Genomic DNA, 72,089 nt, shown 5'->3' with positions numbered 1-72,089 from the left:
AACTGACTCACTGGAAAAGACCCTGATGCTGAGAAAGATTGAAGGTGGAAGGAGAAGGGGACAACAGAGAATGAGATGGTTGGATGGCATCACCAACTCAATGGACCCGAGCTTGAGTAGATTCCTAGAGTTAGTGATGGACAGGGAGGCCTGGTGTGCTGCAGGCCATGAGGTTGCAAAGAGTCGGACATGACTGAGAGACTGAACTGAATCCTGAATAGTTGTTCTGAGTTTAAAGCAAAGGGCAACATCAAAGCCGAAATAACTTACTGTACTGTCCCAGTTGTTTGGGTGAGTTTCAATATTGCTTCATAATTAGATAGAAAAAACAGTTTTCCATTATTGGAAGAAGCTCAATATATCTTGAGAATATAATAGGTAATCAGAGATTGTATACAAAGGGTCATTCTATGTCACACTGCCTTCAAATTTATGATATCAAGGAACAATTGAGAATTCTTATGTAGCGTTAATAACATTTTAATCTATGCTAATCTGGTTATTTAGATTTGAAAGTTTTATATATTCTAGGTTTGTGGATAACTTTTTCAATAATATTTGTGTAATGATCTTTACTAGTATTATATTATATCAGCAATTTTTTAGTTCATTTTTTAGTTTGAACTATTTCTGTTACATATATTTTATTCCCCCCCCCCCTTGGGGATAGTTGCAGTAAGTGACATAAAAACAAATTTACTTAAATTTACAAAATGTCCAGTAGGAGCCACAAAATTGGTGTTTCTCACTTTGGCCTATACAGACACCACTGGACACCACTTGAAATGCTGTGAGAAACCGATATTCTTGGGAGAAGACTCTGCTTATGTTTTTAGTGTTCATGTGATAAGTGTATTCAATTATTCATGAATTCTGATGTTTGTTTAACAGTAAGAACTACTAGTCAAATACCTTACCTTTCAACTGAGAAAAACAAGGAGCAGATTTCTGTCATTTGTTTATAAAATTTCACAGCAAGTTGGAATGCATTATTGAGATAATTAAAATTTATAAGTAAATTGATACAATTCTTTGACGTTAGCATTGTAGATAAACTATAAAACTCCTACATTAATATTTAAAAGTTTTATTCAAATTTAGGAACTGTTATAATTTTTTAACCTGATTATTTCTTACATAATACAGTACCCTGGAATTGGATTACTCCCATCAGATAATTCAGTTTTAATAAAACATAATTTGGTAATGGATTGGAATATATAATGGCTGCTTCTATGTCCTATTTTGAGTGCATGATCAGTTGTGTTTGATTCTTTGTGACATCAAGGACTGCAACCCACCAGGCTCCTCTGTCCATGGAAGTTTCCAGCAAGAATACTGGAGTGGGTTCCATTTCCTCCTCCAGGGAATCTTCCTGACCCAGGGATAGACCCAAGTCTCCTGTGTCTTTTGCATTGGCAGGCAGATTCTTTACCACTGACCCACCTGGGAGGTTCAATATACCATTTTACAAAGGAATCTTACAAAACAATATACTCTAATTAGCTTTGTAGAGAAACACAAATGATGTTCTGTTCTTCATGGTCACATTTTTGTCTTATATCAGAACTTGTTGGTTCAGATTCTGATCAACAGAAGTGATATTTATTATACCTTATCAGTTATTTGATTTTTCACAATAAAAATTCTTTTAATTATACTTGTAAAGTTACTTGCTCACATATTTTCTGTATTGAAATTTAATTCTGTTTTGTTTATTTTTTATATTTTACCTTGTGTTTAGGAATAATAATAATTACATTTATAGCTGTTAGATGTACCAACTATTTTAAACACACACACATAATTTATTCTTCACAACAACTCTATAAAATAGATGTTATTATGTCTCAGATTAGGAAGACAAGGTACGAAAAGTATAACTAACCACTCCTAAGTTACAGACCAAGTAAATGGTAAAATAAGAATTCATACTCAAGCAGTCTAATTTCAGAGTTCATGTTTTTAAATTTACTTTATATCTCAGGTAGCGTTTTTACTACTTTCTTCATTAAAATTGTATATAATATAAAGTAATTTTTTCAATCAACTGATGTTGTACTTATGCTTTTAGTAAAGTCAAAATTAAGTGATTTTCACAATATAAAGCGAGTTCAGAAAAGGACATTAAATATGGAATAATTCATAGGAAGCATTTTGTTTTGCATTTTATTAACTTTATTTTATGTGCACATAATAACTACTTTTATACTAATATACAAAACAAATAAAACACATGGATTTAAAACCTATCAGCAAATCACATGATTAACAATAAAATCTAAAGTTCACTGAACAACTGAACTACTTATTAATTATGACAGCAAGAGAAAGAATGAGGGAATTGATTCCTGTATAAATGCACAAATTAAAACTGATGAACTAGACTTCTGCTTCTGGCAATAATCAAGTAAAATGTTGAGACTTGATTTCAACCATGAACAATTAGAGAATAGTGGAAAAAACACTAACAAAAATAGACATTAAATAATTGACAGCATAGGACTGTGATTCCCCAAAGTGGGAAAACAAGTAATGTAAGAAATAAAAATACCTAGAGACATATTACAGATCACAGTGCAGAGACAGAGATCTCAAGTAGAGCACAAAAATATCACTGAATTAAGCACATAGGTAAAGAATCCGCCTGCAACGCAGGAGACGCATGAGACGCAGGTTCGATCCTTGGGTCAGGAAGATCCCCAGGAGGAGGGCATGGCAACCCACTTGAGTATTCTTGCCTGGAGAATCCCAAGGACAGAGGAGCCTGGCAGGCTACTGTCCATAGGGTTGCAAAGAGTAAGACACAACTGAGCATGGGCACAAAGCATATAGAGATTAAAGTTTAGGTGCACTGAGGTGGTTCTAAGTTGCAAAGCATAGTTCAACATAAGAGCAACCTATACAGAAAAAGAGCACCAAAACTCTGCACTGAGTCTTCGCAGAATACTAAATTGCATAAGTGTACAACGAAAATTTATGAGACTAGGAAAAAATGATAGGGTGATGGTATCAGTTAGATAATTCTCAGTGATTACTTGAGGTGCCGAGATATTCAAGATCTAAACAACATTACTAAAGAGTCAGCTGTCAATAACCTTGGGTATTCAGTAAGGTTGCCAAGGGGTTAATATTTTAGTAGTAAAACAGTGATGGTAGTAAGCCTAATTTGTCTAGCCTAGAAGTAAGATTACTGGTCATAATAAGCCTAAATTTTCTGCAGAGAAAAATCTATTTTATACTCAAAATAGCAATGCTTAAAAATAAATATAGAGAAAAATCAACCTGATGTGAGAATAATTTAATTGCCTTCTAGAAGCCATCAGCAGAAAATTGGATTAAAGATGTACTGAACATGGCCTTGCTCACCAGAGCAAGACCCAGTTTTCCCCACAACCAGTCCCTCCCATCAGGAAGCTTCCAGAAGCCTCTTATCTTCATCCTTCAGAGGGCAGGCAGAATGAAAACCACAATCACAGAACATTAACCAAACTGATCGTATGGATCATAGCCTTGTCTAACTCAATGAAACTATGAGCTAAGCAGTGTAGGGCCACCCAAGATGGATGGGTCATAGTGGAGAGGTCTGACAGAATGTGGCCCCCTGGAGAAGAAAATGGCAAACCACTTCAGTATTCTTGCCTTGAGAACCCCTTGAACAGTATGAAAAGGCAAAAAGATATAACACTGAAAGATGAACTCCCCAGGTCAGTAGGTGCCCAACATGATATTAGACAAGAGTGGAGAAATAGTTCCAGAAGGATTGAAGAGGCTGAGACAAAGTGGAAACAACACCCAGTTGTGGATGTGTCTGGTGGTGAAAGTAAAGTCCAATGCTGTAAATAACATTACACAGGAACCTGGAATGTTAGGTCCATGAATCAAGGTAAACTGGAAGTGGTCAAATAGGAAATGACAAGAGTGAACATAGACAATTTGGGAATCAGTGAACTAAAATGGACCGAAATGGGAAAACTTAATTCAGATGACCATTAGATCTACTACTGTGGGCAAGAATCCCTTAGAAGAAATGGAGTGGCCCTCATAGCCAACAAAATAGTTCAAAATGCAGTACTTGGGTACAATCTCAAAAACAACAGAATGATCTCTGTTCGTTTCCAAGGCAAACTATTCAATATCACAGTAATACAAGTCTATGCCACAGCCACTAATGGCAAAGAAGCTGAAGTGGAACGGTCCTATGAAGACCTACAAGACCTTCTAGAACTAACACCAAAAAAAAAAAAAAGTCCTTTTCCTCATAGGGACTAGAATGCAAAAGTAGGAAGGCAAGAGATTCCTGAAGTAACATCAAGTTTGGCTTTAGACTAAAAAATGAAGAAGGGCGAAGTCTAACAGAGTTTTGCCAAGAGAATGCACTGGTCATAGCAAACACCCTCTTCCAAGAACACAAGGAACGACTCTACACAGGGACATCACCATATGGTGATCACCATTACCATATGGACATCACCATTACCAAAATCAGGTTGGATATATTCTTTGCAGCCAAAGATGGAGAAGCTCTATACAGTCAGCCAAAAAAAGACTGGGAGCTGACTGTGGCTCGGATCATGAACTTCTTATTGACAAATCCATATTTTAGGGACAAAGTAGGGAAAACCACTAGGTCATTCAGGTATGACCTAAATCAAATTCCTTATGATTGTACAGTGGAAATGACAAACTGATTCAAGAGATTAGATCTGATAGACAGAGTGCCTGAAGAACTATGGACAGGGGCTCATGACATTGTACAGGAGGCAGTGATCAAGACCATCCCCAAGAAAAAGAAATGCAAGAAGGCAAAGTGGTAGTGTGAGGAAGCTTTACAAATAGCTGAGGAAACAAAAGAAGTGAAAGGCAGAGGAGAAAAGGAAAGATATAGCCATCCAAATGCAGCGTTTCAAAGAATAACAAGGAGAGATAAGAAAGACTTCCTCAGTGAACAAAGCAAAGAAATAGAGGAAAACAATAGAATGGGAAAGACTAGAGATCTCTTCAAGAAAATTAGACATACCAAGAGAATATTTCATGCAAAGATGGGCACAATAAAAACAGAAATGGTATGGACCTAACAGAAGCAGAAGATATTAAGAAGAGGTGGCAAGAATACACAGAAGAACTATACAAAAAAGATCTTCATGAGCCACATAACCACCATGGTGTGATCACTCAACTAGAGACAGACATCCTGGAGTCCAAAGTCAAGTGGGCCTTAGGAAGCATGAATCTGAACAAACCTAACGGAGATGATGGAATTCCAGGTGAGCTATTTCAAATCCTTAAAGAAAAGTGCTGCACTCAATATGTCAGCAAAACTCAGCAGTGGCCACAGGACTGGAAAAGGTCAATTTTCATTCCAGTCCCAAAGAAATGCAGCACCAAAGAATGTTCAAACTACAGAACAATTGCACTCATTTCATATGCTAGCAAAGTAATGCTCAAAATTCTCCAACCTAGGCTTCAACAGTACGTGTACTGATAACTTTCAGATGTTCTAGCTGGATTTAGAAAAGGCAGAGGAACCAGAGATCAAATTGCCAATCAAAAAAGTAAGAGAGTTCCAGAAAAGCATCAACTTCTGCTTCAATGACTACGCTAAAGTTTTTAACTATATGGATCACAACAAAGTGTGGAAAATTCTTCAAGAGATGGGAATCCCAGACCAGCTTACCTGTCTCCTGAGAAATCTGTATGCAGGTCAAGATGCAACAGCTAGAATCGGACATGGAACAAAGGACTGGTTCCAAACTGGGAAAGGAGAATGTCAAGGTTGTATATTGTCACCCTGCTTATTTAACTTAGATGCAGAGCAAAATGCAAAGTGCTAGGCTGGATGAAGCACAAGCTGGAATCAAAATTGCCAGGAGAAATAACAATAACCTCAGATATGCAGATGACACCACACTTATTGCAGAAAGTGAAGAGGAACTAAAGAGCCTTTTGATGAAAGTGAAAGAGAGTGAAAAAGCTGCCTTCAAACTCAATATTCAAAAAAATGAAGATCATGGCATCTGGTCCCATCACTTCTGGGAAATAGATGGAAGCAGTGGAAACAGTGACAGACTTTATTTTTGGGTGCTCCAAAATCACTGCAAACTGTGACTGTAGCAATGAAATTAAAAAATGTTTACTCCTTGGAACAAAAGCTATGACAAACATAGACAGCATTTTCAAAAGCAGAGACATTACTTTGCTGACAAAGGTCCGTATAGTCAAAGCTGTGTTTTTCCCAGTAGTCATGTGTGGATGTGGGAGTTGGAACATAAAGAAGGCTGAGCACTGAAGAACCGATGCTTTTGAACTGTGGTGTTGGAGAAGACTCCTGCTAATCCCTTGGACTGAAAGGAGATCAAAGCAGTCAATATTAAAGGAAATCAATTCTTAATATTCATTGGAAGGACTGATGTTGAAGCTGAAGCTCCAATATTTTGACCACCTGAGGCAAAGAGCTGACTCATTGGAAAAGACCCTGATTCTGAGAAAGATTGAAGGCAGGAGAAGGGGATGACAGAGGACGAGATAGTTTAATGGCATCACTGACTCAATAGACCTGAGTTTGAGCAAGCTGTAGGAGATGGTGAAGGACAGAGAAGCCTGGTGTGCTGCAGTCCATGGGGTTGCAAAGAGTTGGACATGATTGAGTGACTAAACAAAAACAACTGACTTTATTACCCTCCCAATCAAGAAATCAATTTTAACATTACCCCATTAACCAATCCACACACCCCATTCAAATTTTACTAACTATCCAAACAATGTCTATTTTCTTTTTGTTACATAATCCTGTTTGTATGTCTCTGTGCCAAATTTAATTGCCATGTCTTATTAAGCTCCTTGAATCTGCAACAGTTACTCTTTCTCTCTTCTCATGTCTTTGACAATCTTAGAGTTCATTTATTTTTTATTTTATAAAATGATTTTGTTTTATAAGGTGACGTATTTTATAAGGTGAAGTGTTTTATAAGAACTTAGCCTATCTGACATTTTCACATGGCCAATTCTATGGAAAACCATAGAATTAATGCTTGCTGTGCTCTTTCGGTGTTCAAGATAATGCACCCTAAAAACGTCCATACTCCAAATCCTTGTGAGACGGTAATTTTACATGGTACTTTTCATATATGTAAGAGACATTTGGAACCCTGAAGCCCTTGCTTCAGTAGGTGCATCAACTCAATCAATCATAGGCAATAATTGGACTAGGTATGATATCATTGCATTCCATGAATTATTAGCATCCTATTCACCATGTCCAGAAGGTTAGCACTGAGTTCAAGCCCAAGGACGTGACCAAATCCATCTCAAAATTCCATCTTTGAGCTACTGTTTCCACGAACAACCTTGGTTTCAATTTCTGATCCAATGAGGGTTCAGTTAGGAGGTAAGAATAACAAGTAATTTTTAAAGTAAGCATGCAATGTGAAAAACTTAAATAAATTTAAAAACTCTTCACAAGGTATATTTAGAGATAAGAAAAAGGAAACAAAATTATCACTGAAGTAGAAACCTCAGGAAGCAGCTACCAACCCCAGGAGGACAAGGGGATATGACTGATATGACTAAACTGAACAACTTATAGGAGGAGGGTGGGGAACTGTAACTGTGCTTACAGGAACACTGCTCACCTGGTGTTAGGATCTCTGAGCTCCATGGAGGGACACTTAGGGCTCAGACCAAGGCCTCAGAGAAGCAAGCAAGTCTGTCTCATAAATCTATCATGGTTTCTGAGATGTTCCTCCACTTTAATAGCATGCTTGATATGTTGGCCACAGAATGTTCTGTGACTTGACTTTGTCCACCAATCGTGTGTACAAAGAACAGCTAAACTGCAGAATACTGTCTTCTAATCAACAATAGAAAAATGATTACAAATGTGCTGAGTTTTATGTGATGTGTGAGCTTTTGAAGATGATTGCTGTCATATCCAGCTGAAAATCGAGTTTTATTGTTATCTGTGCTTCATATTCTTAAGAAAGAAAACAAACTGCTTGCTTACTCCCTAACTGCCCTTCAAGGCCAGAAGTTGTTTTGCTTTTCTCATCTACTTCAGTTTTTTCTTTTTTTAATCATCATTATAAACATTGGTTATTCATTTAAGTGATGTGAGTGACAAGATAGTAGAAGTGATAGTCCTAAGTGCTAACCAAAATATACCACTGTCACTCCACTGCTAGCAGCGTAGTCCAAGCCACAAGGATCTCTCATATGAATTAATAACTTAGCCTCCTAAATGTTCACCATTTCTACCCACTTCTTGTGACCCTTTCAATCAGTTCTCTCTCTTTCTTAATCAGGGTATAGTTGCTTTACAATGTTGAGAATATACTTCATTGTATGCATGCATATACTCCCTCCCACTTGGATCTCCCTCCTACCCTTCCCCCACCCATTTAGGTCACCAAAGAGCACCAAGCTGAGTTCCCTTTGCTATATACTAGGCTCCCTCTAGCTATCTGTTTTACACATGATAGTGTATATGTGCCAATCTCAATCTCCCAATTCATTCCCCCACCCCTGATGTCTACACATCAGTTGCCTACATCTGTGTCTCTATTCCTGCCCCGCAAATAAGTTCATCTGTACCATTTCTCCGGAGAAGGCAATGGCACCCCACTCCAGTACTCTTGCCTGGACAATCCCATGGACAGAGGAGCCTGGTAGGCTGCAGTCTGTGGGGTCGCGAAGAGTCGGACACGACTGAGTGACTTCATTTTCACTTTCACTTTTCACTTTTATGCATTGGAGAAGGAAATGGCAACCCACTCCAGTGTTCTTGCCTGGAGAATCCCAGGGACAGGGGAGCCTGGTGGGCTGCCATCTATGGGGTCACATAGAGTCGGACACGACTGAAGCGACTTAGCAGCAGCAGCAGTACCATTTCTCTAGATTCCACTTATATGCGTTAGTATACTATATTTATTTTTCTCTTTCTGACTTACTTCACTCTGTATGACAGATCAATCTGCTCTTGACACAGCCACCAGAACGATCAAGCTGTGTTAAAAGCTAAGTCAGTGTATGGTCATATCTCTGCTAAAAGCATACTGATGGTTTCCTATTATTTGAATAAAAGGCAATGCTAGGTAATAGCCTTCAAGGTCTCATGAGACATACAGATTTCCCCTCCACTCCTGGGCCCACTGATTGCTACTTTCTGACCTCATCTTCAGCTCCTCTCTTTTCACTCATTCTGCCTCCGTCATCCTAACATCCTTGCTGTACATTGTCCACAGAGGCAGGCATGCTAGAACCACAGAGCACATGCCCTTGAAATCTTCATGGCTTTCCTCCACATCCTCCTTTGGAATTTTATGCAGATATCTTTTCCTTGAAAGAAAAGCTATGACAAACCTAGACAGTGTATTAAAAAGCAGAGACATCACTTTGCCCACAAAGGTCTGTATAGTCAAAGATATGGTTTTTCCAGTAGTCATATATGGAGGTGAGAATCGGACCATAAAGAAGGCTAAGCGTGGAAGAATTGATGCTGGAGAAGACTCTTGAGAGTCCCTTGGACTGCAAGGAGATCAAACCAGTCAATCCTAAAGGAAATCAACCCTGAATATTCATTGGAAGGACTAATGCTGAAGCTGAAGCTCTAATACTTTGTCCACCTGATGCGAAGAGCTGATTCATTGGGAAAAAACCCTGATGCTAGGAAAGATTGATGACTGGAAAAGGGGGTAACAGAGTATGAGATGGTTGGATGGCAACATTGACACAATGGACATGAGTTTGAGCAAATTCTGGGAGACAGTGAAGGAGAGGGAAGCCTGGCGTGATGAAGTTCATGAGGTCACAGAGTTGGATATGACTTAGCAACTGAACAACAACAACCTTTTCTTAGTAAGACTTTCTCCGTGATTCTAATTAAAATTTTAACACAGAGACAGACGCTCTGTTCTTACTGCCTTCCTCCTTTATTATCTTATTCCTCCCACTAAGATATGAGTTCCATAAGGGCAGGGATTTCCATCTCTCTCTCTCTTTTTTTTTCCATCACTGAATTCCTGGCATCTTCCAGATACTTGCCCCATAGTAAGACATTAACAAATATTTAAAAATTAATAATTATATGAGCAAATGATAGATAATAAACCTAGATTTTATATTTAATTATTGACTGGTTGGAAGCAAGCCTCTTCCATCTCCCTCTCTCTTTAATATTAAGTCATAACAGGTGATACTGATGAAATTTACCTCTTAGGGGGCCCTGACAACCATATAATGCTGTGCATTTGTATGGTGTTTTAAAATTTGTAAAATACCTTTACATATATTTATGTGATTAGAGTCACAATAACTGGAGAAGTTATGATTTTTTCATTTTCCCAGGCAAGAAAATTGGAGCATGGACATGAGAGTGGACTTGCTAAAGTTTGTGTGCTGATAAAAGACAGAGCTCTACGTTCATATTATCAGGGACTGGGAGGGGAGAATGACTTCTGGGCTGAGGAAAGGAAAATCTCAGATTTTGTGATCCCCAAATGTAATCTCTTGGGAAAAATCACTTTGCCTAGAGAACTTAACAATAGTAAAGCAAACAATATTACACGAATAAACATTGGGTCTATTTTTAGTCCAATGGTATGCACAAGGCTACAGTAAGTCTGAAGGAATGTGTTTTGTATGATGAAGAATAAACTGAACTTATTTGGTACTGTTTCCTTTTATCCACTCCCTCATTCTTGAGTCCCTAAGACCATTTGTGCTTATTAAATCTCTGTTATCCTATGCACTGGGGATAAACAAATGGTAAAATGAAACAAAGGCTAAATGGGAAATCTCTTTGGTGTTAAAACTGGTGACAAAATACATGCAGAATATCAGAACTTCCACCTTCTCTTACTATTGCTACATGTGCAGAAGTAGAGTATTTCCACAACTATAGTGGTTGATAAAGCCGAAAACATGTAGTTTTTATACTTAAGGACAAAAATCAAAGAGTTTGAAATACAGAGAAAATTTAAAAAATAAGTTATGAGACCTAGATTCTAGACTCACCTTTCCCACTAATTGTGTACCCTTGAATAATTTAATAGAGCTCCATTTGCTTTGTTTTGTCTTGTTTTATTTGCTTTGTTTTGTTTTCCTGTAAAATGGAGTTGGGGAGGGGGGCAATGCCCTAGGTAGTCACTTAGTTTGAGTTAAGATGTACCACTATAATCCTTGGTAGGTTGTTTTGTGAAAAAATTATGGGATGGAATGCAGTCAATTTGTCTAAAATATAAGGTAGGAACAGTTGCCTTAGTAGCCTGTTTTCTATGAGCAGAGACACCAAGCCTTGGTATCTCTTCATTCATTGTTCATACTCAGTGAAATCCTCCTGTTTCTTCTGGGGGAAATATGTATGTTACAGTTCTGGTATTGTCTTCTCCAAACTCTGAAAGATCAGTACAAATTAGTTATGAGAGACCCAGCTTTGTACTCAGTAAGTCTTAGTGCAAGAATGACTGTGGTTGGAAGTTTGTCATTTGTATTAATATAGATAGGTATATCGGAGAAGGCAATGGCACCCCACTCCAGTACTCTTGCCTGGACAATCCCATGGACGGAGGAGCCTGGTAGGCTACAGTCCATGGGGTCGCTAAGAGTCGGACACGACTGAGCGACTTCACTTTCACTTTTCCCTTTCATGCACTGGAGAAGGAAATGGCAACCCACTCCAGTATTCTTGCCTGGAGAATCCTAGGGACGGCGGAGCCTGGTGATCTGCCATCTACGGGGTCGCACAGAGTCGGACACGACTGAAGAAACTTAGCAGCAGCAGCAGATAGGTATATGAGCTTCCCAGGTGGCGCTAGTGGTAAAGAATCCACCTGCCAAAGAAGATGACAAAAGAGATGAGGGTTTGATCCCCGAGTTAGGGAGATCTCCTGGAGGAGGGCATGGTAACCCATTCCAGTATTCTTGCCATGAGAGTCCCCATGGACAGAGGAGCCTGGCGGGCTACAGTCCATAGCATCACAGAGAGTCAGACATGACTGAAGGGTTAGCACGCAGGCATGCTGATAGGTATATGCCTCTTGAGAGAGTGGGGTCAACAGTTGAAAAAGGTGTCCACTAGAACAAAGTGGAGCAATAGATAAGATGAAAGCCATTAAACAGAAGACATCTCCAGGAACCGAATCCTGCCTCTTCATTTAGCCTGCTTAAGGTAGCCTCCATCATTTTTTAAAAATTTCTTTATATTTTGAAATTATTGGGAAGTTATATAACAGTTATAGGAATAATAAAGCATTTCTTCATATACTCCATCTGCATACAGAGACATCTATTTTTTTCTAAATTATTTTAGAGTACATGGCAAATATAATGGCCCTTTATGTCCTAAAATTCAATATGTATTTCCTAATTACAAGGGCATTCTCCTATAAAACCACTGCACACTGATCAAATTTAGAAAATTTAGCACCAATGTAATAGTGTGATTCATTATACAGCCTATATTCAAATTTTATATTCTCTTATAACTTTCCTGTAATTCAGGATCCAGTCCTAGAGCTCTATTTTTTTTAAGTTGTCATTGAGTCTTTAGTTCTTTAGCCCTTTAAGACCTTGACATTTTTGGAGAGTTTTAAGAATTTCCTCACTTTTTAAAAATATTTCTTCATGGTTAGAGTCAGCTTTTTCATCTCGGACAAAAATACCATATGAGTCATATTTTGTTCTTCATGGTACATCTTATCAAGAGGCACATGGTTGGTGACATTAACCTTGTCTCATTACATGTCCGATTAGTGGTGACATTAGCTTTGATCACTTGATTAAAATGATGTCTGTGAGGTTTCTCCACAGTAAATTTAAGCATTGCTTCTCTTTGTAATTGATAAGTGACATGTGAGGAGATGTCTTGATATTATAAGTATCCTGTTCCTCCTTACACTTTTACCAAATAACTTTGTCATCCATAAATCATCTATTCCTTTGCTTTAAAAACTCCAACTGGGAACAAGATTCTTCAGAAATTTTTATGTGGACAATTATGTTACTTTAAAATAAATACTTAAATTAATCAATGTTTATTAATTTCTGACCTCAAATCTTTTATGTTTCTACTATTTGCTAGGAACTTAAGTACAATGTTGAATAGAGAAATAAAAACAAATATCCTTGTTTTGTTTTGGATCTTAGGGGCAAAGCTTTCTGTCTGTTCGTTGTAGGATCATAATAGATGTCCTTTATTGGAGGAATTTCCTTACTATTACTATTTTTCTTAGTATTTCTTCATTAGAAATAGGCATTAATTTTCAAACTGTTATGTATCTATTGAGATGACCATATTTCCCCTCTTTATTCTGTTAAGATGGTAAATTATTGGTTGATTATTATTAGGCCAACCTTGCATTACTGAGGTAAAACTCACTTTTCACTGATATATTTTCACTTTATATATTTCTTGATTCAATTTCCAGTATTTTCTTAGGGATATCAGCACATTTTTTCATGAGAGATATTGACCTAACACTTTAAATAAATATACTTTGCTAATTATTTCACAGTTTTTCTGACATAAAAAATTTGATGTGAAATGTTCTTTCTTCCTTTATTTTATAAAGTATTTATTTAGAATGGTTTTATTTCACAAATACTATTAATTCACTTGTGAAGCCATCTGAGCCAGGAATTTTCTATGGGAGAAAAATTCTGATAACAAAAACTGCTTTCTAGTTTAGGTATCTTACTGTGTAAGAAAACAAAAATTTAGGGGCTTAAAACAATAGTAATTTATTATTTCCCAAATTTCTGTGAATTGTCTGATTTTGTCAGGGTTCACTCATAGGGCTGACCTAGGAGTAAGATGGCTTCACTCCCAAGTATTTCAGTACAGCTGGCTGATGGCTCAGCCTTTTCTTTCATCCTGAGAAGGCTCAGAAGAGTGTTTCAAAAAATTAAAGGTGGAAGCTGCATGGTATTCAGTTCAGTTCAGTTGCTCAGTCGTGTCTGACTCTTTGCGACCCCATGAGCTACAGCACGCCAGGCCTCTCTGTCCATCATCAACTCCCGGAGTCCACCCAAAACCATGTCCATCGAGGCGGTGATGCCATCTAGCCATCTCATTTTCTGTCGTCCCCTTCTCCTCCTGCGTCCACTCCTTCCTAGCATTAGGGTCTTTTCCAATGAGTCAACTCTTCGCATGAGGTGGCCAAGGTATTGGAGTTTCAGCTTCAACATCAGTCCTTCCAATCAACACCCAGGGCTGATCTCCTTTAGGATGGACTGGTTGGATCTCCTTGCAGTCCAAGGGACTCTCAAGAGTCTTCTCCAACACCAGAGTCCAAAAGCATCAATTCTTCGGTGCTCAGCTTTCTTCACCATCCAACTCTCACATCCATACATGACCACTGGAAAAACCATAGCCTTGACTAGATGGACTTATGTTGGCAAAGTAATGTCTCTGCTTTTCAATATGCTATCTAGGTTGGTCATAACCTTCCTTCCAAGGAGTAAGCATCTTTTAATTTCATGGCTTTAATCACCATCAGCAGTGATTTTGGAGCCCCCCAAAATAAAGTCTGACACTGTTTCCACTGTTTCCCTGTCTATTTCCCATGAAGTGATGAGACCAGATGCCATAATCTTAGTTTTCTGAATATTGAGCTTTAAGCCAACTTTTTCACTCTCCTCTTTCACTTTCATCAAGAGGCTCTTTAGTTCTTCTTTGCTTTCTGCCATAAGGGTGGTGTCATCTGCATATCTGAAGTTATTGATATTTCTCCCAGCAATCTTGATTCCAGCTTGTGTTTCTTCCAGCCCAGAGTTTCTCATGATGTACTCTGCATATAAGTTAAGTAAGCAGGGTGATAATATACAGCCTTGACGTACTCCTTTTCCTATTTGGAACCAGTCTGTTGTTCCATGTCCAGTTCTAACTGTTGCTTCCTGACCTGCATACAGGTTTCTCAAGAGACAGGTCAGATGATCTGGTATTCCCGTCTCTTTCAGAGTTTTCCACAATTTATTGTGATCCACACAGTCAAAGGCTTTGGCATAGTGAATAAAGCAGAAATAGATGTTGTTCTGGAACTCTCTTGCTTTTTCAATGATCCAGCAGATGTTGGCAATTTGATCTCTGGTTCCTCTGCGTTTTGTAAAACCAGCTTGAACATCTGGAAGTTCACGGTTCACGTATTGCTGAAGCCTGGCTAGGAGAATTTTGAGTATTACTTTACTAGCGTGTGAGATGAGTGCAATTGTGTGGTAGTTTGAGCATTCTTTGGCATTGTCTTTCCTTGGGATTGGAATGAAAACTGACCTTTTCCAGTCCTGTGGCCACTGCTGAGTTTTCCAGATTTGCTGGCATATTGAGTGCAGCACTTTCACAGCATCATCTTTCAGGAATTCCATCACCTCCACTAGCTTTGTTTGTAGTGATGCTTTCTAAGGCCCATTTGACTTCACATTCCAGGATGTCTGTCTCTAGGTGAGTGATCACACCATCGTGATTATCTGGGTCATGAAGATCTTTTTTGTACAGTTCTGTGTATTCTTGCCACCTCTTCTTAATATCTTCTGCTTCTCTTAGGTCTAGACCTTTCTGTCCTTTTTCGAGCCCATCTTTGCATGAAATGTTCCCTTGGTATCTCTAATTTTCTTGAAGAGCTCTCTAGTCTTTCCCATTCTATTGTTTTCCTCTATTTCTTTGCATTGATCACTGAGGAAGGCTTTCTTATTTATCTCTCCTTGCTATTCTTTGGAACTCTGCATTCAGATGGGAATATCTTTCCTTTTCTCCTTTGCTTTTTGCTTCTCTTCTTTTCACAGCTATTTGTAAGGCCTCCTCAGGCAGCCATTTTGCTTTTTTGCATTTCTTTTTCCATGGGGTTGGTCTTGATCCCTGTCTCCTGTACAATGTCAGGAACCTCTGTCCATAGTTCATCAGGCACTCTGTCTATCAGATCTAGTCCCTTAAATCTATTTGTCACTTCCACTGTATAATCATAAGGGATTTGATTTAGGTCATACCTGAATAGTCTAGTGGTTTTCCCTACTTTCTTCAGTTTAAGTCTGAATTTGGTATTACCTTTAAGTCTGAATTTGCATGGTATTACCTTCTGGTATTCTGCTGGGTCTCAGAAGTCTCACAGAGGTAAGATATGGCTACAGATACCCCCATTGAAAAGGCAAAGGACAGCAAACTCACAGAACTACTGATCTGTAGCAATTCTCCCTCTAGCCATATATATGTTAATTCTCCCTTCTACAGGCATAGAGAATGTTCCTTGATTAAGACCCACTACGAATCCCTGAGAGGAGTCTCCTACCTCTCACCTCTTGATCTTTCTCTCCGGGTGGTGGCACTATGCTCAAGGTGTCTTTCTTTTTTCATAAGAAATGGCTGTATTTGTAGCTTAGTAACTTTATCAGCTTATTTTCAGCCTGAAGAAAGTTAGGGTCCCAGAGATCTCTTTCATTTTCCATTATCTTTGACCCATCTTAGTATAATCTAATAGCCTTTCCTTAGAAAACTTTTGGGCTTTCTATGTATCAGGTTCCACAGTTCATTCCACAGGATAAAACCCATTCCCACAACCTATTTTCCTTTTTTTAAATTAATTTATTTTAATTGGAGGCTAATTACTTTAAAATATTGTAGTGGTTTTTGCCATACAGTCACATGAGTCAGCCATGGGTGTACATGTGTCCCCCATCTTGAACCTCCCTCCCCAACCCATCCCTCAGGGTTGTCCCAGTGCACCAGCTTTGAGTGCCCTGTTTCATTCATCAAACTTCCAAGTATGCTTCCTTCTACTTGGAGGAGTATGTCAGGAAAATGGCTTTGAGGTTCTCAGATGCTCTTTTGTTTAGCTGAGTCAGTATAGCAAGTGTTACCTTAAATCTTTAAAGGATTGTTAAAAAGGGTTTTGCACTCTTGCCCTTGATTTTATCTATATCATGGAACCATTTCTTACTGTGAGAAATTTACACTAATCACAGAGAATGGAAATGTGAAAAAGTTTCATTTTCTAACCTAATGTATCCTGGATCTGTAGTTCCTCTGCATTATTTGGAAACTGTTTTTGCTTTAAACTGCTTCTCTTTCCTCATACCTTATGCAACTTTAAAACATTGATTCTTTAAACTTTTGCTTGGAAAACATCTTGTCCTTGCCTTGTTACACTCAATTGCTCACACAAAGTGCAGAACAATCCTTGTAAAAGTTCATAACATGATTCACAGCTAACTCACATTGTGTTTTTGAATGAGCTTTAAAAAGTTGTCTCTTCTTGAAGACATCTGCTGACATTTGATGGAAAATTGTAACAAATATATGTATGTGTGAGTTTACAAATGTGAATGGCAGCCCCTGAAGTTGCACAATGCAAAATCTGCATAACTACACCACTGTTTTTACATTACTCAATGCTCAAAACCTTCTGATGGCTTCTCTTCAGTTAGAAGAAATAAAATTGAAAGCCACTATATAAGTAATTCCAACAAACTAATAATATGATTGGCAAACCAGTTGGATAGACTCTCTACACAGAAAGATAAAAATAGCCAATAAGTAGAATTTGTCAGAGAAATACACATTAAAACTCCAGTGAGATAGTTCTATGAACCCACTAGAATGTCTAAAATTAAAAAAGACTGACAACATCAAATGTTGGACAGGATGTTGCTGAAGGGAATAAAGAAGGATATAACTATTTTAGAAACCTGTTTAGTAGTTTCCTTGCATTTAAAGTAAAAAATACACTTACCCTATGACTTAGAAATCCCCTTTTAAATATTTACCCAAGAGAAATAAACAGATATGTCATCACAATGACTTGTATGCAGTAACAGCTAGAAAGTGGAAATAATTCAAATATTATTGAAAGTAGATAAATAATTGTGATGTATCCATACATTGGAATACTAACTAATTAGAAGTAAAAAATACGCTACTAATACATGAAAAAACCTGGATAAATTTCAAAAAACATTGAGCAAAGACTTCACAAAAGAATATATATTCTATGATTCCATTCATATGAAGTTATAGAATGAGTAAAACTAATCCATGATAGAAGAAGATTAGACTGCATGCTTCAAGAGGCAAAGTGAAGATTGACTGGAAGTGGATATGAAAGAACTTTCAGGGGGCAATGGAAACTTTCCATACCATGTTTGAGATGGAGTTACATGGGTGAATATAATGATTAAAATGCATTTAATTCTCTGCCTAAGATCTGTGCTTTTCACTGTATATAAATTTTATCTAAATTAAAAAAGAATCAATGCCTGGGTCCAGCACAATCCTTCTGGCTATCTCTCTGATCTCATTTTTATTGGAGTATGGTTGCTTTACAATGTTGTGTTAGCTTATGCTATATAGCAAAGTGAATCAGCTATATGTATACATATACCCCTCTTTTTTGAATTTCCTTCTCATTTATGTCACCACAAAGCATTGAGTAGAGTTCCCTGTGCTATACAGTAGGTTCTTATATGTTCATTTTAAGACAGGCAACACTAACAAAAACAGATGTTCACATATAAAAGTAAGTTTAAAATATTTGAAATAAAAAAGGATCCAGTATTTTCACTGGAGATGGAGAATTGGTCAGTGGATATAGTTGAGGGAGCTCTTTGGTTGACCTCCTGGGGGTACAATTATTATCATTATTAAGAAAATAAATGTCTGCAAGAGTACAGTACTTGTATTAAGTATTGTATACTCAAGATTAAACTAGATGAATTATCCATAAAATATTAATCTCAAACACCACAGGCTACTTCACATTTCATAGAGAGTTCTGGGATTAAGAAAGGTGGACACTGAACTGAACCTCTTCATTATGTAGAAAGATCCTTCTTGAAAAATAGTAACTTGCTCTTAAAATGTGATTCCTGCTTTAGAGAGATGAGTTCTCTAAAGTTTTGACCTAAGCATGTAAGTTAGTGGTTCCATAAAGGAAGTCAGATAATGGATCAAACAGCATATTGTTAAACTGTATCAGAAAAAATTAGCATTTTGGTCACCTCATGACATAAATACATTCTGTGCACTGTTGACATGAAGTAGTTGCAGTAATGGACAACATTAGTGATTAGCTGATGCAACTCGATCAGCATCTTCTGAACGTGTGTTCAGCATCAGGCAAGACGATATGGATGCAAAATGAACCAGATGTCATTCCTTGTGCTAGAAAAACATGCAGGTGGAAGGGAGTTGTGAGATAAGACAGAGGTATACACAAATGAGTATCATGCTTGAAGTCAAACTCTGAAATATAACATAATCAAATCTAGCATATGATCAGGAAATATAACGAGACATGTTCTACTTTAAACATTGCATCTGTCTTAAAAGTGTTTAAGACTTAGGAAAGATAAGGAATGTCAGGCATAAGGGACATCATGAAAAAAATGTTCACAGGCAGGAAATTGCATGTATATTGGTGAAACAGTGGTAGCCTACTATGATGAGAACTTAGAATTGGAGGGGAGATGTAATGAGACACAAGGTGTAAAACTAAGCAGAAGGAAAGCTGATAAAGAGGGCTTAGAGGTTCAGCCTTCATCACATTTTCTATAGGCAACCACTGAAGTTTTCTGAGGAGGGTAGTGACATGGTCAAATCTGAGTAATAAAAAGTTACCTCCATACAGGTGTGTTGGTTGGACTGTGGGAAAGAGAATATAAAAGCAGTCTGTACAGTTAGCTGTTGATCACTACAAATGGTGATAGTTTCACTGTGTGCTACAGATAATATGTACTCAAGAGAGTAGAGGTACATTTGTACTGGTGTCTTTATACACAGGAGGAGGCATATACACACACTCACACACTAGTCTGGCAGAGAATCAGCAAGGCTGAAGGGTAATATATTACAAAGGTTAAGGACATGGCCTTAGAATCAGATGAAAATCTAACTGTGTAACTGTAACTTTCCTTAAGATACTTAAACTATCTAATAAGGAGTTAAAAATAGTTACTTCCCAGTTTTCTTAAGCTATAAATATAATAATCAACATAGAGGATTTAATATAGAGGTTACCTATTCTGAATAAACAAAAGCTGGGAGCTAATATTACTGCTGTTGCCGATTTGAGATGTTTCCCAAGTCAATGAGTAATAACATTTTTCAGAAGCAACTTGAGGTCTACAGTCAAGAAGGTAAAGCCCATGGCATTGCTTTTTCACTTTTAACAAAATAAGATCCATACACAGAACACAGAATCTTCCAAAATCTATTCCAAGTTTCATTTTCAGAAATTACTTCAATGGGTAAACACTTCCTAACTTACTTGTAGCTTCACACTGTACCTACTAATTCATTATGCTTCTCTTGCTAAGGAATGATCTTCAAAACATTTAACACAGCAAAGTTCATCAAACATATTATTACCCAACTGCTTGAAGTTTATCCTACATCTGCTTCTGTGACTCATGGAGAAAGCAAGCTACAAGGTTTACAAGTGATTTTTTAACCTTTAAAAAAAACAGAAATATAACTTTAGTAGAAACAATAACATTTACAAATAAAAAAAAGTAAGGCAAATTAAAGAACTCAGAAAAGACAACAAATGCAATTTGTCTTTGACTCTAGTTGTTGACTCACCAAAAGAGCAAGCAACACAACATATTCACAGAAAACAGTAATCCATGAGAGCAAGACTGAAGACTGACTTGGCATAACAGAATCACCCAGTGAAGTGAAAGTTGCTCAGTCCTGTCCGACTCTTTGCGACCCCTCTTGGAATTCTCCAGGCCAGAATGCTGGAGTGGGTAGCCTTTCCCTTCTCCAGGGGATCTTCCCAACTCAGAGATTGAACCCGGGTCTCCCGCATAGCAGATGGATTCTTTACCAATCGAGCTATCAGGAGGATTTAATTAATAATTGCTTATCTATGACAAATCCAATGACATGGACATTAAAGAATCATTGTCCCAGGCTTCATTGTCATTGGTAAAGTCTTGGTTCCATAATAGACATCTAGAGCTCTACCTCCCAACTATTCTCCTTCTTTTCATACCCCCTAAAGGCACATGAATTTAGATTCATTTCCTTCTCCCTGACTCCTCTATTTTCTAGGTAGATGGGGGTGAGGGAGTCCTGTAGAGAGATAGCTGAGAAATAAAACCTTAAATGACATTATTGAATGTACTCTGCTGAGTAGATTTCCTCAAAATAGAAAAACAGTTTTTTATCCACTAAACAATCCTGAAATACATCATAAATATTATAGGTTTAAGACTCTTCCAATATTTTTCTTGGGAAATAATCTATGCTCTTTCTCTTTTCACCCACCTCAATCTTCCAAGTTTTCTTCTCTTCAACAGCCCCTCATGTACCAAGAACTCCATTCACTCATCTACTTGTTGACTTCCAAGTATACCCTATACAGGAGTATAGGGTTCAAGAACCCTTGCCCAGAACTCTCTTTCTCCCCATGATAACGTGTAGTAATAGTTCTTTTGAAATTTCACAAAGTTTCCATCTCTTCCAAAAAGGCTTCACAGTGGTCTCTTTTTCTTTTTAAATATTACTATAAGAGTTTATGCTTCTAAAAAGTTAGCACTTATGTAACTTTGCTTTTATAAATACCTGACTCCTCAAGTATTATAAAATCCTCAGTAAATACAACTTTTATATTGCTGCATATCATGAAATGCCTGGTATAAAGTTTATTACATCAATACTGAGAAGGCAAAAGCAAATCCTAGCCTTTAACACTTACAACCTATGTCAATTTGAGTATATTGTTTTACCTCTTGGAAACTCTGACTCATCATCTGTAAAAATTTGTATAAAAATGTCAGTTTCAAAAGGTGCTGTGAGGACTCACTATGACAGGATATATAAAGGACTTAGAATGGCATTTGGCCCATTGCATGTGTTCAATAAATGATAACTTAAACAGCTTCTGTGTTCTGTACAGTTGAGGTGTGGTAATTATCTTCTCTAGATAATGCATTTAAATTATATCCTCAATTTGGCCTGTAACTAAAAGCAGAACAACCATCTGTGAGAAAAATACCTAAGTACTTAATGACAGCTCTAATCTACAGGAAGAATAGTTCTTTTTTTTAAATTAGTTTTTACTGGAGTATAGTTGGTTTACAACATTGTGTTAGTTTAAGGTGTAGAGCAAAGTGAATCAGTTTTATGTAAACATGCACATATATCCATTATTTTTTAGATTCTTTTTCCATATAGGTCATTACAGAGTATTGAGTAGAGTTAGTTCCCTGTGCTATACAGTAAGTTCTTATAGTTACCTATTTTACATATAGTACTGTGTATATGTCAGTCCCAATCTCCCAATTTATACCTCCCCACTCTTCCCTTGTAGCTCAGCTGGTAAAGATTCCACCTGCAATTCGGGAGACCTGGTTTCAATCCTTGGGTTGGGAAGATCCCCTGGAGAAGAGAATAGCTACCCACTCCAGTATTCTGACCTGCAGAATTCCATGGACTGTATGGTCCATCGGGTGGCAAAGAGTCGGACACGACTGAGCAACTTTCATTTTTCACTTTCACTCTTTCCCCACTGGTAACCATAAGTTTGTTTCCTACATCTGTGACTCTACTTCTGTTTTGTAAATAAGTTCATTTGTACAATTTTTCTTTTAAGATTCCACATGTAAGTGATATCATATGGTATTTGACTTTCTCTGTTTGACTTACTTCACTCAGTATGAAAATCTCTAGGTCTGCCCATGTTGCTGCAAATGGCATTATTGCTGCTGCTTTTATGGCTGAGTAATATTCCATTGTATATTAATGCCATATATTTTCTTTATCCATTCCTCTGCTGATGGCCATTTATTTGCTCTTCCTAAGGTGACTTATTGTTACCAAACCCACTTGTCTCCATGAACAATTTACTCTGCAAGGAATCCAATATTCCCTGCTGATTCCCCTGGGATGTACTGCAATGGTAAACTTTTCAAACACTGGAAAGTCTTTCCTAGAGACATTAAATAGTTATCTGGACAATTTAAAGAAAAGTTTGATGGGGAAATGTGGGCTTTCCTCTAGTCAGTTGGTGAGATTTCAAGGCTCTTCCCAGATCTGCAATATGGTCTCATTCTTAGACAATATCTTTCGAACTGTATTGTCTGTGACATGGGTGATTTTTTATTTCAGATCAATTTAGTATATAATCAATAACTATTAGAATTAACTATTGAAAGGTTGTTGCTGAACCATGAAAGATGCCTGAATTCTTGGCCTCTGGAGGAGAAGAATTCAATCTGGGGCCAGAGACGAGGCTTGATTGTTCAGAGCTTTTGTGTAATAAAGTTTTATTAAAGTATAAAGAGAGAGAGAAATCTTCTCACATAGACATCAGAAGGGGGCAGAAAGAGTGCCCCCTCACTAGGATTAGCAATGGAGTTATATACTTTTAATTAGTTATTATAGTGAATCAAAAGAACATCTGGAGGTTGTAAAGACCTTACTAGACCCACTCCCATAATTTACATTTTAAGATAACAGGATTAGCCAGAAGGCTTTTTTCCAGAAACTGTATACATTATTGTTATATAATCCTAAGGAATATAGAGGGAAAAAAACATTTGTCCTTTCCTCCTCCTTGAGAATTCCAGACCCCTCTCTCCTTGGGGACCCCCGGACTGCTTATCAACCTGCCTAGGAATTGACTCTCTCACTATCAGGCAAACATATTCAATTAAATTGCATTTAACTCTACCAGGGGATCTTTTTACCTAGGGATCAAACCCGTGTCTCTTATAGCCCCTGCATTGGAAGGTGAGTTCTTTAACACTAGTGCCACCTAGGAAGCCCTTTAACTCTACTATAACATTTCAAAAAATCTATATAATTCTTTAGTCTTGGAAATTATATTGCACATTGAAATTGGATTGATGTACATATTAGAATAACAGTGACAGACTTTATTTTTGGGGGCTCCAAAATCACTGCAGATGGTGACTGCTGCCATGAAATTAAAAGACGCTTGCTCCCTGGAAGAAAAGTTATGACCAACCTAGACAGCATATTAAAAAGTAGAGACATTACTTTGCCAACAAATGTCCGTCTAGTCAAAGCTGTGGTTCTTCCAGAAGTCATGTATGGATGTGAGAGATGGACTATAAAGAAAGTTGAGCACTGAAGAATTGATGCTTTTGAACTGTGGTGTTGGAGAAGACTCGAGAGTCCCTTGGACTGCAAGGAGATCCAACCAGTCCATTCTAAAGATCAGTCCTGAGTGTTCATTGGAAGGACTGATGTTGAAGCTGAAACTCCAGTACTTTGGCCACCTGATGTGAAAACAGACTCATTGGGAAAGACCCTGATGCTGGGAAAGATTGAAGGTGGGAGAAGAAGGGGATGACAGAGGATAAGATGGTCAGATGGCATCACTGACTCAATGGACATGAGTTTGAGTAAACTCTGGGAGTTGGTGATGGACAGGGAGACCTGGCATGCTGCAGTCCATGGGGTCGCAAAGAGTAAGACACAACTGAGCGACTGAACTGCACTGAACTGATATATTAGAATATATATACAGGCTTCCCAGGTGGCACAGTGGTAAAGAATCTCCTTGCCAATGCAGGAGACACAAGAGAAACAGGGTTCCATCCCTGTGTCAGGAAGATCTCCTGGAGTAGGAAATGGCAGCCAACTCCAGTATTTTTGCCTGGAAAATTCCATGGACAGGGGAGCCTGGTGGGCTACAGTCCATGAGGTCTCAAGGAGTCGGACACGACTGATTGCACACATACTCACTTTTTTTTTTCTTTCTGGAAAAATGGCCACTCCATCTTGACTGATCCCACTGTATATTACACAGAGTTCTTTTACAGTACCACCAATACATTATTGCTTCTGAGGGGCAGGCAACAACTAATATTTATTCATCTTTTAATCCTACTCTTAGAGCCTAGCACAAAGCTGGCCCATGGTAGAGGATCAACAGATGTTTAGTCTTTTGATCAATTAATACATTTTCTCAGTTGTTTCTATTCCATCACTAACTTGCTCTGTGATGTTGATCACTTCGCTGGGCAATGCCTCTCTTTCCTCCATGGAAAACTAAAGAATTAAATCTTGGAAATTCTAAAATTTTATGAAAACAGGGGAACAGAATGAAAAGAGACATTGAATACAATAGATTTATCCCTAGGGGCACTCATGGATATGTAAGCAGGACAATCCTGGTGCTCAGCTTTCTAGATCTCATTTTTTTCCTACCTATATCACCTCCCTCAGGAAAGAGAGTGACAGTGTTAGTAAGAGCAGAGATAAAATCACTTTCTTTATTAGATCTGGGTGAGGCCAACAGGCCCCCAAAACATGTAGATAGTCAGATCTGCCCTGGCTTTAATATGATTAGAGAGCATTATTGGACCTTACCCTCTAATTTTTTAATGAACTGATTACTGTACCCAGGGATCAAAGACTCCTGTTGTCCATCTTTACTCTTTTAATTTAATGACTTCTGACACTCAATCAGGGTGTCCTAAAGACCAGATGGAGTTTTGATTACCACTCAAGATGAAAGGATAGAAAACTGACCAGGCTCTATAATGTCCTACTATGAACCTAAAGGTGGGGTGGAGGGGGAATGAAGAACAGCATTACCCTTTCTTCCCAGAGTTGTCCATAATCCTTATTTTATGGATATGGAACCTGAGACTGAGACACAAATTTCTTTTACTAGGCACTAGGAAAGCAAGGAAGCAGAGTTTCCTCAAATATTAGGGAAGCATTTTCCTGGAAAAACACTGCTTGATGAACATAAGTCTTTTATTTCTATCCCTGATCCTCTTGGAATCCCAGATGCTAGTAATGCTTTCTCTCCTTAGGATTACATTAATAATAGGTATAGAGAGATAAAAGCTGAAAAGAACCAGCTTTATTGATGGTTGTTCAGTAAAACACAAAATACTGAACTTCTTGAGAAGTTGCATTTAAAACTGTGGCTAGGATCTTAGGCCAAGCTGCTGCTGCTGCCAAGTCACTTCAGGCATGTCCGACTCTGTGCGAGCCCATAGATGGGCCAAGCTAGGACCATCTTTACACTTGGCCCTAAATGTAGACTTTTGCATCAGTGGGAAGAGTTGGGTTTGATTTGCTCATTCCAATACCAAGGAAAAAACTGGAAAATGGTATATCTTCAACAAATGGAGGAACATCTGTCTTATTTATCTGCTTCATTACGGGAGAAAGAGTTGAGAAAGCTCTGACCCCTCTTATAAAACAAGGGCCTGAAAGTACATGGGGAAGGAGAATGAGAAAAGTCCTTACATTGCAATTCAATTTAAAAAAACATATTGCAAGTGAAGCTACCTCCACTAAGCATGAGGTTCTCAGATTTCAAATCATCTATACATGCTAACTGAGCTGCAATGAAAAAGAGTGGAAAGAGACAAGAAATGTTCACTACAATAATCTACTTTATGAGGAATAGAGAAAAAGTGTCTCTTCTATGAAAATGTAAGAAAGGAAGAATCCAATTCTTCCTTCTGGAAGCTTTTAATTTAGGTCTTCATTTCTCTTCTCTTCCATGGCAATACATCTCTTAGCATGTTTATCATGATTCTTCTAACTTATGTTTTTCATAGCATGAGGGTAGGTCTTTTTAGAAGTCTAAATAATGTCTGTAACTTTCTACCAAACCTTCAATATTTCCTTGAGAAAGGCATCCACTCTTTCCTCGGTTTCCTGTTAAATGAGGAATGATGGTAATTGCTATGCAGTTTTTGTGAAGGTTAAATGAGTTAATAATGAGTTAATCACTAGTAAGTACTAGTTATTAGTCTTATCATTATATTTACCTTCCACTGCCTTCTCTCAGCTACCCCTAGCTTAGTACATGGTACTCCAATCAGTAGGTACAATACTGCCACAGTTTCCTTGGAATATGGGCTTGAGCCTGGAAGTACTTAGCTTACTCATTTAATTTAACAACATCTTATAGATTTTGGCTGACTCAGGACAAAAGGCCCCAAAGATGTCCACCCAGCTGAGTCCTAGGTCTTTCTGCAAATGTGGCTTAGGCTATGGGGTTGCAGAGCTAAATGTTGAACACCTAGAACTCAAGCACTAAGACAGCATGACTAGACACAGTTGTGAATTTAATTTTTCACTATAGCCATGAGATTATCATAAATTGAGTGAAAAGGAAAAAATAAAGTCAAAGACAAATATGTAAAGAATATCTATATTTAGGGCAATGACTTTTAACCATCTACGTGTCTTGAACCAATCATGAATATTGTCTAAAGCATTTTCACAGTAAATTTAAGAAGTGGTTAGGGTGAGTCATCATAGTATCAAGATTATACAGCTTGTCCAAAGTCACACAGTGGGCTAGTGGAATAGCTACAAATAGTATCTAGGTTTCCTAAACCCCTGCTAAAGAAAAGATGCTAAAGTCAGGTGTGGGGAGTCTAGAGAAAGCCTTACTGTGGCTGATGCCAGGGTGAACTTTCAAGATTTGGTCTTTGGAGAGGAAATGCCTTTCCCTGCTTACTTCATCACTTTTAAGTTCTTGGCAGAAAGAAACAAAACATAGAAAATATTATTAGTGTTAGAAAAGTGCCAATCTCAGCTAAGCTCTGTTTAGTTAGTAATTCAACATAAGAGGATTGGTAGATAGGGTAAGAATAAATAACTTCTAAGGTTCTCTGAGCATTTGAATTTATGATCTATAAAACTTCATCCATATAAGGGAAAAAATTTTGGACATGTAAAATTATCGACAAGTTCTGCCCAGGGCTTAGTCATTAGCAAGGGAGTTTTGCATAGATATAAGGTTGAGGGTATTTATGTGTTTTAAAGAGATCTAAAATGGTTCAAATATTATGGAAATTTACAAAGTGCAAGGCACTTTGTAAAGAACTTGACAGGTACTATCCCTCACCTTATGAAGCTTAGAATGTAGAGGAGAAAGAAATTCAGTTCTGAAAGTCATCCAGTAATACATTCAGATTTTTTCCTTTTTTTCTCGTTATATTTATGTAAGACAATATAACATATACTAGAGAAATTCAATCCTCAGTCATGACTATTAAACATCTTAGCCAATATATATCTTGATTTAACAAGTTCTTTGAGAAGAATGTTGTTTCCCTGAGCAAGCAATAGATTTTTCTGTCTTTAAGGAGTTTACCATCATATCAAAAAAGTTTTACTTGTACTTTTTTCATTTATTTATTGTTTAAAATTTTTAAAATGTTGTGTTGGTTTCTGCCATACAACAACGAGATCTGTCATGATGGTGGTTTAGTCGCTAAGTCGTGTCCGACTCTTGCGACCCTATAGACTATAGCCCACCAGGCTCCTCTGTCCATAGGATTCTCCAGACAAGAATACTGGAATGGGTTGCCATTTACGTCTCCAGGGGATCTTCCAGACCCAAGTATCATACCTGGTCTCCTGCATTGCATACAGATTCTTTACCAACTGAGCTAAGAGAGAAGCTCATATCAGTCATAATTACATATATATCCTCTCCCTCTTTGGAGAAGGAAATGGCAACCCACTCCAGTATTTCTGCCTGGAAAATCCCATGGATGGAGGAGCCTGGCGAGCTACAGTCCATGGGGTCGCAAAGAGTCGGACACAACTGAGCGACTTCACTTTCACTTTTCACTTTCCCCTCCCTCTTGCACCTTCCTCCATTCCCCTCCATTCTACACTTTTAGGTCATCACACAGCTCCACAGTGGGCTCCCTGTGCTATACAGCAACTTCTCATCAACTATCCATTTTACTAGTGAGGTGGATGAACCTAGAGACAGTTTTGTAGAGTAAAGTAACTCAGAAAGAGAAAAACAAATATCATATATTAATGAATATATATGGAATCTAGAAAAATGGTATTGATGAACCTGTTTGTGGAGAAGGAATGGAGACACAGATGTGCTCTCTTCATTTTTAAAGTAACAAAACTACAACAAGAAAAATATGAAAAAGAAAAAGTATCAGCCCATAATTCCCCCATTCTAACATTCTGATCATATTTTAGTTTCTTTTGCTGATCTCTTCTTTTCTCATGGAATATTAACTATATTGGGACCTAGAACTTGGGCCCTGGACTTTTCATCTTTTCTAACTTAACTTTCTCCAAAGTGATCTCAGTCTCCTGACTTTGTGCGCTATCTGTATATTGATGACTTGCAAGTTTATAACTCCAGACTAGATTTCCAGCTAACTTCTTGATAATTATACTCATCTTCTTCCTTAAACTCCAGTAACCACTATGTTCTCCATCTCTATAATTTGGTAATTTTGAGAATGTTATTTAAATAGTTTTATACAATATGTAACCTTTTGAGATTAGATTTTTTTATTCAGTATAATTCTTTTGAAATCCATTCAAGTTGCTACAGGTATCAATTGTCCATTCATTTTCTCAATATGTATGAACCACAGATTATTTAAACATTTACCTATAGAAAGATATTTGAATTATTTATAACTTGTGGCCATTACAAATAAAGTTTACAAATAATTATCTATGAATGCTCATATACATTTTTGTGTGAACATTTCATTTTTCTGTGATATACTCTCAGGAATGTGATTGATGAATTATATGCTAAGTATATATTTATTTTTCTAAGTCACTGCCAAATTATTTCCAGAGTAGTCATGCCATTTTACATTCCCATCAGCAATGTATGAGAGACCTAGTTTCTCCACATCCTTATCAACACCTGGTATTGTCGTCTGTTTGATTATAGCCATTCTAGTGAGTGTATAGTGGTATCTAGTAATGGTGTTTTCTTTCCTTAATGATTAATGATGTTGAACACCTTTTCATGCCTTTATTAGCTATCTCTATATTATTCCTGATGAATTTTTTTGTCTTTTGTCCATTAAAATTTCTTTTATGCATTGGGCCTTAGTTGCGGCATGCAGGATCTAGTTCCCTGACCAGGAATTGAACTGTTCCCAATGCCCCCTGCATTGGGAGCATGGAGTCTTAACCACTGGACCATCAGGAAAGTCCCTCTTTTACCCATATTCCAGTTGTATTCTTTTGGGAGTTCTTTATATATACTAGATAAATCTTTTGTCAGATATGTGGTTTGCAAATATTTCCTGCTTGTAGCATGTTTTTTCAATCTGTTTACAGAGTATTTTGCAGAGTAAAAGTTAAAAATCTCATTTAACTGTGTTTATTTCAGTATTTCTCAGTTGATTTTACCATGATTACCATCTTTGCCCATAATTAACATCTTAAGATTATAAGTATCTGCAAAAGAAGATTTAGAAATGCTGTTTCAGCCATTCCTTACTTCCACCCTTAGCTTTGACGTGTACCTGTCACATGATGCACCCAATTCTCCCAGGGTCCTACTTTCTACAAACAGCCAGGAGCTAATCAGAAAACTGAATTAATAGCAGTGAGTGCTCTGAGAATGCACCATGTTCCCAGCTGTATATTGTACTCTGTCAGGGGCTTTCTAGAGGCAAACTTAAAACAAGTAAGAAGTGATTTGGAAAGTGGAAAGTTTTGTCTCCATGAAAGCTGATTGCCAAAAGAGAGGCACTAGATGAGGATTCTCATCGTAGATTTGTCACTGTCTGTGAAACTTTGAATAAGCCATACCATTCTGGGCCTGAGTTTCCTCATCTGCAAAGGTAAAAGGGCTGCTGCTGCTGCTGCGTCACTTCAGTCATGTCTGACTCTGTGCGACCCCATAGACGGCAGCCCACCAGGTTCCCCCATCCCTGGGATTCTCCAGGTAAGAATACTGGAGTGGGTTGCCATTTCCTTCTCCAGTGCATGAAAGGGAAAAGTGAAAGTGAAGTCACTCAGTCGTGTCTGACTCTTAGCGACCCCATGGACTGCAGTCTACCAGGCTCCTGCATCCATGGGATTTTCCAGGAAAGAGTACTGGAATGGGGTGCCATTGCCTTCTCCATAAAAGGGCTAGAGCAAAGTTAATATTCTATAATTCTAAATCACACCAATACACAAGCTGATTGCAAATGTGAATCTCATCTGTAATGAAGTTATTATATAATTCTACTTGGAAATTCTTTTTAAAAGGGATAATTTGAGCATTGAGTGTGTTTAAATGCACCCTTGGATTGTTCTGGGGTGAGCCCATTTTCTGGAGCACTTTTGTAATAGAGCGCTAACATTTTCACTGTTTCTTCTAGAATCAAAGTGTTGAAGCAAGCCTCCACTTCTACAGATTTCCCTTGTCAAGATAATCTACACACTGTTTCTCTGATGTTTTATTTCTAATATAAATCAACATTGAAAATCAGTGATCAGGAAAAAATTAGGACAGAATGGAACCATCTTTCCTAAAGGTAAATGGAGCTATCAGGAAAGATAGAGGAGGAAGAGGAAATTGATGAAAATACTAGGATGATGATTAATTAGCCATGAAGGCAGATACATATCCATCCAATAAAAGTAGTATCATTAAGATTGGTTTATAATTAATTGCAACAGCATCTTTGCTTAAAAGGAACTTCACACAAAAAAGTACATCCTCTAAGCAACTTGGAAATCAGTTTCAAAAGATGTTTTTTGCTCAATTTGTCATCCTAAGACAGGGGAACAAAGAATATTGTACGTGTATGGAGGGAAAAGAAGATGAAAGTAATTGTCAGTCTAACAATGCTGACATCCTGGTGCTAGAGGAGGGAGCTGAAACTCCAATACTTTGGCCACCTGATGCGAAGAGCTGACTTATTTGAAAAGACCCTGATACTAAAAAGATTGAAGGCGGGAGGAGAAGGGGACGACGGAGGATGAGATGGTCGTATGGCATCACCGACTCAATGGACAAGAGTTTGAGTAAACTCCAGGAGTTAGTGATGGACAGGGAGGCGTGGCATGCTGCAGTCCATGCGGTCACAAAGAGTCAAACACGACTGAGCGATTGAACTGAATACTGAGAGAAGGGAGAGGCAGAAGTGTAAATGCAAGAAATAGGTACATCGAAGTTGAAGAAAACAGACAGTAAGGGTTGATGGGAAAGACTGTCATCCCAAAATCATGTTGATATTTAGAAAACTGGTTAATTAGATCAATAAAAGTTTAACAATATCAGATTTGAAAGGATTTGGAAGGTATTGTTGCCAGCCATCTTTCCCTTTTCCCTTTTTCCTGTGCTCTTATTTTTTTCCCAACACAATCACTCATGCATTCTCCTATGCAGCACTTACTCTTTTTTTGAAGTCCTACTATGGGCCAAATGGGCTTCTCTGGAGGCTCAGACAATAAAGAATCTGCCTGCAATGCAGGAGACCCAGGTTCAGTCCTTGGATCAGAAAGATCTCCTGGAGAAGGTTATGGCAATCCACTCCAGTATGCTTACCTGGAGAATCCCATGGACAGAGGAGCCTGGTGGGCTGCAGTCTACGGGATTGCAAAGAGTTGGACACTTCTGAGCAGCTGACACTTGCATGGACCAAATACTACCATGGATCCTGACAACACTGAAGTGATTAAGACGCAATTCTTTTCATCAATTCTTTTCTAGTCCATTCTAGCATAGATTAGACAACCAAAGAAATAATTATGAAATAATGTGATGTGTCTTTTGGCAATATTGATTGGGGGTTATTGAAAGAAAAAGAAAGAATTCTGCCTGGGTGAGTGGGAAACGCCCAGGAAAGGGATTTGTTGTCTGGGACTGTAAGAGGAGAAAAGGCTTCTTAGTCAGGTTTATTTAAATCTAGAATTCCCTTCGGGGATCTAACAGCATGAGTTTTGTTCTCTCTGAGGTATGCAACTGGTGAATGTGAGGTGGGAGATCTTTAAACTCTCAGCCTGCCATTAAATGGCAAAACATTACTCTCCTATTTTTCTGCTCTTGAAAACAGCACTTATAGAATTTTAGCACTAGAAAGTATCTCACAGAAAGCGGCACGTCCAGAAGGAAACTGAGGTCCAGAGAAAAACAGCAACACGTGCGTGGAAATATTCTAACACAGTTGACACTAAACTCCTAATCTGGTTTTCTTTCCATTACCCCTCTCTCCTCTACCCCACCCCACCCCTTTTTTCTTTCTCAGGCTACACTTATAACCTCCCTAGGGTGCTAGATAATACTTGTATATTCTGGCTATTTTCATTTTCACATAATTTTCCCATGAAGATTTTGTTATTTCCTCTTTCAGACATGACCCAAGACCTCAGGCTGGCTTCATTAACTGATCCTTATGGCACCTTAAAGGACAGTCCTCCCTAGGGAGACACATGGACTGGGTTTGCTAGTCCCTAGTTATTGCATTCCCACCAGTCCTGGCTCTTTCTGCAGAGCTGAAATACAAGCCACTTGCAGTCCATGTTGAGGAAAATATTTATGCTGGTAGCCAGCTTGACTTCTTCCAATGTCGTTTACAACCTTTGTGGTTTGAATCTGTTCATAGAAGAATTAATTAATGCTTTTGAATGTTATTAGGAAAAAACCCAACTAGTTTCTCAGGATATTCATCTGGAAAGTTTTCAGCTTCAGGAAGAATGGTCAGATGGTCTCAAAAAAATAACTTGACAAATTAATGCCCTTTATAGAAGTTAGTTGTGAATAGGTGGGAGACTTTAGGAAAGATGGAGTAAATAGAGATGACTTTATAATGGCTTCCCAGGTGGCACAGATGGCACAGTGATATAGAATCTGCCTGCCAATGCAGGAGACACAGGAGACATGGGTTCAATCCCTAGGTCAGGAAAATTCCTTGCAAGAGTGGCAACCCACTCCAGTATTCTTGGCTGGAGAGCCTGGTAGGACATGACTGAGCATGCACACACACGTAATAATGGCAAAGTCCTTTCTCCTTCTGTATCTTTGTCTTTCTACAGTGACATTTGAAATCCTAAAGCCCAAATCCGTATTACATAGAGGCAGAAAAATGCACCTATATTTACATGAGATTTAGGAAAGCTAAAAGTCCTCGTCTGCTAAATCTCTCTCCACTGGCCCTCCCTCTGGTTTGACCCAATATGTTTCTCTTTTAGGTGCTCAAACTTTGAATTATTTAACCCAAGCTCACAGCCTTATCTTCAGAAGGAGAATACTAAAATGTACATTTTATTACATATAAAATCACTAACATCATGCTAGGCATGGAGTCAAAGTGCTGCATGCATATTAAATAATGATGATGGTTTATTCCTTCATTGGCTGAAATGAAGCTGAACTCCCAGTTTATATCCAGCACTGTGGCAAAAAATATAAACAAAAACTGTTTCAGCCTTAAAGTGCTTACAGCCCCTGAGGAGGAGAGCTATAAACGGATGATTGCAATAGAGTGCAGCAAGTAATTATGATGGAGGGAACCACGAGTATGATGGAAGAACATTGATACAGATGGAGACTAGGAAGGGCATGTGATACCTGACTCCTAAAAGCCAGTAGGAGTTATTACTGTGTGAATCATGGGAATTGCAGAAGTTCTTCATCATTCATAGAATTATAGGCTAGAAAGGGAGAGAGAACATGGACATGGCATGCACAAACTTGGAGTGGTCAGCAGAGGTGGGCATGGGCTTACTTGGGGGAGGAGCCCTGAGCACTGGTACTCAGGGTAATAGACTGACCATATCCTCTGCCAGGAAAGGAAGACAAATGCTGGAGAATGGAGGTTAAGTGCAAATTCCAAAACAGAACTCTGAAGTCATCCTCTGGTTCCTTCAAAATATCCTTGTGTTCCATTCCGCTCATAAAGCAATGACATATTACCAGTGTACATTATTTCCATTCCCACTTCTATATGTCATCCACACCTATCTGTGAGCGCCTACATGGAAGGGAGCAAGCGAGGTTTTTTTTTTTAATAATTATCATTTATTGGGTACTTACAGTATCATAATATTTTACCATAACATTATCATAATATTTTAAAATTATAATTTACTAAATATAATCTTCCCAGCAGCAAATCGGTGAGTTTGGAATTACAAACCTGCTTTTGTTATATGAAGATTGAAAAAAAAATAAGAAAAGTTAAGCAATTTGCCTGGGGTAATATAACTGAAACAGGAATTCAGATCCAAAGCCTCTGCTTTTTTTTTTTTTTCATGACGCCATAACACTTCACAACTTTTGGAATCAAGGATATTTGAATTTAAATTAGTTCTTCGAGGTCTTTGGTAAACATTTCTTGTATCTTCTCCATTCTTTTTCTGACATCTTGGATTATCATCACTATCATTATTCTGAATTCTTTTTCTGAAAGGTTGCCTATGTCCACTTCACTTAGCTATTTTTCAGGGGATTTATCTTATTCCTTCATCTGGGACCTAATCCTATTCCTTTTCATTTTGGTTAGCTTTTGTGATTGTGGTTTTCATTCTGGAGGCTGTAAGACTGTAGTTTTTCTTGCTTCTTCAGCGTGCCCTCTTGCAGATGAGGATGAGAGGCTTGTGTAAGCATCCTGATGGGAGGGACTGGCAGTGGGGAAAACTGGATCTTGCTCTGGTGGACAGGGTGGTGCTCAGAAAAGCTTTAATCCAATTGTCTACTGATGGATGGGGCTGTGTTCCTTCCCTGTTTGTTGTTTGGCCTGAGGTGACCCAGCCCTGGAGTCAACAGGCTCTATGGTAGGCCTACTGGTGACCTCAAGAGGGCTCGCCAGGGCACCTCCCAGGACTGCTGCTGTCCCCAGCGCAAGCCACTGAGAACCCACGCTTCCGCAGGAGACCCCCAAACACACAGGCAGATCTAGCTCAGTTTCCTGTAGGGTCACTGCTCCTTTCTCCTGGGTCCTGGCATGCATAAAGTTTTGTCTGTGCCTTCCAAGAGTGGAGTCTCTGTTTCCCCCAGGCCTGTGGAAGTTCTGCAATCAAATCCTCTGGACTTCCAAGTCAGATTCCCTGGAGATTCCCAGTCCCTCTGTTGAATCCCCAAGCTGGGAAGCCTGATGTGGTGCTTAGAACCTTCACAACAGTGTGAGAATTTCTTTGTATTATTGTTCTCCAGTTGCGGGTTGCCAACCTGGCAGGTATAGGATTTGATTTTATCATGATTACACCCCTCCTACCATCTTGTTGAGGTTTCTCCTTTGTGCTTTATACATAAGGTATCTTTTTGGGGATATCAGCATCCTCCTGTAAATGGTTGTTCAAAAGCTAGTTGCGATTTTGGTGCTCTCAGAGGAGAAGATGAGCGCAAGTCCTTCTATTCTGCCATCCTGAAACTAACCCTTTTTCTGTTTTTCAACCTATCTTGAACTCAGTCAGTGAGAGATGGATGATTCCCCATGAAAAAATTAAAGACACACACTTTGTCCTTAGAGTCTAGGGCCTCTGTCTTCTGTCCCTGTAAGTTCTAGATCACCTGCTCATTAGAAAGATCAAATGCAGGAATAACCAGATGGAAGGGATAGAGAGGGCAAGGTATGAGGAGAGGACTCGAGGCTTCTGCACCCTTTCCAGGCTGCCAGTCTCCCCAGTTATATCCCTGTGTTCACTATCCTTTGAATTTAAATTAGGAAAAATATATTTGTTCTTGTCTTCATGTGATTTTTTTACTTTCATTTCCCCCTTTTCTTATGAATAAGGCCTTTGGTTGGTTTATTTATGTGTTCTATATAAATATTTGCTTCTTTCATTTGTGTATTTTGACTTTCTTGAGAAAATGTTCTTATCTTATTCCAAATTATTGTCAGTGCTCCAAAAAGCATGAGTTCCAGTCAATTCAGTTTAACACTTTCACTGGGCAAATGTAATGGATTCCAAACTAGTGAATACTCTTGATACCTCTCTTGCCCTGATCTATAATTTTCACTTCACTTATCACAGCTTAAATGTCATATAGTTGTTCATTTGAATATTAGTCATCTTTTTTCTTTCCAGGCTATACAGATTGTTTTATTTTCTGCTTTAGAAATATTCCTTAACTTAATACATAGTATTTAATAAGTGCCTTAATTCTCTTACATAATACGTGGAACACTTTCACCTATTAACAGACTATTGTTGCCATTTTTAATGTTTATATGCTTCACCAATTTTCGTATTACCAGAAGCAGAAATCTGAGGACAGAGAAGATGAAGCAGCCTGGTTTTGAGACCAGACCAGGAAAATTTCTGTGATCTTGAGTCCTTGAATAGAATGGATCATACATTCTTCTGAGGGTCTTCAGAATATTGTCCATTTTTTGCATAAGACTGTGAACTCCATGAAACCAGGAACATCCCCAGTTTTGTTCAAAGATGTACTCCCGGGAACTAAGCAGTCCAGGAAACTCATAGTTGCTTTACAAATATGTTAAATGATCGAGTGGCCATTAAAATGCTCAAGGAAATATAAGGATGCAAAGACAGCTTTTGGTGTCAGTATGTGTACCCGGTTGGGAACCCAAGACATAAATGCATGAAGTAGCCAACTAGCATAAGGGGTAGTTTACCTATTATAAATTGAGGCCTCAAATTCATATATGAAGTAAATTTAGCTTTTCTGCTTAATAACTCAGCCTAAACTGGATTTCAAGCCTCTATTTTGCTTGTGTAGTAGAAACTTTATGTGTTTTCCTATCCTTTCCCCAGTTTATGTCTAAGAGCTTGAGGAGGCCAAGTCCCAAGGGTGAGGATGCTGTCTGGACCTCATTTTCCATGCACATCATCATGTTGACCTTTGGTCCTCTCTCTGCAGCTCCTCCAGGACTGGAGCTCTTTCTGTTCCTTTTGTCTTGTGTGTAAAGGCACAGCAATTCTTGTCTTGTTTTTCAGTCATCTCTTAATGACTATCTTTGGACCTCTGTGCATCCACATCCTCCCTGAGGTTTTGCTACCTTTCCTAGGCCCTGTCTACAAAACTGGGTCCATTTCCTGCTCTTGAAGGCACCATAGCCCTCAGATCACCATCTGGGACTATGCCAAAGAAGAGAGGTACTGACCCATTCTCTCTCAGGCTCTCTCTGTTCTCAACAACACCCCTGCATTGCTCCTTCCCTTCCCAAGCCTAGAAGAGTATTTTTCTAGGGTACCTCATTCTTCTCAATCCATATGTTTTCCAAACACTTTTGACTCTCCTCTAACCCCTTCCTGCAAGCCCTTTGGAAAATAAAGCCAGGATCAAGAGTCACAAGCTTTGGGCTCTTCCCTGGAATAATGAACAGATAACCAATAGCCACTGGTGAGTGAACTCAGTCTCCAGCCACTTGCTTCTTCCCAGAGGTTGGCAGGGCTGGTGGGGCTAAAACTTCCAACCTTCTAATCATGCCTTGGTCTTTCTGGTGACCAGTCCCATCCTGAAGCTCTTTAGGTGCCCCAAATCACCAGTCATCTCATTAGCTGATAAAAGACACTCACCTGTCCAGAGATCCTGTGAGTCAGAACCTGAAAACAAAGACCAAATAATCTATTTCCCAGTATATCACACCAACTATGATAACCTCTGAGCCACCAGGAAGCCCATGGAAAGAAGGGAAACAGAGAAATATTGGGGGGGGGGGATGGGGTAAGTGTTAATACTTCAAAAACATTACTTTACTATATTATTCTCCTAGTAAACCTTTGCTTTTCTATGAAAAACAGATATTTTTCATCGAGTTTTATCTCTACTTCCTCCCCAAAAGGTTAGGTCCTAGGTCTGTCCTAAATTGGGCTCTCCAAGAAAATAACATTATAAGCAAAGAAGCCCATGCAAAAGCAAATAAACTAGTTTGTATAAATGGTGCTAATGTCTATAGATTATGGATCAGTAGCCAAACTGGCCAACATGATTAACACTGGAATTGAGAAGCCAAACTGCATTCTGGCAAAAGAGGGTAAGCACTCTGTGGTTAATTAGGTTTTACTCAAGTACATTGGCTTCTCACAAGGTATTTATTCCTCCTCAGAACACAAATTAGTGTCAATCTTTTAGTAGTTAATTTAGAAATAGGATATATGGAGGGATGATTTATGGAGGGGTGGCATGCCCATTGGTGTCCATTCTTGGTCTTAGATAGCATGTTTCTGAAAGTCTAAGATGCTATCTATTTAAATGGCTCTCTGTAGGGCTGATTTGCTGGGATTCTCTCCTTATTGTCAAGTAGTTGTGTCTGTGCTGCAGACATCATGGGACTGGACTGGTAGGGCATGATCCTCAGATGGCAAAGATACTAAACTATGCCAACATCACCATCACTTTCTTTATCCTCTACTGTGTGAGATATTCCCATTCCCCTTTGATTAGAGACTCTCCTGCCTCTTTATTCAGGTTCCCAATGACTGTGCCCACTGTACTTAGAAGAAGCCCTCTCTCTGAGTCACACTGATTGTTGAGCCTTTTTCCATCACTGCTACCAACATCAAAGTTCTTTCTCACCCTAGACATCTTCGTGGGCTGGCAATTCCTGTGTCTTCTTGAGTAGGGGTGAATCCTCTGTTGGGAAGAAGGACTTAATTTCACAAACTGGTCTAGGTAGCATTCTATGCAGCTCACCTCTCAGTTCAGCTTTCTCCCACCACCCACTCACACCCACATCATGTGTGGTAAACATTCAGGGATTTCATTACCTGGATTTTATAGCTCAAGCCTTTTCCATAAAGTCTCAACTGAAAATAGCTTTGCTTAACATTTCTATAATGACATTCCAATTTTGTTTTATCCTTCCATCTGTATGCTCACTCCATTCAAATTCACAGTAGTCTGCCCTTAGGCATTTTCCTAAAATAGGGGCCCTTTCTTGAGTCCTCCAAATATTCAGTCTACAGTCTAGGAAGAGATTGCTTCCTCAGATTCTTGAATTCAGTTCTTCTTCCTTTCTAACCTCTTTTAAAATGGTTTTGGGTATTTCTGTCTCCCCTTGTCAATATGTTTTTTCTCCTGATGAACAGTCTCCTGAGCTAGTTATTAGGCTAAGTGTAAGTCAATTATCATATCATGAGTGCCAGCCATATTCTAGGCACTGCTATTGGATAGGCAAGGAGCATGAAAGACTCCCCAAAATCTCATTCCTTCGTGGATGAACTCTGGATGCAAAAATCAAAGGAAACTGTGAAAGAGAAATTAGTCCTTTTTTTCATTTTTAATTTCCTGCCTTAATAGTCATGGTGAGTCAAATAGAAGAAATAAACGATCATAATGTTGTCTAAAAGTAGGGAATGTAATTCTTGCTCCCAGAAAGTTGGGCATTTAAAAAACATTTTGTTTAAATAATTATCACCACTTTTATCTTTGAGGGGAAATGAGAGTCATTAGAGAGAGGCAAACAATGAGACCTGAGACATCCACTTTTTTATGTTGCTGTTTTTAAGCAGAAATTCTTTAAACAGCATTCTGGGTGCTCCATTCCTTAGTTCTTGACCACTTCATCTGACATTTTCAAGGTGTAGTAGTAGTAGTGTTAGTCACTCAGTTGTGGCCTACTCTTTGTGACCCGGCCACTCCTCTGTCCATGGAATTCTCCAGGCAAGAATACTGGAGTGGGTAGCCATTCCCTTCTCCAGTGGATCTTCCAACCCAGGGATCAAATCCAGGTCTCCTGCGTTGCAAGCAGATTCTTTACCGTCTGAGCTACAGGGAAGATGTAATCGAGATAACTTCAACGCCAAGCAGCTTTTGTGGTGTGGTAGAGGGGTCAGTTCCAGCCTTGAACTCAGGCATCTAAGGGGGAGCATCTGTGCTTCATGTGTGTACATAAGAGTTTTTATTTCCTTGGCACAAACTAGGAGAAACATTCTTCTCTTCAACCAGAAGCTTCTGGGAAACCACCTTTTACTTAAACCAGTGGGCTTTAAATTACATCTTTCAGTGTTTTTTGTTTGGATTAAGGCATTATACCTTTAGAGTTCCTCTGTGAAATGTGTGCTTGGAGAGGTAAAATTTTATGCTAGTTAAGACAGCATGTTATCCTGGAAAGGAATAAAAAAGCTGTGCAATCAAAAAATGTGGGCTTGAATTCCAGCTGTGTTACTTACTGGCTGAGTGGTTTTTGTTTGAGGGGTTCCAACTTCAATCTATCTTTCTCTACAAAATGAGACTAATAGTCATGTCTGTGTCATAGCTTGTTTAAGTAAAATAACATCTGTGAGTAATATGTTGTAAACTTTGAGTTGAATAACAGATTACTTGTTCATTATTTATTCTATATTACATCCCATACTCCTCACCATTAAGCATTCTGGTATGACTCACCATTTTCATTTTTGGCCCAACTCCTACCAAAATCATCTATGATTGCATCATGCATACAACTGCCCATGCAACAACCTAGTATTAAACTCCTTGATCCTTAAATTCTTCTTCCAATTCAATAACCCAAGCACATGATTGAAGCAGGGCCTTGGAATGCACTTAACTCTGGAATGTTAAACTCTAGTTTTCTGAGGTCTGACTATCCAATTCTATCCTTATAGCCATTATATTCCCCTCTGTCAACCTATTCTTCAACTTTCTTGAGACTTTCTTCTTTGCATTTTTCTTTTTGTTCTCAATTCATCATTTTCTTTGAGGTTTCTCTTCTTGTCCGATTTGATCTAAATCTCTAGTGAGTCTTTAAATGACTTTCACCAGCACTTCAGTATCCACAGACTCCTAACCCTCTATCAGTTCAGTTCAGTCGCTCAGTCGCATCCGACTCTTTGCAACCTGATGAACCACAGCACGAAAGGCCTCCCTGTCCATCACCAACTCCCTGAGTCCACCCAAACCCATGTCCATCGAGTCAGTGATGCCATCTAGCCATCTCATCCTCTGTCGTCCCCTTCTCCTCCTGCCCTCAATCTTTCCCAGCATCAGGGTCTTTTCCAATGAATCAGCTCTTCACATCAGGTAGCCAAAGTATTGGAGTTTCAGCTTCAACATCAGTCCTTCCAATGAACACCCAGGACTGATCCCCTTTAGGATGGACTGGTTGGATCTCCTTGCAGTCCAAGGGACTCTCGAGTCTTCTCCAACACCACAGTTCAAAAGCATCAATTCTTCAGTGCTCAGCTTTCTTTATAGTCCAACTCTCACATAGAAGAGAGTTGGAAAAACCATAGCCTTGACTAGACGGACCTTTCATAGCCATGGATAAACCCAGACAGGTGCTTTCACCACTCATACACTTGAACTGTTAAGCATTACAAAAGGCTATTACATATCTGTGTGTATTGTTACCACTAGAAATGTGTGGTCTCCATCTCAGTGGTAACTCCTGTATTGTGTGACAAATTTTTTACCTGCCTCTGCTCTCTCTTCTGTCCCTCACAGAAGCTAGTTTATGCTTTCTTTACACTTCTCAGATCTTTACTCCATCTTTTCTGCAATTTCAGCAGATTTATACAGGGAAAAAAATGAAGCTATCAGACACTAACTCCTTTACCATCTTACCGCTGACCCTACAAAACTGCAACTTACTTCAGTGTATATTCACCCTAGCTATTTCTGCTTCTATAACAAAGGAAGAGGTTTTTCTTCTCCAGTTCAGCGCTGTTTTCTTCACATTTTCTACCTCTTATCACCTGTTCCTATAATGGATGGAACTTATACTTTCATAATCCTTTTCTATCTTGTATTTGCTGTCTTTTCTCTTTTTTTAACTTCTTTAAAGTAAGATGTAAACACAATTAAGTTCCTTTAACAGTAATTTTTTAAACATATTCCCCTTAAACCTTGTTTCCTTCTCTATCTGCATCCTATGTTTATCCTTACTTTTGCAATTAAACTTATGGGAAGATCCAGTCATTTAACTGGGACTCAGAAACTTGCAGTGACAATAGTCTCCTCCCTTTCATTGATCCTCTCACATTTACTTACCCATTAAATTGTATGGCTATTCCTTATTTAATATTTCTTGTATTCATTTCCACATCCATTTCATGGCCATCATCATCTTGTCATCTGTTTTTATTCTTACAGTTGTCACTTAACTTGTCTCTCTTACTCTGGACTTGCATCTCTCAAATCACCAAAGATGTTTCTAAAGCACAGTGTTTTTCTTCAGTGGTGCCTTTTATAGGCTAAAGTTCAAACTCTTTAGAAGGTGATAACGAGCTCTCAGTGACTTATCTCCATGCCTTGCCTCAATGTTTAATGTTCACACCCGTCAACTCTGCCTATCAAATGCTTATTCATTCTTGAAAATTCAGCTTAAAGCTCTCTGTGAATTCTTACTCTACTCTTGACATCCCACAAGCTTTCTCATTTCCTTTTAGTAGAATGAATCTTTTTCTCTTTTGTACAACTAAATTTTTTTGTCTAGGGCTTTCTAGATGGTGCAGTAAAGAATCCACCTGACAATACAGGAGACACAAGAGTCGAGTGTTCAATCCCTGGGTTGGGAAGATCCCCTGGAGTAGGAAATGGCAACCCACTCCAGTATTCTTGCCTGAAAAACCCCATGGACAGAGGAGCCTGGTGGGCTATAGTCCATGGAGTTGCAGAGTCAGACTCAACTGAGCATACACACACATATTACAGGTTTATATCTCAGCATCTTTGACACTTTATTATATTTAGCATTTCTCTCATTTAATAGACTGCAAGGTAAGAGAAAGCAGGGACATATCTCATTTGTTGGTATATTTCCAATACCCACTACAGTTTCCAGAGAATATCTAGTACTTTAGTATTTTTAAAGAAATAAGTGGAGGAGTTGGAACCTTAAGTGGGCCTGGGAAAATGAGTAGAATAAAATGATATAGTAAAAAAATAAAGTTGAAAGATGCTCCAGAGAGAGAAAGAGGCAACAGTTATAAAAATTATGTATTTTATGATTCTGGGAAGTGCCATTCACATGGTGTTATGAAATAAATGTTTGTTTTCCCAGAAAAATCATATGTTGAACCCTAATCCCTGATGTATTAGTATTTGAAGGTGGTGACTTTGGGAGGTAATTAGCTTAGATGAAGTCGGGTAGAACCCTCATAATGAGATTAGTGCCCTTGTAAAAAGAGACACTAGAGAGCTCTGTCTCTCGGTCTCTCTCTGTCTTTTTCTCTTTCTGTCTCTCAGGACACAGAACATAGCCTCCTATAAGCCAGGAAGAGATCTCTCATCAAAAACTGAATTGACTAGCACCTTGATCTTGGACTTCGCAACTTCCAGAACTCTTAAGAAAATAACTGTCTGTTGTGTAAGCCACCAGTATAGTGGTATTTTGGTATTTTGCCATGTCAACTTGAGCAGTCTCAGATACATGGTAATTTTTGTTAGCATCTAGCAATTCTTTGATCATCCAAACCAGAGGTTATTTTTCTATCCTATGAAACTCTGAAATGCTTTTCCTCCACACTACTCTAACCGTTACATATTGAAAGATGCACATCTTATCTAAACTGAAAGCATCTGGAAGGCCAGGATTCAGTCTGTTTATGAATCATGCCCCCTACAATCTGCACAACCACACATGGCACTTCTATTCTAAATCTGTTCCAAAGTTATAATATATGCAGTCAGGTTGGCATTATTGGGGGTTATGTGAGTTGAATAAAGGTTAGGGAGGGAGAATAAAGATTGAAGAGCATAGATCATAAATAAAAATCATGAAACGAAAATTACATGTTCTGAACTTCTAAACCTTTAATTTATGTATTATGGAAAAATTTTGAAAATAATTCTTCTAAAATTACCTGAGTAGTGCCTGACCTCTCCATAAATTTCATTTATTCTCAGACATACATGTGACCATATTTGGCAAATTAATCAAGGAGTTAATATTAATTTTCTCAAACTAAAGTATTAATTTGCTTCTGAGTGATTAATACATAACTAACTATACCATCACTTCATGGCAAATAGATGGGGAAACAGTGGAAACAGTGTTAGACTTTATTTTGGGGGGCTCCAAAATCACTGCAGATGGTGACTGCAGCTATGAAATTAAAAGACGCTTGTTTCTTGGAAGAAAAGGTATGCCCAATCTAGACAGCATATTAAAAAGCAGAGATATTACTTTGCCAACAAATGTACATCTAGTCAAGGCTATGGTTTTTCCAGTAGTCATGTATGGATGTGAGAGTTGGACGGTGAAGAAAGCTGACCTCTGAAGAATTGATGCTTTTGAACTGTGGTGTTGGAGAAGATTCTTGAGAGTCCCTTGGACTTCAAGGAGATCCAACCAGTCCATACTAAAGGAGATCAGTCCTGAGTGTTCATTGGAAGGACTGATGTTGAAGCTGAAACTCCAATACTCTGGCCACCTCATGCGAAGAGTTGACTCATTGGAAAAGACCCTGATGCTGGGAAGGATTGGGGGTGGGAGAAGAAGGGGATGACAGAGGAGGAGATGGTTGGATGGCATCACCGACTCAATGGATATGAGTTTGGGTAAACTCCAGGAGTTGGTGATGGACAGGGAGGCCTTGCGTGCTGTAGTCCATGGGGTCGCAAAGAGTCAGATGTGACTGAGCAACTGAATTGAACTATATCTTATCTGATCCAACTGGTCCTCACTATTCTAGTAAATTTGAATGAGGTTTGTCTGACACCTAAGGTTTCATGGTTTTACTAGGTAACTCAAACTTTTATCTGCTCAGCTCCTATTAAGGAAAACAATGTGTAAATGAGACATAAAATGTTTCAGTGCTAGAGTAATTAGGCTTATCTTCTTTTCTAAAAGTACAGTTATTCAAACACAAACATAGCTTCTACATGAGATAGAGCCATAGTTTGAACTATAGTTGTTACAGTTTGAACTATAGCCACAGTTTGATCAGAACTAGCATAAGAAGAAGCTTGAACTACCTTATGCAGAGCCAAGAGATTTTTTTTCTCATAGTCAGAGAATATTAGAGAGAGATCAAGGCTGCTTTATTCAATAGTTTCATTTTACAGACAAGGAAACTGAGGTCCTGAGAGTTGAAGCAACTCAAATAATGTCTGCATTGATTTTATTTTCTATTTTCTATATTCTTGATGCTCTTGCAATTGAAGCCTTGATATTGGAGTCACTGCCCCTCCTAGGGCTAGCTAATTCTTAGAGAGAGCATGTGGCTCCCCCGTGTGCATGCTTTTGATACATAAACCAACAAATCCAGAGCTCCCAATTCTAACTCTCTCCTGTATCAAACTCTCACACACCAAGATTCCCTCTACCCTAAATTACTCTGGTACAGAACTAGAAACCACCTTTATAGTACAAGCTCTCTGAAATTATTTTAACTACCCAATCCTAAATTTAATTCACATGTCTATGCTGCCTCACTTATTCCTTCCTGTCAGTTCAGTTCAGTTCAGTCACTTAGTCACGTCTGACTCTTTGCGACCCCATGGACTGCAGCACGCTAGGTCTCCCTGTCCATCACCAACTCCCGAAGCTTGCTCAAACTCACATCCATTGAGTCGGTGATGCCATCCAACCATCTCATCCTCTGTCGTCCCCTTCTCCTTCCACCTTCAATCTTTCCCAACATCAGGGTCTTTTCCAATGAGTCAATTCTTCACATCAGGTGGCCAAAGCATTGGAGTTTCAAATCCCTTGGACTGAAAGGAGATCAAATCAGTCCATCCTAAAGGAAATTGGTCCTGAATATTCACTGGAAGCGGAGAAGGCAATGGCAGCCCACTCCAGTACTCTTGCCTGGAGAATCCCATGGATGGAGGAGCCTGGTAGGCGACCCATGTGGTCGCTAGGAGTCGGACACGACTGAGTGACTTCCCTTTCACTTTTCTCTTTCATGCATTGGAGAAGGAAATGATAACCCACTCCAGTGTTCTTGCCTGGAGAATCCCAGGGATGGGGGAGCCTGGTGGGCTGTCTATGGGGTCGCACAGTTGGACACGACTGAAGTGACTTAGCAGCAGCAGCAGCAGCATTCATTGGAAGGACTGATGCTTAAGCTGAAACTTCAATACTTCCTTCCTGTGAGAATCCCAATAAAGGCCGTGGGCTGTGCCATCTCCTATGGCCTTTTAATCTACCTCCCCCCAAACTAGGAATCTCCTTCTGCCTCCTGCCCAAACTGGGAATTTCCCATGTGGTACAGCATGTTGTGCTGGAGAAGGAAATGGCAACCCACTCCAGTACTCTTGCCTGGAGAATCCCAGGGATGGGGGAGCCAGGTGGGCTGCCGTCTATGGGGTCGCACAGAGTCGGACACGACTGAAGTGACTTAGCAGCAGCAGCCCAGCATGTTGTGCTATGTATCCTGTTTCTAAGAAACTGTGAGTGTCAACTTCTTCCTTCATGACAATCATTTCTGTGTCTGCTATATTATCCATATATGATGAAACAAATTTCAGGTGCATTTTCACTGGTAGAAGAAAGTCACGTACATTAGTAGCAAAAGATTTGTGACTAGGACCAGAGTCTCCAGACTTCCAGAACTCTGTTCTTTGTACTAGCCCCTTGGAGCATCTCCTGCAGTTCTAAAAGGGATGGAGAAACCAGAAATGTATCTCTGGAGAGAACCAAAGGAAGATAAAGAGATAAATTACTCTTGGAAACTAAATGCTTTTTAAAGTTCTATACAAATGTGTGGCATTACTACAGTTTCTGGGAATATTTAAAGTCTAAGAAATAGTTATGAGTGTGTATTCTTGTGGTTACATGTGGGAAAGGGTTACTATGAAATTGGGCTAGTGCTTGAGAAGAGCATCTAAGTTTGATCACCTGTGTTTGTATTTATTCAAGGTTCTATGCTCAGCATAGTGGTATATTAGATCAAGGAGTCCAATCCTTGCCTCCAGTTACTTTCAGTCTGGATAATGCTGGGAAAGATTGAGGGCAGGAGGAGAAGGGGATGACAGAGGATGAGATGGTTGAATGGCATCACCAACTCAATGGATATGGGTTTGGGTGGACTCTGGGAGTTGGTGACGGACAGGGAGGCCTGGCGTGCTGCGGTTCATGGGGTTGCAAAGAGTCGGACACAACTAAGTGACTGAACTGAATATATATATATATATATATATATCTTTTCAACATATCAGGGCTGGAGGGATGTAAGAAAAAAAGGCACTACAGGATTACAGAGGAGAAATCTGTTCTGGTTGGGATAATCCAAGAAGGTTCTCTGTCCATTCACTGACTTCACATATTTCATATCAACATTGTTTATCATGTGACAGAGTCACATTCAAACTTATCCTAGAAATTAATTTGGCTGTCTTTTTTCCTTTTGTCAAATGTTTGAAATTGGAGGATAATTGCTTTACAGTGTTGTGTTAGTTTCTGCTTTACAACCACACGAATAAGCATTAAGCATACATATATCCCATCTCTCCTGAGCCTCCTTCCCACTTACCCGCATCTCATCCCTTTAAGGTCATCAGAGACCACCAAGCTGAGCTCCCTGTTTTGTACACATATGGGAATGAAAATACCCAAGTATCCACCTGCGTATCTCGATATGCTTGAAATAAGGGAATTTTGAAGTGAACTTTGTGCGCTCCATGCCTGAGGAAATTAAAAGATGGTGTGTGTATTCCTAACAGGCCCAGAAAAAGAACTGACACCTATTAGAAATAAAGGACTAGGAAAAGCACTAAAAGGCCATCTTTATGAGAAACAGAGAAATTTGAGGCCCACAAAGTGCTATTGAGGCCCAGGCAACAATGTGATGCAGATATGGGAAAAAGAACTACTCATTGCTCCAAAGAATTTGGCATGTTTCTTGGAAAACCATGAAAACTAAAGGGGACTGAGTTTTCAAGCACATGAAGGGTTTGAAAGCACACGAAACTAGCAGTCAAGGCAATAGTGAGGGATCCCAAACAAGTGCAGACAGTGAGAATGAGGTGAGGACAGAAAAAGATAAGTAAAATTATCCCTGAGGATTCCTGAGAGTAAGATTCCTTGACTTGGGTTGGAGCTATATTGTCCTGAATCAGTTTGGGACCTTAAGGCAGGTAAATTCGGGAAGGTCAGTTTTCGTTCCAATCCCAAAGAAAGGCAATGCCAAAGAATGCTCAAACTACCGCACAATTGCACTTATCTCACATGCTAGTAAAGTAATGCTCAAAATTCTCCAAGCCAGGCTTCAGCAATACGTGAACCGTGAACTTCCAGATGTTCAAGCTGGTTTTAGAAAAGGCAGAGGAACCAGAGATCAAATTGCCAATATCCGCTGGATCATCGAAAAAGCAAGAGAGTCCCAGAAAAACATCTATGTCTGCTTTATTGACTATGCCAAAGCCTTTGACTGTGTGGATCACAATAAACTGTGGAAAATTCTGAAAGAGATGGGAATACCAGACCATCTGACCTGTCTCCTGAGAAACCTGTATGCAGGTCAGGAAGCAACAGTTAGAACTGGACATGGAACAACGGACTGGTTCCAAATAGGAAAAGGAGTATGTCAAGGCTGTATATTGTCACCCTGCTTATTTAACTTATATGCAGAGTACATCATGAGAAACGCTGCGCTGGAAGAAACACAAGCTGGAATCAAGATTGCCGGGAGAAATATCAATAACCTCAGATATGTGGATGACACCACCCTTATGGCAGAAAGTGAAGAAGAACTAAAGAGCCTCTTGATGAAGGTGAAAGAGGAGAGTGAAAAAGTTGGCTTAAAGCTCAACGTTCAGAAAACTAAGATCATGGCATCTGGTCCCATCACTTCATGGGAAATAGATGGGGAAACAGTGGAAACAGTGTCAGACTTTATTTTGGGGGGCTCCAGAATCACTGCTGATGGTGATTGCAGCCATGAAATTAAAAGACGCTTACTCCTTGGAAGGAAGGTTATGGCCAACCTAGATAGCATATTTAAAAGCAGAGACATTACTTCGCCAACAAAAGTCCGTCTAGTCAAGGCTATGGTTTTTCCAGTGGTCATGTATGGATGTGAGAGTTGGACGGTGAAGAAAGCTGAGTGCCGAAGAACTGATGCTTTTGAACTGTGGTGTTGGAGAGGACTCTTGAGAGTCCCTTGGACTGCAAGGAGATCCAATCAATCCATCCTAAAAGAGATCAATCCTGGGTGTTCATTGGAAGGTCTGATGTTGAAGCTGAAACTCCAATACTTTGGCCACCTCATGCGAAGAGTTGACTCATTGGAAAAGACCCTAATGCTGGTTAGAATTGGGGGCGGGAGGAGAAGGGGACGACAGAGGATGAGATGGTTGGATGGCATCACCGACTCGATGGACATGGGTTTGGGTAGACTCCGGGAGTTGGTGATGGACAGAGAGGCCTGGCGTGCTGTAATTCATGGGGTCTCAAAGAGTCGGACACGACTGAGCAACTTAACTGAACTGAACTGAATATTAATATTACTTTATTTATATGCACCCTAGAGCTACAGGGACTGGAGACATGTTTGTTAACTTTGGTTACATATTAACTTTTTCATTTTATCATCAGAGGAGCACCATACAACTCTCTTGTTCAGCTGCTTAGTCACTTAGACTCTTTGCAAGCCACATGGACTGTAGCCTGCCAGGCTCCTCTGTCCATGGAATTTTCCAGGCAAGAATACTGGAGCAGGTTGCCATTTCCTACACCAGGGGATCTTCCTGACCCAGGGATGGAAACCTCATCTTGCTTCTCTTGCATTGGCAGGCAGATTCCTTACCACAAGCACCACCTGTGAAGCCCCACCATACAACCATTATGTTACTATTAATTCCATTTAATATATAGTGAAAAAAGATAACTGAAGATTTTTAAATGCCAGAATCAGTTATTGGTAAAAAAAAAATGGAATACAGCCTCACAGTTTTCTGATTTCTGGTTTACCATTGACTTCTGTTTCATGTTGTTTCTTTCTTTCTTCTTTTTCTAAAAAATATTTCACTATTTCTTTTTGGCTGCACTGGGTTTTAGTTGTGGCACACAGAATTTTCGTTGAGGCATGCAACATCTTTTGTGTGGTGCCCAGGCTCAGCAGTTGTAGTGCACTGTGGCATATGGGATCTTAGTTCCCTGACCAGGAATCAAACCTGCATCCTCTTCCCTGGAAGGCAGATTTCTTAACCACTGGACCACCTTCATGCTCTTTCTGAACTATCATAGTCAGCCCTCTGTATCTGTGGACTCTGCACCTATGGATTCAATCAACTATGGATCAAAAATATTTGGAGAAAAATGTTTTCAGTCCCAAAGAGCAAAATTTGAATTTGCCTTGTATGGTCAACTATTTACGTAGCACTTATGTTGAATTTACAAATATTTCATATGCATGTATATGTTGAATTTACATTGTTTAAGGTATTAAGGAGATCCAATCAATCTATCCTAAAGTAGATCAATCCTGGGTGTTCATTGGAAGGACTAATGTTGAAGCTGAAACTCCAATACCTTGGCCACCTCATGCGAAGAGTTGACTTATTGGAAAAGACCCTAATGCTGCGTAGGATTGGGGGCAGAAGGAGAAGGGGACGACAGAGGATGAGATGGTTGGATGGCATCACCGACTCGATGGACAAGGGTTTGGGTAGACTCTGGGAGTTGGTGATGGACAGAGAGGCCTGGCGTGCTGCAATTCATGGGGTTGGAAAGAGTCGGACACGACTGAGCGACTGAACTGAATTAATAGAGATGATTTAAAGTATATGGGGGAATCTGCATGGGTTATAGGCAAACACTATGCCATTTTTTATAAGGGACTTGAACATCGATAAATTTTGGTATCCACGGGTGGTCCTGAAAAGAATCCCCATTGGATACAGAGGGATAACTATATGTAGAAGATAAAAAATGTTATTTAACCTCCAATCTGCATGCATAGAAAACTGACTTGACTGCTTTACTTCCCTAGAATGACCTTTCTTTTCCCCTTAATGAATTGAGTGAATGAACCACTTATTTTGACATATTTGACTCTGTCAAGTCCTACTGGAAAAGGGGACATAATCTCAAATACAGCAATAAAAATAGGAGGCCTATATTATTAAACACTAAAGAGTAAGTATTTACCAATAAATTCTACTTACAATTTTGTGACTGCATAAAATTATTATGTATGTGATTGGAGTTACTCCCCCTAACCACTCAGAGATCTTTGAATTCTTGACACAGTTCTTTTTTCTTACCTAAACTGTTCACAAGGACATTATAGCCTGTTATAATTCTGTGTGCCCCCAAAATTTGTATCTGAAGCCTTAATCCCCAATGTGAGTATTTGGAGATGGCATTTTGGGGAGGTAATTAAGTCATAAAAGAACCCCCATGAATATAATTATTTCTCATATCAAGAGACACCAGATCAATGAACCCTCTCTGCCATATTAGGATATAGCAAAAGGTTGTTGTTGTTGTTGTTCAGTTGCTATGTCATGTCTGACTCTGTAACCCCAAGAATTGCAGCACGCCAAGCTTTCCTGTCCTTCACCATCTCCCAGAGTTTGCTCAAACTCATGTCCATTGAGTCAGTGATGCCATCTAACCATCTCATTCTCTGTTGCCCTCTTCTCCTCCTGCCCTCAATCTTTCCAAGCATCAGGGTCTTTTCTAATGAGTCAGCTGTTAGCATCAGGTGGCCAAAGTATTGGAGTTTCAGCTTCAGCATCAATCCTTCCAGTGTATATGCAGAGTTGATTTCCTTTAGGATTGATTGGTTTGATCTCCTTGCAGTCCAAGGGACTCTCAAGAGTCTTCTCCAGCACCACAATTCTAAAGCATCAATTCTTTGGTACTCAGCCATCTTTATGGTCCAACTCTACATCCATACATGACTACTGGAAAAAACATAGCTTTGACTCTACAGAGCTTTGTTGGCAAAGTGATGTCTCTGCTTTTTAATATGCTGTCTAGGTTTGTCATAGGTTTTCTTCCAAGGAGAAAGCATCTTCTAATTTCGTAGCTACAGTCACCATCTCAGTGATTTTGGAGGCTAAGAAATAAAATTGGCCACCGTTTCCATTGCTTCCCCATCTATTTGCCATGAAGTGATGGGACCAGATGCTGTGATCTTAGTGTTTTGAATGTTGAGTTTTAAGCCAGCATTTTCACTCTCCTCTTTCACCCTCATCAAGAGGTTCTTTAGATCCTCTTCACTTTCTGCCATTAGAGTGGTATCATCTGCATATCTGTGAAGCAGGAAATGGCAACCCACTCCAGTATTCTTGCCTGGAAAATCCCATGGACAGAGAAGCCTGGTGGGCTACAGTCTATAGGGTCGCAAAGAGTCAGACACGACTGATTATGAGCACATCTGCATATATGAGGTTGTTGATATTTCTCCCTACAATCTTGATTCCAGCTTGGGATTCATCCTGCAAACTGGTAACAGGGCTCTCAGTAGGAACTGAATCTGTCAGCTCCTTGGTCTTGGACTTCCCAGCCTCTAGAAGAGTGGGAAATAAATGGTTTTGCTTAAACCACCCAGTAGTCAGTTAGTGTGTGCATGCTCAATCACTTCAATCATGTTCGCATGGACTGGAGTCCACCAGGCTCCTCTGTCCATGGATTCTCCAGGCAAGAATACTGGAGTGTGTTGCCATTTCCTCTTCCAGGGAATCTTCCCAACACAGAGATCAAACCCATGTCTCTTTTGTCTCCTGCATTGGCAGGCAGATTCTTTATCACTAGCACCACCGGGGAAGCCTCAGGTACAGCAGCTCAAACTGGCTAAGACATAGTCCTATAGTGAATTTATTCTACGGGGGCTTCAGAAAGTGAACTCGCCTGTTGAAAAGAAAGTTTATTGAGCAAATAAATAGAACTACTGACAATCTGTCTTAAAATTTTAAAAAGTTCTACAGTTTTCATCATTAATGAAACTGGTGCCTCTGTTATCTGGATGTTTCTCTTCTGAAGACAACAGAAAAGTCAAAAGTCCTTTAGGGAATTAAGGATCTAAATTTCCCATAAACTCTTACTATTGAAAGCAGAGTTAATCAAGTCAGACAAGAAGGAAAAATAATCATTATGCAACTCAGTCTTTGTCTAAATATACAAAGTCAGACTTGCACAGAGACCTTGGTCTTTGTCATTCCTCAAGGGTTTTTAAAACATTTTCTGGAATAACTTTATTGGAGTATAATTTAAGGGTTATGAAACTAGCCTACTAGTAAGTATACAGTTTGATAGTAAATTTATAGAGATTTTCAACCATCACTACAGCCTTAGAACTTTTTTAAATCACACCCAAATTTTCCTGCAACGTCAATTGTAGTATTTCCGATCTACTCTTATTTGTTGAGAGGTTTTTATCATCAGTAGGTATTCAGTGTTGTCAAATGATTTGTCTGCATTTATTGAGGTAGTCTTGCATTTGGGGTCCTTAATTCTATTAATGTGTTATAACACACTGTTTTTTCTAATTCCACTTGGTCATGGTATATAGTGCATTTTATATGTTGCAAATTTGGTTTGCCAACATTTAATTAAAGACTTTCATGTCTTTGTTCATGAGATATTTGGTAGGTAGTTTTCTTTCCTCTTGATATCTTTGTCTGGATTCAGTATTATAGCAATAGTATTCATAGGTGAGCTGGAAAATGCTCCCTCTCACTGTTTGTTTTCTGAATTTATTATAGATTATATAATTTATTATACATTTCTTATTTAAACATTTGCTAGAGTGGAACAGAATAACCAGATATAAGTAATCTGGCTCTGAGTTTTACTTTGTAGGAAAAGTTTTAAGTACTAATTCAATGTCTTTACTTGGTAGAGATTAATTAAAATTTTCCAATTTATGCTTTTCTAGAAATGCCCATGTCATTTAAGTTGTCTAATTTGTTGGCATGAAATTGTTTATGATAGTTCCTTACAATGCTTTAAATTTCTTTAGGATCAGAAGTAATATCTCCTCTTTCACTCTTGATTTTGGTAAACTGTGCTTCTCTTATTTTCTGGTACAGTCTAGCTAAGAATTGGCCAATTTTTTTTGTTTTTTTATTTCATTAATTATCTTTATTCTTTTTTTTTCTATTTACTGATTTCTTCTCTGTCATTATTTCTTTTGACTTACATTCCACTTTTCTAATCTTTTAAAGGTAGAAGCTTAGTTTTTTAATGTGATAGCTTGCTTCCCTTCTGATATAGGTTATCAAGAGCTATATACATTCTCTTTCAGCATTACTTGAGCTGCATCCTAAAATTTTTGATATCTTAGATTTTTGCTTTCACTCATTCAAAATTAAACCTTTTTATCTGTATGAAATAGCTTAGTAGTATATTGACTATAGGATTTTCACTTGGTCCTTTTTTTATATAAATTTGCTTTGTTGAAATTCTCTATTCATTGAATTAATGCTATCATACTTCCCTTTAATACTTTAAACATGGTTTCCTTTAGTTCTGTGAACATACATATAATAGTTACTTTGAAGACTTTGCTAAATCCAACATATAGGGGCATTCAGAGGCAATTTATATTGACTGCTATTTTTCCATAAATATGGCCACAATTTCTTGTTTCTTTTCAGCTCTTCCAATTTTTTTGTTGTTGAATGTTAGGTTTTTAAAATAATATCTTGTAGGTAGTGTCTCTGAATTCTGATTTTCCCTGGTGATGGTTGTGATTGTCCTGCTTGCTCAGTAACTTGTCTGGAAAAACTTGTGGAGCCTGATTCCCTGAAATGCTGGTCACTGATGTCTTTTTTTTTAAGTTTGTAGTTCTAGTGGTCACCACTGTATATGCATAACTCAGTGTTTAGCCAAAGATTAGTCATATTGTACTCAAACACTTCACTGCATAAAAGCATTCACTCGGGACTTCCCTGTGGTCCAGCTTTTAAGAATCTGCCTTCCCAATGTAGGGGACACAGTTTTGATCCCTGGTCAGGGAACTAAGACCCTACATGCCACAGGGGAACTAAGCCCAAGCCCCAACTAGAGAAGCCTACACACCACAACCATTGAGCCCATGTGCTCTAGAGCCCATGCTTCACAATGAGAGAATCCCATGTGTGCCACAGATAGAGAAAGCCCAGTTGCCACAACAAAGACCAGTGCGGACAAAAAAAAAAAAAAAAAAAGACAAAAAATCATTCACTCTCTGCTGGTGGACTATGTATGCGTTGGTGTCAATTTTAATTTTTTCCTCTGAGACAAATAAAAAGTCAACATGGTTCAGAGTGAAATTGTATATGTCCCATGTTCCCTGAGGAGAGATTTACTGATTTGGAGTCACAGCTGCAAAGTGGTTGCTCTTTCCCTTCTCAACTGTACTCTGCTTCACCTCCAGGCAGTTTCTCTGTGTGGAAGGCTAGGTCAAAGAAAATTTAAGAATGGTTCTTTCAGCTTTATTCTCTTTATAGTCTTCATCTGGACCTGGTCTTTATAGAAACATTCTCCAACCTCTACCTGTCTCCTCAACCCATACTTCTTGCTTATTTACCCACACTACTTGGTCTCATTGGTTCAGTTAAAGAACCATAGATGAGCTGTTAGGACAATGCCATTTACTAGTTTATTTATACCCTGGCAGATGTTTAAAATAATGGTTATACACTGGTTCATGCCATTGGATTATATGTTACAGCTGGTGACTACAAGTGGGAGATTTCTGAGAAGCTATTCTACCCACTGAATTCTTTCATATGCCTTCTGGATAGACAAGACATCAAGAACCTCTTTCATAGGATTCCTCCAATATATCTTCCAATGCATAAGCCTCAATATTTCCACCACAGCTTTCTCATTAATTTGTCCAAATGTTACAAAGTTGAATCAATTGCATACATATTTTAAGGCTTCCTTATGTCCTTTTTTCAGTTTATTAAAGATGGAGTTTTATTCTAAATTTTTGGTTGCTTGTTATATTCACTGCTTTTCCTGAAGGCAGACCTTCAGTGTGTCACTGTAATTTGAAGTCCCCAAATCTATTATTAACCCTTTCTAAATATCCTGATAAATGAGCATTTTGTGATCCATAAAGGCAGAAAACAGATTAAAACTTTTCTTTAGAAATTATATTAATTTAAAAGCACAGAGTCTCTATAGAGACTTATAAGCCCTTCCCTTCTATTTTTTTTCAAGCAACAGACACAGTAGAACCTATACATTTAGGTCAAAGAAAGGACCTACTCACCCTATTAGCTCTGAGGTTATATTAGAGTTCTGTATTTAAGCAAAAAAATGCATAGCAAGAATAATAATATGCAAATGAATTTTGATGAGCGAAAGAGAGTTTAAAGCTTCATAACAGTATTGTATAGTGGAAAGAGCTCTGGACTGGGAGTCAATGGAATCATTTGTTTTTCCACTGTATAATCTGATTTCCAATGCCATGATTTTGGCAAAGATTACCAAACATGACCCTATGGCCAAATTCCATGATTCTTTTCAAGCCCTATCTCTCTAGCCCTCACTGCAACATTTGATACTGTTAACCACTCACTTCTTGAAATTCAACTCTCTCCTTTATCAGTTATAATCTATTCCATCAAGTCTCCCTTTTTCTTCTCTAATCATTTCTCAATAGCTGTGTTTACATTTTACAGATTTTTAAACAGGGTCAGACATTCTTCATTATTTATGTGCTCTCTTTAGTTATCTCATCCACAATAATAATATTAACGAAGATCTTTATGTTGATGACTCTCAAATCAGTTCAGTTCAGTTCAGTTGCTCAGTCCTGTCTGACTCTCTGTGACCCCATGGACTGCAGCACATCAGGTCTCCCTGTCCATCATCAACTCCCGAGGCTTGCTCAAACTCATGTCCATTGAGTCAGTGATGCCATCCAACCATCTCATCCTGTGTTGTCCCCTTCTCCTCCTGCCTTCAATCTTCCCCAGCATCAGGGTCTTTCCCAATGAGTCAGTTCTTCGCATCAGGTGGCCAATGATTATCATGAACTACAGATTCACAGAGTACGTACAGAGTACGTCAAGGCTGTATATTGTCACCCTGCTTATTTAACTTATATGCAGAGTACATCATGAGAAACGCTGTGCTGGAAGAAACACAAGCTGGAATCAAGATTGCCGGGAGAAATATCAATAACCTCAGATATGCGGATGACACCACCCTTATGGCAGAAAGTGAAGAAGAACTAAAGAGCCTCTTGATGAAGGTGAAAGAGGAGAGTGAAAAAGTCGGCTTAAAGCTCAACGTTCAGAAAACTAAGATCATGGCATCTGGTCCCATCACTTCATGGGAAATAGATGGGGAAACAGTGGAAATAGTGTCAGACTTCATTTTTCTGGGCTCCAAAATCACTGCTGATGGTGATTGCAGCCATGAAATTAAAAGACGCTTACTCCTTGGAAGGAAGGTTATGGCCAACCTAGATAGCATATTTAAAAGCAGAGACATTACTTTGTCAACAAAAGTCCGTCTAGTCAAGGCTATGGTTTTTCCAGTGGTCATGTATGGATGTGAGAGTTGGACGGTGAAGAAAGCTGAGCACCGAAGAATTGATGCTTTTGAACTGTGGTGTCGGAGAAGACTCTTGAGAGTCCCTTGGACTGCAAGGAGATCCAATCAATCCATCCTAAAAGAGATCAATCCTGGGTGTTCATTGGAAGGTCTGATGTTGAAGCTGCAACTCCAATACTTTGGGCACCTCATGCGAAGGGTTGACTCATTGGAGAAGACCCTAATGCTGGGTAGGATTGGGGGCGGGAGGAGAAGGGGACGACAGAGGATGAGATGGTTGGATGGCATCACCGACTCGATGGACATGGGTTTGGGTAGACTCTGGGAGTTGGTGATGGACAGAGAGGCCTGGCGTGCTGCAATTCATGGGGTTGGAAAGAGTCGGACACGACTGAGAGACTGAACTGAACTGAACAGATTCACATATCTTTTTACACATCAAATTGGATGTCCCACAAGCACCTCACACTCTTTCAAAACTGAATTCGTTTTTTATTTCCAAACAAACCTTTCCTATTCCAGTACTTAAGCACCATCATCTCTGCAGCCACCCAAGTTGGAAACTGGAAAGCAGTCATAAACTCCGCACCCTTGACAATTTTACCTCCTTGTATTTCTTGAACTGCTTCTCTTTGGCATTTCTAGGTTGGCATATTCTAGTTTTATCACCTTGGCATATTACAGTTTCATCGCTGTGCTAGATCATGGCCTCATCAATACTTGCTCAGACTGCTCTAAACACTTCCTAATTAGTTGCTTTTCTTTAATACTATAACCAGAAGATCACATAAATTCACATTCAAAATATTCTCAAGCTTAAAACTCTCTGGATGCCCCATATTACTGTTTCAAAGATTAAGCTTCCAAGTTCTGTCAGTGTTGCCCTATAAGACCTTGTCCCTACTTATCAGAGCTCTTGCCACCTTCTGCCTCCACATTTTTCTGCTCATTATTTCCTGTATATGCAATACCCTATCCCTTTGCTGCTATAGTTTACTTTTCCCTGGAATGCCCTTCCTATCATCCTTGGTTTGGCTAATCTATGTGTCATCTTCTCCAGAAACTCCATATTAGGTACTCTCTTTACCTCTATCCTAGTACTTACAATAATACCATGCTCAATATTTAAATCTAGAGAATGCATAGATTGCATGGCTCTCCAATCAGATAGTAGGTAATCAGATCAAAGAAAGGATTTTTTTTTAATCTTTGTAAGTGTTTAATATAACTATGTTACATTAAACTTAATTGTGCTATTGACTCAGACCTTGGAAAAATCCATCTTTCTGAATTTTATATTTTACACTTTGAAACACTGTGGTGGAGTTAGTTGAACTTTTAGACCTCTTCTTGATCTAAAATGCTGATTACATAATTCTATTATCTTCTGATTCTGTGCAAGTGTATCCCATTTCATATTTAATCTTACAAACAACATCTGATCAGTATCTCCTCTGTAAAACTCTTTCTAAAATACTGCATAAAATTTATTTACAGCTTACTAAGCCATCCTGATATATTTATAGAGATGTCTTTCTAATAATCCAGTTCAGTTCAGTCTCTCAGTCGTGTCTGACTCTTTGTGACCCCATGAATCGCAGCACGCCAGACCTCCCTGTCCATCACCAACTGCCGGAGTCTACCCAAACCCATGTTCACTGAGTCGGTGATGCCATCCAACTGTCTTATCCTCTTTCATCCCCTTCACCTCCTGCTCTCAATCTTTCCCAGCATCAGGGTCTTTTCCAATAAGTCAGCTCTTTGCATCAGGTGGCCAAAGTATTGGAGTTTCAGCTTCAACACCAGTCCTTCCAATGAACACCCAGGACTGATCTCCTTTAGGATGGACTGGTTGGTTCTCCTTGCAGTCCAAGGGACTCTCAAGAGTCTTCTCCAACACCACAATTCAAAAGCATCAATTCTTTGGTGCTCAGCTTTCTTCCCAGTCCAACTCTCACATCCATACGTGACTACTGGAAAAACTATAGCCTTGACTAGATGGACCATTGTTGACAGAGTAATGTCTCTGCTTTTTAATATGCTGTCTAGGTTGGTCATAACTTTCCTTCCAAGGAGTAAGCATCTTTTAATTTCATGGCTGCAATCACCATCTGCAGTGATTCTGGAGCCCCCCAAAATAAAGTCAGCCACTGTTTCCACTGTTTGCCCATCTATTTGCCATGAAGTCATGGGACCGGATGCCATGATTCAATTATACCTTTATTTGTTGCCAGCAAAGGTTTATTTGTTCTCTTGTAATAAATATCAAATTAATGTTATATTCTTGTTTCTCATGGCAATACATCCATATATAAGTATGTTGCCCATAAGATACTTGTAGCTCACAGAGAGGAAAGTAATAAATCCTTAAAAAATTTCAGACTTCAGGGCTTCCATAATTGAAAGAGAAAAATATAGGCTTTCAAATACCAAAAAAGATTCTTCTCTTGATTCCTTTTTCATATATTCACTAAAGAAAGCGTCTGTTTGATATTCCATGATATCAGCCCAATCTGAAATCTTCTACTCACCATTAAATACAGTCCTGAAAATGACTGTTATAATAAGAAACATCATTTGGATAGAATTCTTTGGGTTTAAGACTAGAGATAAAAAAAAAAAAGGACAAAGTTATGCTTGTAAGTGGCAACCACAGGAATTTAATAATTTAAAATAATAGAAGAGTTCAAATTGTTATTTCCCATCCCATGGATTTTATTGACGTAACCAACTGAATCAAAAGATTTCTTTGATACCAGATGAATCCCTAGTGGTGCAAATAGTTTCAGGGCATCCATTCTGAGAAAGTGAAATCAGGTCATTAAAAAAAGATAGGGTCCTCTGTTGAATCAAAGAACTCTCTGCTACCTCAATCGCTGGTACAGCTTCGTTATTTTATTTAATGTATTGCTAATTCCAAGGGGGGGGGAAGGCATAGATGTACCAAAAAAATTACTTTCCAAATCCAAATGGAAATGATTTTTGATGTTATAAGGCATTTAGGATTAGACTGATTTCTATCTCCCCCTTCTCATTATTCTGAAAAATCTGGAGTTGTCAATAGACCCAATGTAGCATAACTATCATACTTGTGGGACTGATAAATAATCTCTGTGATACGGACTAAATGTTAATAAGGAAAGAGAAAATAACATGTGTTCAGGTTCTATCAGCCATATTACTCTGATAAAACAACATTTTAAGCATATTGATATCATCTATTTTTACCATTTAATCATAGGTTGACAGTAAAACCACTAGCATTAATGATCTGGGGAATATGTTTCAGGGGAAACCAGGTACTTCTTTTTAGTTTCATTTCTCCATTTAAAATTTAGATAACTTTCATTTTGGAGACGACACAAAATTTTAAGTAATATTTTAATTATTTGTCAAAGTAATCTAAGCATATTTAGGTGATGTAGAAAATATTCAAGAGTATAAAGAAGTACACAAAAGTTGCCATGATCTTACTCTGGAGGCAACTACAGTAAACAACAAGGGTTAACCTGTACATATAGTGTTACGTTCTGCCTTTAAAAAATTTGATCGTATATTGTGAGTGTTTGCTTTAATGGAACTTAGACTAGAAAAGGAAGCACAAGATTTTTATGTAAAAAAATATGACTGAAAACTGCAAATAGAAAATCTATTCCATTAGTGAACTTAAATAAACAGATTATGTAGATTTGAAAAAAGGAGGGAGCTTGAGTTATTTCCTGGAAAAGAACTATAGAATGAGCACAGAATAGTCTGCTGTTAATGAGAAAACTAAAGTCACCACTGCGCTATGTAGGGAATTTGGAAACCAAGCAAAATCAGGATTGTCAGTTAGGACCATAACTGAAATTTTTGTTACCTGATCCAACATATATATGTAGTCCAGAAGAGGGGTCAAAATACTTGCATTCTTTCCCCATCAAAATACCCACCAATTCAAAAGAAACAGATTCAGATAATGATGGGTAATATTTATAAAATGCTCAATTGTCACCTATTGTTCTAAGAAATTTACATGGATAATTCACTTAATTCTTAAAATAACTCTTTGAATTTAGGACTATCTTCCTCATTTAACAAGATGATAAATTCAACCTTAGCCATCTGATTCCAGAGAATCTGACCTTAATTACATCATACTGCTTCCCAGATCAAGATATGCATGTTGCTCTGCCTTCTTTCCATTTTTTTTCTCTTCCTTTTCTGCCCATCCACACTCCAATCCCAGGTACTTCACTCCCTTTTGCAGGTACACCATCAAGATGTCAAAGGTTTAAGCAAATACCCTGTCTCCATCTTTGATGAACAGCATATTATAAAGCAGAGACATCACTTTGCCAGCAAAGGTTCGTATAGTCAAAGCTATGATTTTTTGCACTAGTCATGTAAGGATGTGAGTTGGACCATAAAGAAGGCTGAGCATTGAAGAACTGATGCTTTTGAATTGTGGTGCTGGAAAATTCCTTGGACAGCAAGATCAAACCAGTCAATCCGAAAGAAAACCAACCCTGAATATGCATTTGAAAGGTTGATGCTGAAGCTGAATCTCCAATAGTTTGGCCACCTCATGGGAAGAGCTGACTCAATGAAAAAGACCCTGATGCTGGGAAAGCTTGAGGGCAGGAGAAGAAGGGGATGACAGAGGATGAGATGATTGTATGGCATTACTGACTCAGTTGACATGAGTTTGAGCAAACTGAGGGAGATAGTGAAGGACAGGACAAGGAACCCTGGCGTGCTGCAGTTCATGGGGTCACAAAGAGTCGACACAACTTAGTGACTGAACAATAACAATCCTTGATGGATGGCATCAGATTGGTATTGTGAATCTTCAGAGGAGGCTTTTTGACCCTTAAATTCTTCAGATCATGGTATTTACAAGACAGGACATTTCTTTTTCTCGATATATTGACTCTCACTTGTTATGCTAGCCAAATCTGAATCTTTTTTTTCTTCACAGAACCAGGCAGAGGAGAGGAAAAAGGAATAAGGGAGAAAGAGAATGTCATCCTACTACAAGTGTAATCAGAACAAAGAACAGAATGAAATACATTTCCAAAAGTTTCATAAAAGCACAATTCAATCATGTTTGAATTTATGATGAATAAATTATTCTGAAGGATCTGTAACAGCAAAGTTAATGTTTTGTTTTATCTTATTTTTTGAGCTGGAAATTTTTGATTGCTAAGTCATTAAGGAACATCAGCAAGATTGATTTTGCTTGGAAACTGTTCATTTGGTTTTTTGGAGAAAAAAAAATACTGCCACTACTGTCTACTATGGTTAAGTTTGTAGACTGAAGTTTGTCTTTCTTTCATTTCATTTCTGACTGATTTGACAAATATTTGTTGAACACTGAAAATACACAAGATCCAATTCTAGGACTGAACGGGAAACAGGACATAGAGATATGAAATATCTATTACACATGTATATTATTTCACCTGGAGTGGCAGGACATATACAAGCATGTATGTATAGAGTGAAAGTGTTACTCTCTCAATTGTGTCCAACTCTTTGTGACCTCATGGAGTGTAGCCCACCAGGCTCCTCTGTCCATGGAATTCTCCAGGCAAGAATACCAGAATGGTTGCCATTCCCTTCTCCAGGGGATATTCCCGAAACAAGGATCAAACCCAGGGTCTCCTGCACTGCAGGCAAATTCTTTACCATCTGAGCCACCAGGGAAGCCCATATATATATATAACAATTGGGTAAATTTCAAACTACTCTAATGACTGCTATTATGTAGGCCAAGTAGATCACTACTCACCTTGTGGCTGCTGGCAAGAAACACAATCCACACTTGCTTTTAAAAGAACATTCACATTTCTGTGATAGAAACACACAATCTAGAGGACAGCCAGTTGTAGGTTTCCCTTGTCCCTATTCTGAAAACTAAACACTGCGTTTCACAAGAATTATTAAGCCAATAGTATGTTCTCTCTCTCTTTCTCCCCCCTTGGGGGTAGGCACTGGAGGGATGCAGAAAAGAGCTGAATGTATAAACTCTTGAAACCACATGATCTAATTGGACAGTGCAGTTGTACAACCTTAGAAGAACAAATTATCCCCTTTTATCAGAGAAGTGAGTTCTCTGAGCAACATCTCAGTGTTTAAAATGCAAGTCTGATCTTGAGAAGCCTTGGGCCTGCAGTGGCTTTGGTTGCTGACCAGAGACCGAGGTCGGGTCACAGTGGTGAAAGCACTAAATCCTAACCAGTAGACCAGTGGTCAGTGACAAGGCCCAGGCTCTGGTTTTGCAGAAAAGAATTCCCACAAAGATGGAAAGTAGTGAGACAAAAATGAAAAGTGAAAGTGTTAGTCACACAGTCATGTCCAACTCTTTGAGACTCTATGGACTGCCGCCTGCCAGGCTCCTCTGTCCATAGAATTTTCCAGGCAAGGATATTGGAGTGGCTTGCCATTTCCTACTCCAGGACAATGAGGAATATGTGGTCTTAAATCTCTTCTCTGGGCATAGCCTAGCCTCCTCCATCATCCTGCTTTTGTGAAGCTTCTGCTATTATGGAGTTTCTGTCCACAGGGGAGAAACTGTTCAGCCTGGAGCCCATCTATCTCCTACCTCAAGTCTTCCTTCCTTTACAGCTTTTAAATATTGGGAGAAAAGGTTCGTAGAGAAGCCAGTTGGAGAATAGCAACTAACGTTTCTCCCTTCTTTTCTCATGTCGTTTCCAAACTTGGAGGGCTTCTGAAATAACAATACCAGGAGAGGGTTATCACTATAATGAACAATTAAGGAGTACATATGAAATGCCTCATAAAGCTATAAATACAAGTGTATTATATATACAAGTTATCATTCTTTGTTGATAGTGAATCTAAAATAAATACTTGGATGTTTTCTTATGGAAGGAAACTATGCATCACTGAGATGAAAAATTTTGAAAAATAATGACTTGGATTCTGTTTCCTAGAGGCCAGTGTTACGGCTTCTGAGTAAACATCATTGCTCTATGATTTTTATCTAGTAGGTGTTATTCTTTCCTAACTTAGAGACAGGAAAAGAGTCTTCTAACCAACAGCGTTCCAGTGTTTTAAATTTTACTCTTTCATTGCTCTGGGAATACAGGTTTACCTCCTTTTATTGTGCTTCACCGATACTGTGTTTTTCAAAAAGATCTTCCTTGATAGCTCAGTTGGTAAAGAATCCGCCTGCAATGCAGAAGACCCCGGTTTGATTCCTGGGTCAGGAAGACCTGCTGGAGAAGGGTGGGATAGGGTACCCACTCCAGTATTCTTGGGCTTCCCTTGTGGCTCAGCTGGTAAAAAATACGCTGGCAATGTGGGAGACTTGGGTTCATTCCCTGGGTTGGGAAGATCCCCTGGAGAAGGGAAAGGCTACCCACTCCAGTATTCTGGCCTGGAGAATTCCATGGATGTATAGCATATGGGGTCGCAGAGTTGGACATGACGGAGCTACTTTCACTCTGTCTCACACTGTCAAAAGATGGTTAGCAATTTTTAGCAATAAAGTATTTTTTTTAAGTCTTTATTTAATTTGTTATAATATTGTTTCTGTTTTATGTTTGGTTCTTTGGTCTTGAGGCCTGTGGGACTGAACCCATAGCCCCTGCATTGAAAGGCATAGTCTTATTCACTGGATCACCAGCAATAAACTACTGTTTTTGTAAAGGTATGGACATTGTTTTTTAGACATAATTCTATTGCATACTTAATAGCATGTAGTATAGTATAAACATAACTTTTATATGCACTGGGAAACAAACAAAAAAAATTGTGTGACTTGTTTTATTGCAATATTCACTTTACTGCGGTGGTCTGGAACCAAACCTACACACAGTATCTTGAAGTTATGCCTATATTTGGAGAGGTGGTTCAGTTCAGTTCAGTTCAGTTCAGTCGCTCAGTCGTGTCCGAATCTGCGACCCCATGAATCGCAACACGCCAGGCGTCCCTGTCCATCACCAACTCCCGGAGTTTACCCAAACTCATGTCCATCGAGTAGGTGATGCCATCCAGCCATCTCATCCTCTGTCGTCCCCTTCTCCTCCTGCCCCCAATCCTTCCCAGCATTAGGGTCTTTTCCAATGAGTCAACTCTTCGCATGAGGTGGCCAAGGTATTGGAGTTTCAGCTTCAACATCAGTCCTTCCAATGAACACCCAGGACTGATCTCCTTTAGGATGGACTGGTTGGCTCTCCTTGCAGTCCAAGGAACTCTCAAGAGTCTTCTCCAACACCACAGTTCAAAAGCATCAATTCTTCAGCACTCAGCCTTCTTTACAGCCCAACTCTCACATCCATACGTGACTACTGGAAAAACCAGAGCCTTGACTAGATGGACCTTTGTTGGCAAAGTAATGATTCTGCTTTTTAATATGTTATATAGATTGGTCATAACTTTCCTTCCAAGGAGTAAGTGTCTTTTTAATTTCATGGCTGCAGTCACCATCTGCAGTGATTTTGGAGCCCAGAAAAACAGTCTGGCACTGTTTCTACTGTTTCCCCATCTATTTCCCATGAAGTGATGGGACAGGATGCCATGATCTTAGTTTTCTGAATGTTGAGCTTTAAGCCAGATTTTTCGCTCTCCTCTTTCACTTTCATCAAGAGGCTTTTTAGTTCCTCTTCACTTTCTGCCATAAGGGTGGTGTCATCTGTGTATCTGAGGTTATTGATATTTCTCCCGGCAATCTTGATTCCAGCTTGTGCTTCTTCCAGCCCAGCGTTTGTCATGATGTACTCTGCATATAAGTTAAATAAGCAGGGTGACAATATACAGCCTTGACGGACTCCTTTTCCTATTTGGAACCAGTCTGTTGTTCCATGTCCAGTTCTAACTGCTGCTTCCTGACCTGTATACAGGTTGCTCAAGAGGCAGGTCAGATGGTCTGGTATTCCCATCTCTTTCAGAATTTTCCACAGTTTATTGTGATCTACACAGTCAAAGGCTTTGGCATAGTCAATAAAGCAGAAGTAAATGTTTTTCTGGAACTCTCTTGCTTTTTTGATGATCCAGCAGATGTTGGCAATTTGATCTCTGGTTCCTCTGCCTTTTGTAAAACCAGCTTGAGCATCTGGAAGTTCACAGTTCATGTATTGCTGAAGCCTGGCTTGGAGAATTTTGAGCATTACTTTACTAGCGTGTGAGATGAGTGCAATTGTGCAGTAGTTTGAGCATTCTTTGGCATTGCCTTTCTTTGGGATGGGAATGAAAACTTACCTTTTCCAGCCCTGTGGCCACTGCTGAGTTTTCCAAATTTGCTGGCATACGGAGTGCAGCACTCTCACAGCATCATCTTTGAGGATTTGAAATAGCTCAACTGGAATTTCATCACCTCCACTAGCTTTGTTTGTAGTGATGCTTTCTAAGGCCCACTTGACTTCACATTCCAGGATGTCTGGCTCTAGGTGAGTGATCAAACCATCTTGATTATCTGGGTCGTGAAGATCTTTTTTGTACAGTTCTTCTGTGTATTCTTGCTAACTTTTCTAAAATGACTATACAAAAGAATACACACTATCCCAGAGTATCAAGCCTCACTTTCAACTTTAGAAAATGTAATGCTGGTTTCAATCACCATTTATATTTACCACGTTTAACTTTCGTGTTTCCCAAGGCAAGCAGTAACCTTGTTCCCTTTCCTAGAGAGGCAGAAAAACAAGTAGAAAGGAGGAAGTGACTCAGCTATCTCACTCCCAAAGTGAGTGACTGACTTTTGTGAGCCCCAGGGGGGATCAAGCCTTGGAGCATAGATGGGATGGAGGCCAATAGTCTTGCAGTCATCCTCACCCACATGACAGAGTGTTTTCTTGTAAGGGGGCCACTCAGACAAATGAAAGCAGTGTTCTAAAGCAACTCGATCTCACTGTTCCCAGACTTTGAATATGATTGGTCCTAATTCTATGCTATGTGATTAAGCTTCCTTCAGTTTCTCCATCTATCTTTAAACCCAAATGTCAAACACTAACCAGGTTTTCAAGTCCTAACCCAAATAATTTGATAAAAATGTGGTGTGATGTGCCTGACCATTCTGTTCTTCCTTTATGTCATGGTCTTATTTTTATGTCAGCTATTTGAGGACTGAAGGTGCTCTAGCAATTAACTAAGGAAAGCTGTGATAGGTCTCAACAGAATTCATGAGTCTCGTGGGAGATTCAGCGTGGAGAAGAGGAAGGTCACCTTTATCTAATTGGAAATAAATTTGAGAGTCTCACAAACATGAACCCAGAATGCTATTAAAAACAAAGGAAGAAGTACTGCCAAAAATGTTACTCAGGGCAAATCACTCAAGAACTGGTCTTCTTGGACTGAAAACACCATGTCCGTGTGTTTAAAATCTGAAGGAATTCAACTGTGTCACAGCTGTGCACTTAGTGAGCTTACTGACCCCCAAATACAAAGTATGAAGATGAACCTAAGACACAGTTTACTTTGGACTATGCAAAGGAATAGACTTGAGAGAAAACTGCAGGTCTGATGGGGAGAGACAAGGGAACAGGTGGTTTCTCTTCAGCTGTAAATCTATTTTGGATACTCAGCAATGGGGATGGGAATGGAGTCAAGGAGAAAATATATGAACAAAGGTAACTGCTGATGAGAATTCAGTTTTGAAAGAAAAATGCCCAAATGGGGAGGCATTATCTATAAACACACAAGCTCAGCAGTGGTGGGTATTTCAGACCATGACAGGGCACTTTAGGTAACCGTTCCTCTAGTTGCTACTCTCAGAGAACAAATTTATCATGAGTCGTTGTGGCCCACTTTACATAAACAACTGAGATAGAATTCTAGGGGAGAAAACCAGAAACCAGAAGAATAATAATCTAGAATGGATCTCTACACGGATAAACTGTCCTAGTATTTCTCAAGCCTCTCCTTCCCTCTGGCTCTCATAGACCACACATGGTGTTATTCCAACAAGCACAGAACATACCCGAGACTCCCTGGTTCACTAGCTGAGGTACAACTTTCACATCATCCGGTCAGGCCACAGATAAATAAGTAGAGATGGCTGCTTTCACTTAATAATCACCCAGAAACTGAAGCTCTTCCAAGGATACCCATTCTAACCATGTGATATTTAAGTTAGGAAGGGAACCTAGTTTGTTTTATTATTTTTTATTTTTTGACATTGAGGAACCAGTTTAAAGCAAATATTTGGCCCCCATTTTCCAAATATTGGCTTCTTGGTTCTTCCTGTATTTTTCAGTTCAAATGGGCACACTGTTATTTATTTAAAAATATTAATTCTTTACAAAGAGAGAAAAAATAAATATTTTTGAAAGGAAGTTTTCTATTTACTAGCAGCATCTTCACCTTTTACAATAAAATAAGAAACTCCGGAAGCTAGAGATGAATAAGTAGTAAGCAAAATAATAGCTCAGTAATTAGTATCTGGTCAGCTCCCACTGTGTTCCAGGTACATGGTGGTATCTACTCACAACATCCAAGCATAACAAGAACATAGTTAGTCCTGCTTTACAGATAAAGAAACCATGCTTCAGAGACAGGAAATAAGGTCAGAGGGAAAATGTAGGTTTAAACTCAGAATACTTTTATAGCAAAGCTTATGGTTTGTCCACTTTACCACATTTCCTCTCCACTTAGTACATACTTTAAGATGTGTTTTCTTTTGTGGACCAAGACAAAACTAACGAGTCATGTTTTCTTAGAAGTGATTGGTTTGGGATGATCTTTCATACTGTCCTTGTCTCTTTGGTATGTAGTGTCACCCTGGATCAAAAACCTTTAAGCACCAAGTCAAACTCCTTGGCCTACTCAGACTTCCAGTCTACATCCCTGGCACCCCACTCCAGTTCTCTTGCCTGCACAATCCCAGGACGGAGGAGCCTGGTAGGCTGCAGTCCATGGGGTCGCTAAGAGTCGGACATGACTGAGCGACTTCCCTTCCCTCCCTATCTCTGTCCAGGCTCCCTTGGTGTGACTCAAACTCACCTTTCCAATCTTCTCTGACACTATTTCCCTTCATATAATCAGGCTATGGTCAAACTGAGTGACTAGTGGACCTCTCTCTCTACACTGTCCCTCCAAGACTTTACTGAAGCCATGAAGTCTACCAGGAATGCCTTCTTCCTCTCCCTATCACATTCACATGCCTTCATCCTGCCATCTTTCTCAGCCCAACTCAGAGATTTCCTGTTTTTTAAGCCTAGAAGTAATTTCTCCCTCTTGTCAACTTTTATATTCTTCTCACTGTATGTTTCTGATAAATTTATCACTTTTCATTTTGTAATGTGGTTTTACATTTGAATCTCTTTTTACTCAAGGGAAGAATCTATAATTGACTCACTTTTTCATCTTCCCCAGAGCCCAGCTTTTAATAATAAGAATGCCAGATTTAGAAAAAAAAAAAAACTTAAGATACCTAATTAAACTTGAGTTTCAGTTAAAGATTAATTTTAAGTCTAATGTTTGAGTATTTTGCATATTTAAATATTACATGGAGCATACTTAGAAAAAGTCATTTTTCCTTACTTGAAATTCAGATTTACAAGTGACCTATATTTTTATCTGGCAGCCTTACTAATAGATGACTGACCAAAAAGTTCTTAAATGAATGAATTTGATCTAAGTGCTCAAATCTGACTATAAGATCATTAGCATAGATTGAATTAGCCTCTCATTTCAGTTGCTCAGTTGTGTCCAATTCTTTGCAACCCCACGGTCTGCATCACGCCAGGCTTCCCTGTTCATCACTAACTATCAGAGCTTGCTCAAACTCATGTCCATCGAGTCGGTGATGCCATCCAACCATTCTCATCGTCTGTCGTCCCCTTCTCCTCCTGTCTTCAATCTTTCCCAGTATCAGGGTCTTTTCCAGTGAATCAGTTCTTCGTATCAGGTGGCCAAAGAATTGGAGCTTCTTTGCATCAGGTGGCCAAAGTACTGAAACTAGCCTTTAATACTCATAAATTATAGGTAGCCTTGGAAAGGCTCATAGTGGTAATTCAGTCCAACCTTCTAGTTTTAGGATTACTTTTAAAATGGGATCTTTCTGATTGCTCCAAATCATACAATTAGCCAATGTCTTAGTATATACCTCCTTGAAACTGGAAATTTTAAAAACATGAAGTAGATCATCAAGGCTTCAGAGGGCTATAAGGATGAAGATAACTTGAACTGCACTTCTGTGTGCGCTCGCTTACTTGTTCTGCGGCGAGCATTGCACCTAGTTCAGCCCTTGATTTATTGTAATATATGAATATACATCTGCATACATTGTTTCAAATAGGAAAGTCTTAAGAGTCAGTGACTGTCCTGTCTGGTGGACAGAATCCTGTATATGAAATATAATTTCAAAAAGAACCCCTGAAATAGATCAGTAGAACCAGGCCAGACCCAAGTAAAGTGATGTAGGCTACAGCTTTGTCTCCTCCCACTTCTGGCAGAGCTTTTCTTCCTAGTATCCCTGCTATGTACCTGGGGAGACTCAGGGAGCCCTGACTTCCAGACTTCCTTCCTTGTAAGGACCTCTCTCTCTGGCACTCCTTCCTCCCATCAGAACTTCCCTGCCCTGCTCTCATCAAATTGCCAGGTGGAAAAACAACCTGATAAACTAATCTGAGCAAGGTGTTAAAGTCTACCACGGATTTCATAAGCTTAATGTGCACCTACTCCAAAGTGAAAGTGAAAGTCACTCAGTCGTGCCCGACTCTTTGCGACCCACAGTGCATGGAATCCTCCAGGTCAGAATACTGGAGTGCGTAGCCTCTCCCTTCTGCAGGGGATCTTCCCAACCTAGGAATCGAACCCAAGTCTCCTGCATTGCCGGCGGATTCTTTACCAGCTGAGCCACAAGACCTAACCAGCTTAAATGTCATGCTTTTTGTGACGCCTCTATTGATTTCCCGAGGAGGTCAATTGCTTCCTCCTGGTTGTTACTCTACACTTCTATCCACTCTCTAGTATGTCTGGTAGTCCTCTGGTGGAGGTATATCAATAATCTCAGATATGCAGATGACACCACCCTGATGGCAGAAAGCAAAGAACTAAGAGCCTCTTGATGAAAGTGAAAGAGGAGAGTGAAAAAGCTAGCTTAAAACTCAACAGTCAGAAAACTAAGA

General features: G+C 39.0%; 1 long non-coding RNA gene across 1 annotated transcript; it reads right to left on the bottom strand.

Annotated features, from left to right (window-relative positions):
- Nucleotides 1-35,063: 35,063 nt before the first annotated feature.
- LOC145507412 (uncharacterized) lies at nucleotides 35,064-64,760 on the bottom strand. The gene is made up of 3 exons (XR_014054839.1): nucleotides 64,604-64,760; nucleotides 39,198-39,254; nucleotides 35,064-38,224 (listed from the first exon to the last, which is right to left on the bottom strand). It is a non-coding gene; the product is annotated as an uncharacterized LOC145507412 (long non-coding RNA).
- Between the last annotated feature and the right edge of the window lie 7,329 nt (nucleotides 64,761-72,089).

Source organism: Giraffa tippelskirchi, chromosome 5 (assembly GCF_054371585.1).
Source record: "Giraffa tippelskirchi isolate mGirTip1 chromosome 5, T2T-mGirTip1v1.2.pri, whole genome shotgun sequence".
Lineage (NCBI taxonomy): Eukaryota > Metazoa > Chordata > Mammalia > Artiodactyla > Giraffidae > Giraffa > Giraffa tippelskirchi.
The sequence above is the reverse complement of the archived record's forward strand: the minus strand, read 5'-3'. Positions and strand labels throughout refer to the sequence as shown.